Source organism: Tasmannia lanceolata, unplaced genomic scaffold, assembly GCF_043159265.1.
Source record: "Tasmannia lanceolata isolate RefF3 unplaced genomic scaffold, GAP_Taslan_0.1 ptg000002l, whole genome shotgun sequence".
Taxonomy (NCBI): domain Eukaryota; kingdom Viridiplantae; phylum Streptophyta; class Magnoliopsida; order Canellales; family Winteraceae; genus Tasmannia; species Tasmannia lanceolata.
In genome coordinates this window covers 34,309,926-34,368,542 of record NW_027518679.1, presented here as the reverse complement: position 1 = coordinate 34,368,542, position 58,617 = coordinate 34,309,926, and the positions used below count along the sequence as shown (strand labels likewise).

Here is a 58,617-nt window from a genome sequence, read left to right as displayed (position 1 = left end):
TTCTGAGAAGTGGAAAATTAAATAATGGGTGAAAGGTTTTCCAGGATAAGGTAAAAAAACAATATGGATTGACATAAATACCCCTCTTAATTTTAAATTCTCTTCCTATGTCCATTTTGTTTGTCTTTTTTTTTTTTTTTTTCAGCTATAAATAGAAAATGCACATGTTCCTTTTCTTTTGCGTCTTTAAATGCATGTGTTCCTTTGTTTTGGGTGGAAAAAATAAATATATAGTCAATCATTCCTAATAAAAGATGAGAAAAAAAGGGACCAAATACTTTAATTGGACTAAAAGGCCCTCACATTATTTAAGTTTTTATATGGTGTAAGCCCCCGTAGAGTCTAGTGTTTTCCAATAAGTATTGTACGACTACCAGGGGTAGAGCCAAGAATTTACACTTGTGAGGCCGGACTAATTTATACTTGGCTGCATTGGTCATCAGGGGGCAATAATAAAGGAATTTTGCAAGTCATGGGGCCATGGCCCCCTCATGCTATGTGTACCTCCCGTCCTGTACGTGTATTGTACTGCTTATCCCATAGGATGATCCAAACCATCAATTTGATAAGCCACAACATAAATAGGTTGTGCTCAAAAAATTATGTGAAGAGGATGATCAATGACCTCTTATCTATAGAGGAACTGCATATATTGAAACCTGCAATACATCTGTGGGCTAGGATCATTCTATGGACATGATTATTTGGGCACAACCTATTTACATTGTGCCCCAACAAATGGACGGTTTGGATCATCCAATTGTGTAAACAGATTTTTGCAATTATTTACCCTAATATTGCAATTTTACAAAGTGGATTAGGAGGGCATTGAAGTAAAATGCATGGAAAATGGAAGAGGAGATTCCTAGCAATTCGCCTTGAAACCGCACGTGCATGTAGAGATTAAAAGAATGAGAAATTATCTGATGCCTAGGAATATTTTCGTCATTTCATAATTTGTATTTTGTAACTATGTCGGTAGTTTTTACGGAAATACAGGTGGCGCTTTCCCGTTAACGTCTGTTCTTTTTTTTTTCTATGCCACGTAGGATTGGAGACGGAATCCACGTGGAAAAAGCCGTTTGAGGCTTTGAGCGCATTATCTGAGAGAGAAAGTGACGTTAAAGCTGACGGCGTTAGTCCAGGGATGATGAAGCTGGCAGGCGGGAGAGCCAAGAGATTTGACGGCGTTAGTTACGGAGATAAGGGAAGTTGGAATTTTTTTTTGTGTGGTGGAGGTGGTGGGACCGGGTTTATTGAAGGTGTCGAAAACACGACGTCACGATCTCTTTATGGTTATCCCGTCAAAGGTGTCGTATACTTGACACCCGTCACGCATCAAGAGCGGCTCGCCTAAAAACTCGGTCCTTAGACACGTGTCGTGAGAGAAGGCACGCCATTGAAGGACTCTAATTTTAGGTACATATCATCTCGCTATATATCTCGCGATATTTTACCATCCAGTTAAACACCTAGTATGGTTTGTCTGTGGTTGGAAAAGCCCGTAAGTTAGGCAAAGTCCCTATTATTTTGACCCATGATCTGATGATCACATATTAAGGCCCTCTTTGTTAGAATATGTGAGATCTCATAAGATCTCAGTCGTGGATTATGTGGAAATCTCACCGTTGGATCATCTTATTATACTGGCCAAGTTGGCTAGCGGAGATAACATAAATAGATCAGGAAACTAGATTTGATTAGTAATTAAGTTAGAATATTCTACACATATCTTCTTCCATACTTACCTTAATTTATCTCTATGTTTATTATCTAAGCGCTCTTTATAACCACCATCAATTCTCTCTGTAATTTATCTGAGAAATTCAAGAATAATAGAAATTCTCCAAAATTCGTTTTAGATTGCTGCAACTATTGTGGGCCCAAACTGATTATCAGACTCAAATTTACGTTTATTTTTTAGTGTAATAATCAGTTTTGGACTCATAATCAAAAATTCTAAATGCCCAGTTTGGTTTTTTTATTTTGAGAATTGATCGTGAATCCAGAACTGATTATTTGACTCAAATTTACAGTTAGGCCTATTTGTTTTGGATTTTGAGAACTTATTGTGAGGGAAATGATATGGTTACTTATGGGACTGATTGTGAGTCCCCTCTTTGGATTGCAAGAAGAAAAAAAATCTTTGGTTCAAACATGTAGAGGTAAATGATATGGTTAAAGCTTATAACATATGATGTTATCATAAATTTAAGGTCCTTTTAAATACAATTTCAATTGCATTGGTTCAAATTATTTTTTTCATGTCTAATCCATCATTGAGAGGAAGAAATTCTACAAAAATTTCCCTTTCCAAACTTATCTTTGCTATCCAAACAGGCACCAGAAAAAATTATTTTCCAACACTTAGGCCCTGTTAGTTTTAGATTGTGATAACGGACTGTGAGCTCCCCGAACCAATTGAGTCCAATCATCTATTTGGGGGTCTCACAATTGGTTGTCACAATCTAAAACGAATGGGATCTTAGAGGCGAATGTCCGGATGATATGATTATGGCTTAATTAGATGGATATCATTACTGTAAATTAGAGGCTTTGCAAAAGAAGCCTTCTACTTTGCTTTATTTGCAAAAACAGTGTTGTAGTTCGATAATTTACAAATAGAGCCATCTCATTTGAGTGAATTTTGGTCATGCAATCAATTTGTGACCAAAATATGGGTGGTAGAATTTTTTTTATCCCTAAAAAAGCAAAATCCTTTACTACTAAAAGGGAAAATCCCTGAAAAATCGTCTGCTTCTTTCCTGCTATTGCCTTATGTGTCCCACCTTAATTTCCGTAAAACTCCCACTTATGTCCTTTTTTACTACTTCTTTTTCGTCATTTCCCCTTCTCATATGCCCTTGCACATGAGTTAAATAAAAAAAAGCCAGCTGTCTCCTTTTATGCCTTTTTTGTTCCGTAATTGTCATAATTTTTTCAATTTTATTTGCAGTTTTGACCGTAATTGTCATAGTTTAGTACCCCGTTATGTATTTTCTTCGTAATTTTTCTGCTTTGCTTCCATGTTCCCATAATTTTTCATTTAAAACGTAGTACCCGCACACAATTATTATTTATTGCTATTATATATTGCTAGCCACCTTTGCACAAATCTCACTTCTACCGATCTTTGCAGCAAAGGATGGGCGACAAGCAGAAAAGTACGCTCAGCGAAGGTGGCTAGCAAATCCCTATACAAAAAAAAGGGAAATGTTATCCGCACTATTGTATTTTGATGAGGGCACTCCTCACTTTATTAAAAGTACGGTATGGCCATACGTCAAAAATCCATTTGACCCGCGGCCGACCCGGCCCTCACGGGGCGGGTGCGGGTCCAAGCCCAATGACCCGTAAAATTTTCCGCGTCACTTTGACCCGGCCCGCTTGACCCATTTCCCCATGATTTTAGAGGAAATGATGTGATTATGAGAGTTTTTATATATGGTGTAAGTCCATATAGTGAGTATTGTTTTTCAAAAAGTACTGTATGGCTTACATCATAGGATGATCCAAACCGTACATTTGATGGGCCACAATGTAAGTAGGTTGAGTGACAAAATTCATTTCCATAGGATAATTACAACCCTCCAATCAATAAATGTTTCCTAAATATGCCGTTCTGCAAGGGCTAGGATCATCGCATCGAAATGGGTTTTTTCGGAACATCCTATTTACGATGTGGCCCATCAATTGGACGGTTTGGATTATCCTATGGTGTAAGTTAAACAGTTCTTTTTTTTAATAGGGAGTGTAAGAATATGTTTTTGGTTTGCAAGCTTTGTCACAAAATTTTTGTTACAATATATATGGTGTAAGCCCATGTAGTGAACTATTTTTTAATAAGCCGGTAGGGGTCCTCACAAAACCTCAACTTACCTATCAAAAATTGGAGTGACTATTTTACGGCCTACACCATAGGATGATCCAAACCATCCATTTGATCATTCCCAAAGGAGGATCGCATCCCTACAATCTATAGATAAATGACATATTTTGGAAACCCCGTAACTGTTGGGATCATCCTATGGAAATGATTTTTGGCATACAACCTATGGTGTAAGTCCGTACAATCAAGTATTTTTCAAAAGAATCGTACGCCCTGTATCATAGGATGATCCAAACCGTCCATTTAATGGGCCACAATATAAATTGATTGTTCCCACAAAATAATGTACATATGATAATTCAATGCCCTTCTTTTAGAAAAACTTCCTAATGTATCCTATTAGCTAGGGGCATTTACGTCATTTTAATGCTAGAAGTTTGTCTGAATGAGAAATGATTTGAGGGTACAATCGTCAATTGCATACGAAAAGTACCGCCATATGGTACCTGTCTATGACAATTACGGAAAAAACTACGAAAAAGAGTTATAGACATATGACAATGACGAAAAAACTACGTTATATGACGCATTCGAGACAAGTTACAAAATATTGACGGATGCCGAGCACCTGAAGAGGAACAACAATTATGGAAACCTCTATCGATTGGAGGGCTACGATCAGCCTATGTAAATGATTTTACAAGCACAACTGATTGATGTTGTGTTCCATCACATGGACGATTTGGATCAACCTATAACCCTCTATAGATCAGAGGGTTATGATCAACCTATGAAAATTATTTTTAGGGCACAACCTATTTAGGCAGTGACCCACCTAATGGACGGAAAGATCATCCTATGGCACGGGCCATACCGTACATTTTAATAAAGTGAGGAGTGCGATCATCAAAATATGGTGAGTAGTGCCATTATAAAATATGGCAGTGAGGACATTAGCACTATATATAATTTGAAACCATCGTTGTTACTTGGATGTTCCCACGGGGGTCGGGTTCAACCCAAATTTGGGTTGGGTTGGGTTAAGATTTTTCGCAAATCGGGTTGGGTTGGGTTGGGAAAAATCAACCCGAATTGGAAATCGGGTTGGGTCGAGTTGGGGTGTCGGGCAACCCGACCCGACCCGAAACCTGAGTTTGGGTTCCATCTGAAGAAATTCTGTATATGTATTTTTCTTTATCAACATTGAAATAGTCTCCACAGTCCACAATGGACGGTTTGGATAATCCTATGGTGCAGGCTATACCGTACTTTAATCAAGTGAGGACTGTGATCATCAAAATATAGTAGTGCGGATAACATTTCCCTTTGTTAATTATTAGTCCCTGTTTGTTTTGGATTTTGAGAACCGATTGTGAGTTAAAAACTGATTATTGGTGACTCACTATTGGTTCCCAAAATCCAAAACAACTCGGCTTGAGTTGAGGTGGTCAACAATTGGTACCATATCAAATCGGGTCAACCCGAGCCAACCCAGCCCGAATTGGAAATCGGGTTGGTTCGGGTTGAGGAAATTGCAAATCGGGTTGGGTTGGGTTGAACCCAGCCGGGTTGGACATCGGGTTGGGTAGGGTTGGGTTGGAAAAATGGGTTCCTCGGGTTGGGTCGAGTTGGCCTCAACCTGACCCGAGTTACACCCCTAACGATGACGAAAAAACTATTTTTCCCTATTCACTATGTGAGGGTCAAATTACAAAAAGTTTGATATTACGAAAGACACTTTTTTTCCAAACAACGAAAAAAATTGGTCATAAAAGTAATGGAATAGAGTAGGTCAGCCCTTACGAAACAACGAAAGACACTTAGGAACCAAGAGGATTGATCTTCCCTCTGAGAAGATCAATCACGTTAGGCAATGTCTGAAACCATTTATAATCCCACATGCATACGATACCAACAAAAAATAATTATTACTCACCACTTGACATTTCATAAGGGATGACCTACTCTATTCCATTACTTTTCATGGAGGAGTTAGAAGGACAAAAAAAATGAATTGCCAAAGTGCCCGTCGAATAGAAAATGGATTCCGAAGTTTTTGTACAAACTTCTTGTTTTACCTTAAAATTCACAACCATCTCTCCTATTCTGGACAAGTAGATTCAATCCCCTATAGTTGAAAGCTTTGAAGACTATGTGGCTCTCCACCTTGTGATTTGTTTTCTGTATTCAGACCATCTTGTCCTCCTTTTTTTGCAATAAAGTTGGCTACCATTTAAAAAAAATGAATTGCCAAAGTGCTCGTTGAATAGAAAATGGATTCCAAAGTCTTTGTACAAACTTCTTGTTAATACGTTGAAATAAACAAATTGAAAAAACAACGAAAGACACTTTTTTTTCATGAAAAGGTCAAATTACTTTTCCTTATTAACTGTGCTTTTTTTAACCAAACTGATCATAAAAAAACTTTTATCTTTTTACCTTTTCTTTCCACGCAAAATTGTACGCAAAACAAATTTTATGCCCATTTTTAAGGTTTGTAAAACAAATTTTATGCTCATTTTATTTTTACGCCCATTTTAGGGAGCCTGGCTATTAGTCATTGCTCTTCTACCACTTCATCAATCAATTTATATGCAACTACGCATTTGTGGTACCTCATGCTCGGAGCATCTTCATCTTGCTTTTCTTTCTGTCTTGCTTTTCAGAAGTTGCCAAGTGGGCTCCATAGCGATTGTTATGTTAGCATAGTATGAATTAAAATTCTTATGCAATATTATCTTGTTTGCTAAGACTCTCAGTCGCAGGTGCATCCTTTTTTACTAGTGTCCTTATATGTGAAAAGATGAAAATTACCTTATAAAAAACCAAAATAACCGTGGTACTCATTGATATGTTTTGAATCAAGGGTGGGTCCCACCAACTCAACTCAAACCCATCCAATGCATAATGGGGTCCACCATTTTGCCTCATATTTTGATGGGATGGGTCCCATGATCTCCACCCGTGCCCATGTAGGATGGGACCCACCATTCTACATCTCATATCTTGATGGGGTGGGGCCCATTTTTTTTACACCCATGCATAGCATTAGCCAAGAATGCTAGAATATATAGAAATAATATTCCCACACCCATGATTCAAAACACATCACTATTCGTCACTCAAAACACATCACTATCCGTCACGGGCATTTTTGGTCTTTTTACAAGTTAATTTCCATCTTTTCATAGTTTCCTCTTTGGAAAAGAAAAACTTATCCAGAATTTCCTTTGGCCCTATGTGGATTGCAGAAATCTCCTAGAAAAGTTTGGAAAAGAAAAACTTTTTCTGAATTTCCTGTTTTTTGGGTAGGTAAGTTGGGATTGAACCCCTGACCTCAAGGTTGTATAGCAAAGTCTTAACCAATTGAGCTAGAGGCTCAGCCCCAATTTTTCCATTGTTTGATTACACATGAAAATGGTGAATTAAACGCAGCATACATTCATAGGAAGCTACAATAATTTGTGTTTGGGAAGTGATATTTACGCCCCTTTTGATCACCGGGCACACCCGGTGTCAGTGTATCAATGACAAAAGGACGCCTGATGTACTTGATGTCAGAAAAATTCAAGGGCTTTGATTGCAACGTTGACCATCAGTGGGTGTCCCTGATGATCAAAAGGGGCGTAAATATCATTTCCTTTTGTGTTTTTGTAAAAGAAGTTTTCTATTTGTTTTATTTGCAAAAAAGTCTTCTAGTTTGACAATTTACAAAGAGCCATCACATTTGAGTGAATTTTGCAAATTCGTACACGCCATCAATTTGTGACCAAAATACGCATAAAGTGACATTTTCTGACTTGGGATGGAAAATAAATTTTGTTAAAGAAAAAATTCTTTTATTGTGCATCCAATCGGGCCTTTGCATAAAGAAATTTGAACAGAAACCACATGCTCGAGAGGCCAATATGCATGAGGGTATGTTCAGGCTACTTTGTAAAACTAAAGGGAATACACTAGAGAGGGTGGCCCTGGGAAGAAAAGGGGGCAAATATATCATTCCCTAAAAAAAGTTATTTATATTTAATTATTTAAAATATATTTGACAAACATGATAAATAAGCCGTTCTAGCTCAGTTGGTAGAGCGCGTGGCTTTTAACCACGTGGTCGTGGGTTCGAGTCCCACGGATGGCGTTTAAATTTTTAAACTTTTTCATGGGGTTTTGGGTTGGGTTGAGTTTAGAAAAATGTTCGACAACCATGAAAAAATATTCCATTGAATATTTGTCGGGCCAATTGTGGGAGAGAGATAGAGACTTGAGAGGGTCAGAGGGTGGGCGGTGAGTGTGGGGAGCATGAGGTAAAAATAATAATTTTAAGTAGGGTACATGCCCTTGGTAACCCATGGTGAGTAAGCTGGGATTGAACCCCACCACCTCGGAGATGAAGGATAAAAGCCTTAGGCTCTGTTTGGTTGCAAAAAGTAGGGAAGACGGCTAAGCATTTATAGGAATATGAAATACCGAATGTTGTTTGGTTGTCATTTTTTAGCTCAAATCCCATTGGACTTCTAGACATGGAAGAGACATAATTATTAGCTTTTGGCTTAGGTGGCACCTATGTGGCGGGATTGTCCCCTCCCCTACTTTTCCAATGCCAAACCTTGTTTTTGGTAAAATTTAGAAGGGAGAAGAGTAGAATATGAAATGCCAAGTGTAATCATTACTTTTTTCTCTCTTTCTCTCTCCTCTCTCTCTCTTCTACTATTTATTTTGTTAATGACACCCCTCCATTCTCCCACATGCTTTTGACATCTAACTAAACACACTACCAAAATTCTCCAAAATTCCCTCTAATCTTCTCAGACAAGTCCACATATCCCACCCTTGTCACCTCCTTGTTGACTACTACTTCAACTAAAATCTCATCTAACCAAACAGAGCCTTAACGAATTGAGCTAGAGGCTACATACTGGCGACACAGTGATGTAGCCTACATCGCGGCGACACAGTGCAAAAGCGTGTACCGCCCGTGCCGTAAGAAGCCGCCAACTTTTCTCTAAAGGCTTTTCCTCTATAGGAAGTTCTTGTAGGGAATCTAACCGGGTAGAACTCACCCCTAAAAACTAGCAATTAGAGGGAGGGTGGCCATTCCCTTATAACCCATCCGCCATTCCCTTATAACCCATCCCCATCCATTTCACCCATCCCTGTCCATTTCACTTATCCGATGTGGGACTATTTGCTTTTGCATGGAACCCCAACAATCTCCCCATCCATGCGGAAACAACGTGGGAACCACGAGATACGCCCTTGGAGGCAAACTGGGGTTCTCACCCCTAAAAATGTGGGACTCTTTGCTTTTGTGTGAAACCCCAACAATCTCCCCCTCCACACGGAAGTAACATGGACAGTGTGGGAATTACGAGATACTACATTGGGTTTTCCGAGAGCTTCCCCAAGGGACATTTCAAAAAAACCAGAGTTACCACACCCTGATACCATTTGTAGGGAATCTAACTGGGTAGAGCTCACCTCTAAAACCTAGCCATTAGAGGGAGGGTGCCCGTTCCCTTATAACCCATCGCCATCCATTTCACTTATCTGATGTGGGACTATTTGCTTTTGCGTGGAACCCCAACAGTTCTCTCGACGTCTCTTCTTCCGAGGAACACCCTCCATTTTAAGGCTCCATTTTCTGATTTGAGACGATGTTAACAGGCAATTTTACGGTTCCATTTTCCGTTTCCGCAAACTCTTCTCTCCCCACTTTTACTGTTTTTATCACCTTTTAATCTCCTCCGTGAAACCAACAACTTACATCATCAGAACTACAGGAGTGGCTAATGAGCTGAAGTGGCCTATTTGAATATGAAATTGGCATGAATTTGCAGGCTTACTCATGTTTTCATAGAGGCCAAAATGCCGGGATTAAATGTCTTTCTATCGTTTTCTTCTCCAAAGAATTAGGCACTATCTGTTTCGGATTTTGAGAACCGATTGCAAGTCAAAACTGATTTGTGCACTCGAAATGATATTTAGGCCCTGCTTCGATTGCAAGAATTTTTTGGAAAAGTTTTGAAAATAAAATAAAATAAAATATATATATATATATATATATATATATATATAGAGAGAGAGAGAGAGAGAGAGAGAGAGAACGGTTCCTACACATATGTGTAGAGAGTTCTCTACACACTAGCTTAAATTACAGTGGGGGCCCACATTGTTTGGGTGATCCAAGCCATTCATTTTAAAGGCCCTCACATAGATAGGGTGTCTACAAAAAATCAGATCCATAGGATCATCCCAACCCTACGATTTGTGGAGGTAAAATGGATGTCTTTAAACCTTCACAAATTAGTCCATTTTTTGCCTCCACAGTTCGAATGGTTAGGATGATCCTATGGATCTGATTTTTTATGGACACCCTATCTATGTGAGGGCCTTAAAAATGAATGGTTTGGATCACCCAAATAATGTGGCCCCCACTGTATTTTAAGCTAGTGTGTAGATAACTTATCTACACATATGTGTAGGAACCGTTCTCTCATATATAAAAATCAGATCCATAGGATCATCCTAACCATTCGAACTGTGGAGGCAAAAAATGGACTAATTTGTGAAGGTTTAAAGACATCCATTTTACCTCCACAAATCGTAGGGTTGGGATGATCATATGGATCTGATTTTTTGTAGACACCCTATCTATGTGAGGGCCTTTAAAATTGATGGCTTGGATCACCCAAACAATGTGGGCCCCCACTGTATTTTAAGCTAGTGTGTAGAGAACTCTCTACACATATGTGTAGGAACCGTTTTCTCACTCTCTCTCTCTCTCTCTCTCTCTCTCTATATATATATATATATATATATATATATATATATATATATATATATATATCTTTTATTTTTTATTTTTTTTTCAAAATCTCATGCTTTTTCCTTGCTTGATTACATGTTAAAGGGTGAATTGAACCATTGAAGTTAAGTATTATTTACAGGGATCATTAATTTGCAGTAATATCCCTAAAATTTATCATTTGACTCTAAATTGTGGAAACGAAAAAATTACCTAAGAAAAACTCTCTCAAGACAATGATTTTCCTGCAATCCAAACAAGGTCTTGGACCCAGGTAAAACTCACCCTTAAAAGGTAGCCGTTAAGGAGAAGGTGCCCATTCTCTTATAAGCCCATCCACATCCCATCTACTTATCCGATGTGGGATCTTTGCTTTCACATCGACACCCCCCGCCCCCACGCACTCACCCACACCCACACATCCTCAGATGCATACCGGGGTTACCAAGATCTTCCCTGAGGGACTTTTCCGGCCTCAGAGGCACACACCGGGGTTGCCACGGCCCGGCTCTGATACCACTTGTTGGGACCCGGGTATAACTCACCCTTAAAAGCTAGCCGTTAAGGGGAGGCTGCCCATTCCCATATAAGCCCATCCACATCAATCAACTTATCCGATGAGGGATCTTTGCTCACGTGGAACCCCAACAAGGGGCATACTTGGCAGCCTTGATTTTTTCTAGAATATTAGCTTATGAGGGTGGGAGAGAGATTAGACACGAGAGGGACTGAGTGAGGAGAGGATAAAACAAGATTGAAGACACAAAAAACAAAAGCCCAAAATATGATCGCTTTTTTACTTTCTTTTTTTTTGGGCCTTTTTTTCCGTTAAAACGATGAAGGATGAGGAAATGAAGGGCTTTTCGGCCTGAAAATTTCGAAAAAGAGGAAGATGAGAGTTACCGGCTACCTTTTGTAAGAGTATGGTAAAATTTTTAATCTGGAGCGTTCACTTAATCCGACGGCAGAAACCATGGCCACGAAGCGTTTTGTGCTGCATCACGATGTACGTGAATCGGCCTCTAGAAAAATTCTTAAAATGAAAAATTAATATTTAACTGTAGCCATAGATACCCTAGAAGAAAAAAATAATGATGTTAGAAAATGTATATTGAAAAAAAAATATCGGTAGACAGAGGCATTTGTCCATCTTTGTTTTGGGTGGGTCCCCAAAAAAGACTTCCTAAGAATAATTAACTCATATATATGAAATCAGATGTCATATATACATTGAAATAACCAAATAATTTCTGCATATCACACTAAGTTTGCTGTTGCTGCAACCAAAAGAAAAGAAAATACAAACTACCCAACTGCATTTTTAAAAGAGAAAAGAAGAGTAAGGATATAAACAAAAATACCTCATTCTGCAGACACATTACCAAACTGCCATGGATTAAACTCGATGGATTTGACGTCTGCCTCTTCGATGCAATCTGAGCCATCGATCGCTGCTCGATGCTCATCATATTTACCATTGTATTCGTACACTTCCAAATCACCCCAAGGTGTTGGTGTAACTTCACCAGAAACACTAAACCATCTTGGGGTAAATTGTTGGGCCTTTTCCTCTCTGTTTCTCCTTTCAGCTCTCTGTCTCTCCTCCAAACTGAAATCACATAATGATTATATCAAAAACAGAGATTAATTCATAAACATCGGCAGAAGAATTGAGAAGGTGAATGTGAAACAACCAGTTACTCCAAAAGCTTAAGCTGTCGAGTTATGTTATTTAATCATTTATACTTAAACACTCCTCGCGTGTGGCCCCTTTTTTTGGTTGGCCGTAGACAAGGCACATGTGACCCCTCTTTTGCTTGGCCTAACACATGCAGTTTTAGGCCATGTCTGGCCACCAGGAATTTGTTTCCATGATAAATCGGCAGTCTCATAGTGGGGATGAGGGTTAAGATGCTAAAAATCAGAAAAGGAAATCCATAAATGGGGCATCTGTCGTGATGACTGATGAGATGCAGCTAAAATGGGGAAAAGGTTGACCAGATTTTGAGCAGAGATTTTTGTTTCCTGATTTTTAGTCCCCATCTCATCATGAGAGAGATCCATTCCTAGGTTTCCTTTACTGATTTTTAGCAACTTAACCCATGGAATCTATGAATCTGTCATGGAAACAAATTCCTGGAAGCCAAACGTGCCCTTAATATCAAGGAGTTGTTGGTTCTTGAACTCACGACTTGCCGTGAGGCAATAGCTCTGATACCATGTGAAACAAACAGTTACTCCAAAAGCGTAAACTGTTAAGTTGTTTTAATCATTTATACTTCGACAGCGAAAGCAATTGGGATTCGATTAGCACACGCACGCAAAACAATAATTGCTGAAACAAATAGCTTTTATTTGTTTTCACCTTCTAATTGAAAAAATTCATAAACTTTCAGTTGGAATATCATGGAAATGTGGTGGCTTTTCCCTTTCTTTCTGGGTAAGCTGGTCTCAAATCCAAGACATCCTGGTCATGACAGAGCACACTCCAATTGGGGTTGAGCCTATATCAATTGGCAGGTTTCCCTGTGACCCAACCTCGAGGATGTGGGTTCAATCCCAGGTTTCGTATAAAAAAGAACTGCAATCCAAAAATCTAAAAATTTTGATTCACTTCTTAAGTTGCGGGACTTCATTTTCAAAATGGGTGGCTAATCATAATTAAATTTCACTAGCTAGTAACTCAAACTGTCTGGATAGTGTTCGGAGTGAGAATGGCCTAACTCGAAAATACTGGAATTTATAGCAAGACCTCAAGAAATATAATACCTGCTCTTTTCGGCACCAGCTTTGGATAGATCACCATTCTCAAGAGCAAACCGATCAGGGCGCAAACGAGAATCAGTGGCTAATAACTTCTTGGGTGCTGTGTCAAAGCTGTTTATCTTATGTGCAAAATGAGTGTATTGAAATTTGTCACTTTCTGATGTACCAGCAGCGCTCCAAACCTAGGATATATATAAGAATAGCCAATGAGAACATATCATGAATGGTTACAACTTGTAATAGCTCCTACACTAGTAACAAATCTTATGGGTGTTTTCATACAGTAGCATCCCACACATCTCCTATATTCGAAGGTGTTAAATTCAGCTGCATAATCCAGACTGGGAGGTAGAACAGATTAGGGATGAGACACAACCTAAATAAGTGAAAATTGGGTGAAAATAAGCTTAGCTTCATTTAATTGGAGAGGATGAACCCATCCAGCAGTCATACTCAAAATTCGCCAAGGTTAAATCGAATTACTCTCAAGATGATTACAACTAAGAAAAGAAAGCTACAGAAGAAGAAAATGTCATTCTAATATAGAACTACTCGAATGAAAAATGATATCCAAAAGAAATCCTAGGAAGTCTTTAGATGGTGATTATAATAAAATAAAGAAAAAGAAGTTATTCCCTTTTATTTACTTTCCTTTTTCTCTTGATTTGAGAGGAAATTCAAACGGTAAAAAAAATGGCTTACATTTGGAGATTTCACAGCCAGAGTAAATGGCAACCAAACAATGCTAGGTGTTATATATCTACATGGTCGAGTGAATTGAAGAAGTGAAGATGAGATGAGATGAGATGAGATGAGATGAGATGAGAGGGGAAGAGAGAAGAGAGAAGAGAGAAGAGAGAAGAGAGATAGAGAGACAGAGGCGTGAATGGAGAGGCAAAAAGTGGCACCCTCCACACACATTTCACTTATATATAAAGATATAATACAAAATGATTATCAAAGGTGATTCGACCAATGCAGTGTGCTGGGCATCGGGTGGTTTTGAGGGACCCAGGAGATTACAGGATGCAATGGCGGAAATACTTGATCTGACTGATGAGAATGCTTGATCCAAAGATTGAGCATCGGAGGAGGTCAACGAATGAGGTGGCTGACACATTGGCTAAGGAAGGAGCTCAACGAGAAGTAATGGACGTACGAACGTTTATGTAATCAACTTCCAATTAGGAGAACGGATCAAGGGAATTTGGTTTTGGTTTTGTAATATTTTGTACCTGGATGAGGCGTGGTTGGGTCATGGGTATGCCCGAGCCCGATATTATGTTGTAACAGTAGGCTGGGACTACTGGTCCCGAATGCCCTTTTATTATGTCGCCTTTCAAAATTTATGTCGCCTTTCAAAAAAAAAATACAAAATGACAAGATTTCCCTTAATGGGCGTGAATACATTTAACACTCCCCCTCAAGCTCGAATGTATATATCCTACATTCCTAGCTTGCTACAAGCATCATTTAACTTAGCAGGCCCTAATGGTTTAGTGAATACATCTGCAAGCTGGTATGCTGATCGAGTAAACATAGTATATATTTCTCCTCTTTAAATTCTCTGACGATTGAAGTGGCAATCCACTTAATGTGTTTAGTTCATTCATGGAAGACCGGGTTGAGTGATATGAATGGCAGATTTGTTGTCACAATACAATCGTGCTGGATCTGAAGGTGGAAAAACAATTTCTGATAGAATAGTCCGCAACCAAATCAGCTCTCCACTCGTATATGACATAGCCCTGTATTCAGCTTCAACACTTGACTTAGACACAATGTCTTGCTTCTTATCACCAAGACACCATATTACCTCCAACAAAGGACAGTAATCTGTTATGGACCTCCTATCTGTTGGAGACCCCGCCTCGTCTGCATCAGTGAACCCTTCTACTATCTCATGGTCATTTTTCTTAAAACATAAGCATTTTCTTAGTGTACCCTTCAAGTATCTAACAATTTGAATCACTGTTGCCCAATGGGATATGCGATGAGAACTCATAAACTGACTGGCTACCCCTACAAAGAATGAGATATCATGACGGGTAACTGTCAAATAAATCAATTTTCCAACCAACCATCTATATCGACCTGGATCATCCAACAGGTCTCCTTGATCTGAAAAGAGCTTCACATTAGGATCCATAGGTGTAGATGCTGGTTCTACCCCCATGGAACATGTCTCATCTAGAATATCCAAAGAGTACTTTCTCTGTGACAAAGAGAGACCATAACGATAATGAGTTACCTCGATTCAAATGAAGTATCTGAGAAGACCCCAAGTCTTTTGTAGAAAACTCTCATTGTAGGAAAGTCTTTAATCTCTGTATACCATCTTTGTCATTCCCCGTGATCACAATATCATCTACGTATTCGATCAAGAAGATATACCCAGCAGTGGACCGGTAGCTGAAAACAGAGTGATCAATAGCGCATTGCTTCATGCCAAAGCGTAGGATTGTATCACTGAACCTTCCAAACCAGGTCGTTGGAGATTGTTTCAGGCCATAAATTGCTTTCCTAAGGCAACAAACAGCGGAGCACATCTCCCCCTAGCATACCCAGGAGGTTGCTCCATATATGCCTCCTCAATGAGATCGCCATGAAGAGAATTCTTCACATCCAACTAATATAATGGCCAACCACAATTAACAGCAATAGAGATCAAAACTTGAACATAAGGTATCTTGGCCACAGGTGAAAACGTCTCCTGATAATCCACCCCAAAGGTCTGAATATAACCTTTGGCCCCAAGACGCGCTTTGAGACGTTCAACCGTCCCATCTGGAAGGTACTTAATAGTAAAGACCGAATGACACCCAACAACCTGTGCTCTAGAGGGAAGAGGAACAAGTTGCCACGTTTTATTAGAATGGAGAGCATCCATCTCGTCCTCCATGGCAGCCCGCCAACTAGGATGAGCTAGAGCCTCTGAAACTGTCTTAAGCAAAGAAAAAGTAGACACACTAGAGACAAAAGAACGGAACAAGGGTGAAAGATGCTCATCATAGGAAACAAACTGTGAAATAGGATGTGCAGTTGTACGAGAGAGAATGCGAGAAAAAATGGGAGAATTAGAGACAGAAGTACCTGATGGAGAATCATCCGATTGAGGAAGAAGATCAGTGAGCTGAGAGGATGGCCTGGCAGTGGGAAGAACTACCTGACGTGATCCACGTGTGCAGACATTCAGCTCAGAGGTAGTAGGCCCTGCTGTAATCTCTATAGGAGTCGGCAATGGAGTATTTTCCCAAGTAGTCTCTAGAGGAGTAGGCGATAGCGAAAGGAGCAGATTGGGCATGTCAACTGGAGCTTTAGGGGGATTTGAAGAATAGGGAGTATCCTCGAAGAAAGTGACATCGTCAAAAACAAAATTTTTCCGCAATCGAGGACTATAACACTTGTAACCTTTTTTAGTAAGAGAGAAAACCAAAAAGATACATTTCTCAACCCTAGGATCCAGTACATGAGCTAATTTGTGAACAAAAAAGGTACACCCAAAGAAACAAGGAAGTTAGGGAAAGGGATCACCTAATGGGTAGAGGGCAGAAAACGATGTCTGGACAGACAAAACAGAAGAGGGGAGACGATTTCCTAAGAAGCAAGCCGGGAGTGCTGCATCACCCCAATAAAACTTAGGTACTCACATCTAAAACATGAGAGTGTGAGTCATATCCAATAAATATCGTATCTTCAGCTCAGCGACACCATTCTGCTGCGAAGTATAAGCACATGAAGACTGATGGATAATTCCACGAGAATCAAGAAATTGATGAAAACCATTACATTTAGAGGAATATTCTTTGGCATAATCAGTACGTAAGCAAGAAATAGAACATTTAAATTGATTAGCAATTTCAAAGTAAAAGGTACAAAATGAAGTAAAAATTTCAGAACGATCTTTCAGTAGAAACAACCATGTAGCATGCGAGAAATTATTCACAATATAACAAAATATCGAAAACAAGATAAAGAGACTGTACGTGAAGGACCACATATGTCTGAATGAATAAGTTCAAAAGGTCGTGATGAGCGACGACTACCACGCTAAGAAAAAAACACTCGATGATGCTTTCCCAACTCACAAAACTCACAAGTAAACGACTCAACAGAACTAGTAATAAAAGAAAATTTGCGAAGCTTCTCGGCAGGAGGGTGGCCCAATCGACAGTGCCACTGATGAGTATCAACAGAAGTAAACACCAGCAAATCCCGAATCAAGATAGTATAAGCTACCAATCTCACGGCCCAATTCATCTAGAGTAATCACCAATGTAAAGCTACTTAGTTACCTCTGATTTAGAAAGTAATAAAAGAGGTCTCTATCAAAATCCCAATAGTCAAATACCATTCCAAGAAAAAAATCCCTATATTCCAATACTAGGTGCATAAGAAGGTAAGTGTACAGAATATGTTTGACCATGTATAATGAAGTTCTATGAAATTTACCATGTTCAAAAAAATAAAAATTAAAGAGGACCAATGTTCTATGAAATTTACCTCTTTCAGTTCGGTGCCTGAAAGGGGCTCCCCTTCCAAGTCACACGGCTGATAACTCATTGACTTATTCCATTTCCCAGTCATCAATATTTTAGGTTCCTCTGCTGCATTATATACATATCCATCCACTTCATAACGACCAGCCCTGTATTCAATGAAAAATTATGATAAGAGAACGGGGCACACACTACATAAGGTGTAATAATAAGGAAAAACAAAGAAAAAGGAACTTATATTCCTGGGAAACCGATGAGTGATATAAGGGAACATACCCTAGCCAACCACATGGCTGAAAATATAGCACAGTTCTCTCCCCAGTAGTCATGTTTGTCATGACCATCTCCCCTGGTGAATCAACCCACATCCTTCCAAATATAAGGTTGTTTACTTTTGTGGGAGGGGGCACCAAGTCTAAGACTACGCCATCTTTCTTAAGGGTCACGCGTGTCCTGCATAAAAGAGAAAACAATAGCATAAAGGACTTTATTTAAAGGACATGTTTAGTAAATGGAATGTATCGGAATTATTGGAACATAGCATTCAATCCAGTAAGCAACTAGAAAAGAACATTGTAACAAAATTACGTGTTCTGTGCCAGGCATCCCAGTCATCCCAGTCTATTCTGGAATGTTGAGCTCAGTTTTGATTTCTACATTTTCCAGCCATGTTAAAAAAAAGACAGATGCCACTACTGATATATTTATTCCCCGATCAAACAGGAGGTAATAAATCTAATTCCCTATTCTTAATGTGGTTATTTTCTGAATATTAAAAAGGGGGTTCTTCATGTGGAGTTTATGGATGCCACTAAGCTAATATCTTAGTTAAAAATTCCATTCCATTATGTCCGGAATGGGCGAAACTACCCGTACCATTTCGTAGAATCATACAAAGAAACAAAACGGAACATTCAAGCCAAGATTCGATTCCGTTTCATCATTTTATGGTGAAACGGAATCGAAAAGCCCTTTTCTAGAAAAAATAATGATCGAAAAATATAGAAATTTTTTAAATTCGCCTTTTTATGGAAAAAAATTATTTTCCCAATTTAGCCTTATCTAGTGATCATTTTGCCGTTGTTTGAATGGCATGTGATGTCTTTATACCCTCCTAGATGGGAGGGTTAAAAGTGAAAACACCCCAAATGCTCTCATTTCTTCACTTTTTTAAAACTTTCTTTCCCAAGTTCTACCCAAAGTTTCAAGAGAAGGTCTTTTTGGGAAAAAAGTTACGATTGCGGAATTTTAGGCCTAGATAAAGTTTTTCCGAATCGAAGCTGTGAATATTAAATGAGATCAAAATATGGAAGCGAAAAAAATAAATTGACAAATGACACCAGAAATTTTTACGTGGAAAACCTTGCGGGGTGAAGGGAAAAACAACTGGACCGTAGTCCACATGAAAAGTTCCACTATAGTAAATAATGGGCTACAACATTACCTGCAGGGTGGATCTCTTGCTGAGTGCACACAAATACCGTGCCTTCAATGTATGGCTATGAGTAGCTAATACTCCCCTCACACCCCGGCTCACTATTTTCTCTCGGGTTTCGCTGGATTACACAGTTCTTTTGTTAGCTGTGTCTCTCTCGTACTTTATATCTCTCCCGTTGTTGTTAGTAGTTTCTGTGGTTCTGCCTCAGCCTCTGCTATCTATTTATAGGTGCAAAGGCGGCTTTCGCGTGCAAGCGCCGTACTGAAATTTGGCGCCGAATTCGGCCGCCGAATGCACCGTCCAAGACATTTTTCAACAAAAATGTCTTGCGATAACTAAGACCGCAAATGTCCACATCTTCTCATTATTACACATACACACTCACACTCACACATTCATTACCACAAAAAGGTGTCGGCACTCCTAAATGGGAGGGACCCACTCCAACAAATCTCACCCTCACGACCTATTTGGGGAGGCCGTCAAGCCCACTTCTTTTCTGCAAGCTTACAGCTCTTCTCTAGGTAGGGTCTTTGTCATCATATTAGAGCCATTATTATCGGTGTGGATTTTCTCAAGCTGTAATAGCTTATCTTTAACACATCATGTATCCAGTGATACCTCACATCGATGTGTTTAGATCTGGAGTGGAACGTTGAATTTTTGCTGAGATGGATTGCACTCTGACTGTCACAGTATAGGACATACTTCTCTTACTTCTGGCCCAATTCTTGTAGGAACTTCTTCATTGACAGAACTTCCTTACATGCGTTTGTTATAGCAATGTATTCTGCTTCTGTGGTGGATAAGGCAACACACTTTTGTAATCGGGATTGCCACGATACAGCTCCCCCTGCAACGGTTAATAGGTACCCTAAAGTGGACTTTCCCGTATCCACATCACCAGCCATATCTGCATTTGTAAAACTTTCTAATACAGGTTTTACCATCACCGAAACATAACTAAGTGCTGGATGTACCTCTAAGATACATAGTATCCATTTGACTCTTGCCCAATGTTCCTTACCAGGATTTGAGAGGAACATGCTGACAACTCCAACTGCATGAGCAATATCAGGTCTTATGCATGCCATGGCATACATTAAACTGCCGACTGCCGATGCATAAGGCATTTTATCCATTTTTTATTTTTCCGTCTCACTTGAAGGACACTGTTTCACACTGAGCTTAAAGTGGCTTGCAAATGGAGAACAAACTGGTTTTAGCTTTGCTCATGTTAAACCTTTCAAGAACTTTTTCAACATACTGTTCTTGAGATAGCTAGATTTTGTGGTTCTGTCTCTCTCGATATATCCTCATCCCAAGAATCTGCTTCGTCGGTCCCAAGTCCTTCATGGCAAAGGACTTGCTCAACTCCTCTCCGCAATACCTTTGTGTTGGGGTGTCTTCAGTCCTGACTTTCCAGTCTGATCCCGAAGTTTTTGCAATACTCTTCGAATGGTCCTCGGTACTCACCGCCATTGTCTGCACGCACGCACAGACTTCAATCATCTGCCAGTTTCTCTTTCAACCTTCACATGAAACTGCCTGAAAACTTCTAGCACTTGATCTTTAGTTTTCAAGGCAAACGTCCACAACTTCCTAGAATGGTCGTCAATAAAAGTTACAAAGTAGAGAGCGCCTCCGAGTGTTCTACTTTGAATAGTGCAAACATCAGTATGTACCAGATCTAGAAGATTAGCCTCTCTAGATGGTGAGTAACTTGTAAAGTTACAAGGTATATTAACTTTGGTGGGAAGGGAGAGAGATACAAAAGAGATAGAGGGTGAGAGAGAGAACCAGTCGAGAGAGAGAATAGGCGTGCGTGTGGGAGAGAAAAATTTGTTCTCTTCCTCACGCACGACTAATATATATAGTATGTTATATATGTAACATGCCCTTACACATGTGTATTTATTCAACACTCCCCCTCAAGCTGGAATGTATATATCATACATTCCAAGCTTGTTACAAGAATCTTTCAGTTTTGCTGATCCCAACGGTTTGGTAAACATATCTGTGAGCTGGTCTGTAGATCGAGTAAAAACAATGCGAATTTCACCTTTCTGAATCTGATTACGTATGAAGTAACAATCTACTTCAATATGTTTGGTGCGTTCATGGAACACAGGATTTGTCGCAATATGGATTGCAGACTTATTATCACAGTATAACTGTGCTGGGGACATTGATGAGAACCCAATCTCTGATAAGAACGAGCAAATCCAGATCAGTTCACCACTCGTGTAAGACATAGCGCGATATTCCGCCTCTGCACTTGACTTGGAGACAACGTCTTGCTTTTTGCTTCTCCATGACACCAAATTTTCTCCTACAAATGTGCAATATCCAGTTGTTGACCTCCTGCCTACAGGTGATCCTGCCCAGTCTGCATCACTGAATCCTTCTACTTTCTCATGATCATGTTTTTTGAAACACAAACCTTTCCCTGGTGTACCCTTCAAATACCTGATAATCTAGTGCGTGGAGAGCTCATAAAGCGACTAATCATACCAACTGCAAACGATATGTCTGGGCGAGTAACAGTTAAATATATCAGTTTGCCAACTAGTCTTTTGTACCTACCAGGATCATTCACCAACTTCCCTTGATCTAGAAGAAGTTTAACGTTCTAGTCTATAAGAGTAGCTTCAAGTTTCACTCCCATTGAACCTGTTTCTTCTAAAATGTCCAACACAAATTTCCTCCGTGACAAGGAAAGACCATAACGAGAATATGTTACCTCAATACCGAGAAAATACCTTAAAAGACCCAAATCTTTAGTAGAGAATTCTTTTTGAAGAAATGACCTCAATCTCTAAATACCACTATCATCTCATGTGATTACAATATCATCAACATACACTATCAGAAGGATATGCCCAGCAGTGGACTTGTGACTGAAGACCGAATGATCAACAGCGCATTGTTTCATCCCAAAACGTAAGACAACAGCGCTAAACCTTCCAAACCACGCTCGAGGTGATTGCTTCAGACCATAAAGGGCTTTACGAAGACAGCATATTGAGTAGCACATCTCCTCCTGAGCAACATACCCAAGAAGTTGCTCCATATAAACCTCCTCAGATAAATCACCGTGTAAGAAGGCATTTTTAACATCGAGCTGATATAGAGGCCAATCGCGATTAATTGCGAGAGAGATAAGGATACAAACAGAAGGGATCTTTGCCATTGGGGGAAATGTCTCCTGATAATTGACACCAAAAGTCTGTGTATACCCCTTTGCAACAAGGTGGGCCTTTAGGCGTTCAATTGTTCCATCTGGAAAATACTTTATAGCAAATACCCAACGACATCCAACCGTCCTAGCTTCAGATGGAAGAGGAACCAAGTGCCACGTTTGATTGGAGTGAAGTGCAGCCATTTCAGCGTCCAAGACTGCGCGCCATCCAGGATGACTAAGAGCATCTACAACCGACTTAGGTAGAGTAACCGACGACAAGCTTGAAACAAACGGGCGAAACTTTGGTGAAAGATGCTCATAAGAAACAAACAATGAAATGGGGTGAGCAGAAGTACGAGATCTAGTACAAGTCGCAATCATGGTTTTAAATTTCGGCCGAAACCGAAATTTGGCGTAATCCGGAATTTTGGTCCGAAATTTCGAGAAGATGTAATTTAAAAAAAAAAAAAAATGTTACCAAATTTCGGCCAAAATTTCTAAATGAATTAAATATTCTTTTTTAAATTTTATCAAATTTCGGCCCAAAATTTCGGATTTCGGTGGGGTCCAAAATAGGTACTGGAACCGAAATTTAAAACCTTGGTCGCAATGAGAATCGGAATTACCTAAATGAGGGTCGTCCGACTATGGAGAAGGATCACCTGGTTGAGAAGCCTCGGTGGTAGGGTAAACAACTTGCCTAGGTCTTCGAAGATATGTCAGTGGCGCAGATTCACTACTAACTCCTATGGGTCTTATGGGAACATCTGGAGTTGGGACAGGTGCTAGTAGAGGAGGGCTAACCAGAACAGGCAACAACGGAGTGGGTATGTCTGCCGATAAGGGTGGAGGATCAGAATGAAAAGGTCTATCATCAAAGAATGTGACATCTGCAGAGATAAACAAGTATGCAAGGGTGTTCCTTTCATTCCCGGCAATAGCTCTTCACCAAAGTAATTACTATAGCCTTCGTCGTCGAGCTCTCCGGCAGAGATTAGATTGAGGCGGACGTCTGGAACATGCCTCACGCCCTTCAAAAGTAGCTTGCATCCCTTTGGTTTCCAAACAAATATTGCCGATGCCGACAATTTTAGATGCACCTTCATTTCTCATCTTTACAAGACCGAAGTCGCCGCTTATATAGGATGTGAAGAAATCCTTCCGTGCAGTGATGTTGAAGGAAGCACCTGTGCAACTACCTAGGTGGAATCCTGCCATGCAAGACTGACACAGTCATCATCTCGAGCAATGACAACTCCATTCGCGACTGTTATGATGTCATTTGTTCCGTTATCTTCTTCATTATTTTTGGATTGCTCTGCCTTTAGCTTTCTGCATTCTTTTATGAAGTGTCCCGATTTGCCACAGTGATGGCACCTCTTGTTTCATCTGAAATTGGACTGTGACCGTCCTCTTTGTTGGTTTTGGTTGCGAGGATTTCGACTTTTGCTGCTACCGTGCTGGTTTTGCTTTTCTTGTCTATGAGTGACAAGTGCTTTTGACTCAGGATTATATCCCTCGTCTTTTCACCGGGATTCTTCATTTAGCATTCTATCTTTTACCATTTCCCTGGTGAGCTTTCCATTGGGAGCTGAGTTGCTGACCGACACAACTAGTGTGTCCCAGCTTTTAGGCAAAGAGCTTAATAAAAGCAATGCCTGCAACTCGTCTTCTACTGTCATTTTCATAGAATTGAGTTGATCCATCATGCCTTAGAACTCGCTCATGCATTCCAAGACACTACTCCCGTCCTTGTACTTCAGATTTACAAGTCTGCCATCAGATTTGCTTTATTCTAAGCAGTTGTCCTTTAGTACATTTTTTCCATTTTTTGCCAAAGAACATAAGCATCGTATTCATTGGCAAAATTTTGGAAAATGCTTTTGTCGATCCACTGTCGGATGTGAGCGGCACACTTCCGATTGAGTACTGTCCAATCTCCATCGGCATGGTTGTCGGTTTGCCGTCTGTCGACGTTGTCGAGTTTCCGTCGGTCGAGGTTATCGGTTTTTCGATTGTAATAGGCTTCCACAGATCTCTAATGTACAAAAGATCCTCCATCTTTGGCCTCTAGATCGCATAATTAAATGCGGTCAATTTACTCATGTTGTCTGAGCTCTCCTCCATTTAATTCTGTACAGAAAAATAATCTAAAGCAACCAAGGCTCTTATAGCACTTTGTTGGGAAAAAGGTTACTATTGCGGAATTTTAGGCCCAGATAAAGGTTTTCTCGAATTGAAGCTGTGAAGATTAAATGAGATAAAAATATGGAAGAGAAAAAAATAAATTGACAAATGACACCAGAAATTTTTACGTGGAAAACCCTCCAGGGTGAAGGGAAAAACCACGAGACCGTAGTCTACTTGAAAACTTCCACAATAGTAAATAATGGGTTACAACATCACCTGCAGGGTGGATCTCTTGCTGAGTGCACACAAATACCATGCCTTCAATGGCTATGAGTAGCTAATACTCTCCTCACACATTGGCTCACTATTTTCTCTCGGGTTTCGCCGGATTACACATATCTTTTGTTAGCTATGTCTCTCTCGTACCTTTTCTCTCTCCCGTTATTGTTAGTCGTTTCTGTGTTTCCGACTCAGCCTCTGCTATCTATTTATACGTGCACAAGCGGCTTGCGCGTGCAAGCGCCGTACTGAAATTCGGCGCCGAATTCGGCCGCCAAATGCACCGTCCAAGACATTTTTCAACAAAAATGTCTTGCAATAACTAAGACCACAAATGTCCATATCTTCTCATTATTACACACACACATTTATTACATACACATCACACACATTCATTACCACAAAAAAAGTGTCGGCATCGGCACCCCCAAATGAGAGGGACCGACTCCAACAGGTTTTTTCTCCAATTTTTCGTGCAACATCTCCTTCCAACACATTCTAAACCAAAGGGAGTAGACTTTGCCTTCTTCGAAGTGGTAGGTTCGAAAGGGGTACCATATTTTAGGTTTTACTTGCATGGTCTAGGTTTTCCTTCGCTATACTTTTCATTTTCCAATTTAACCTAAAGCTCATTCAATTAATTTTGCACTAAATTTTATATTAATTAGGCCCATCAAGAGCCAATTTCATGACTATGGTAAAAAAATTTAAGTATTAAATTGTATTCTTATTTTTTTAAATAATTATAAAATAAAAAATAAGAAATAAGAAATAAGAAATATTAAAAAAAGAAAGAAGCCAATATATCAATGTCAATTCCAATAGACTTATTGAACATTCCCATTGGCGTGCATCCAGTAGGAATTGATCCTACGAATTTGCCAATTATGAGTTGGGCACTTTAACCTTTCAACCATGGATGCTTAACAAGGATCATCATACACCGCGAATAACAAAACATTGGCACTTCTATTCCAATAAACAAAAAAAAAAAAAACACCGACCAAAATGGTATTCATAACTGAGGCTTATATTCTATGAGGACAATAACTTGATAGTGATTGATGGCAGGTCTCGTAGAATGTGTGTTTCCATGTTGCTCTAGATTTTTCTAGATCTCTTTTAATGTTGGTATTATTTTTTAAAAAAATTTAACATTTTAAAACGTTTTTCATAAACCATTTTGATGTGTAGTTCCATAAAATGGAAGGAAATGAAAACCAATGCAAGTATGAAGATGTAGCCATGAACAGTTAAACCTCACCTTCCAACAGGATAGACATCAACTGAATTTCCCAAGAATTTTGTCTTTAACTTCGATGTCACGTCATAAATAAAATGCTCATTTTCAGCATGCCCAGCACTCATTGGAGGGTGGTGACTTACCTGAAATGAAAGAGGCAATATACATGGGAACAGAGCACTACCAAGCGGCACTTACAATTGATTATCAGAAAAGGCAACCACAACAAATAATGATGGGGAGGTTTAACATGCAGAGATAAAAAAGGGAGGAATACTTAGGTAAGGCATTACCTCACAGTAATGTTACACAGTGGACCCCACCTTTGGTTTATCTAGGCCATCCATCTGATAGGCCCTATGTTAGATCTCCAGTGCCTCAAAAATCACAGCAATCGAACAATCCTAGTATCCAATTAAATGTATTTTTTCGTCGTTGAACATTGACATCAAAACTATGTCTAGGCAACAGTCCACATTCAACAACTAAAAATACATATTATTTGGTATTGAGATTGTCCGATTAGTGTGTGACTTTTGGGCAATTGGAGATTCCCCATAGCTGTATCAGATGGACCGTCCAGATCAACTAAATGTGCAGCCCACTAGATAATAGGAGTGCCTTATTGTATTACAATGAGGCCGAGCCCTACAGAAGCATTCATCTAATAAAAAGAAAATATTTGTCTTTTTCTTTTTTTAGCAGCGAAATGCATGTGAAAATGCTAGCAGCCACAAAGACAAGAAAAGGAAATAAAAACTAGTAAATGGTTCCCAAAAATTCACCTGCTCTGAGATGAATGTAATACCATCATGATTAACCATTTCATAAGTCTCCCCAAGGATGGGATTGAAGGGCTTCCAGGTTCGTTGATAAGCACAGTAAACGGATATTGCCCATGATGCTGTAACCAATAATAATAATAATAATAATAATAATAGAAAGAAAAGAATCCCATTTCATATGATAAGAAATGCATATCGCTCATCAAAATCAGATAATAGACGAGAAACACTCACAAGCATAGACCAGCCGCATGTAAGGATCCTCACATTCATCTGCCAGATCTAATAAGTGGCAATACTCCATTATCTGTGATAAGCATCATACAATTAATGCAATAATCGCATTAATCATAATACGCAAACATATAACATTTTGTTTAAAAGTAGAAATAATACTAACCTCTGCCACTTTCTGAATCATTGTCATTGGCTCAAAAATGAAGACTGGAAGTGTCACCATCGACGTAATATCGGACCCTATATACTTGTGCATCATCTTCCAATAACTATCTCGATCCTGCAAGAAAATAAGAGATTCAAACAAAGTAATAGGGAAAACAAGAGATCCAAAGTAATGGCGAAAAAAAGAATTACAGCCAAATGATGTACAAAAAATGCAATGATTAAGAAGTAAAAGGAAAGTGAGTTTCGAGTGCTGAATAAAACATTAACAAAAGAAGATCTTAATGCCAAAAGGAAAAAAATCTTCACAGTAAAAGTGAAACACTATTTCTATTTAAATTAACTAAAATGGAAAAAGATTGACAAGCGCCAAGCCCAGAGTAATAGGGAAAATAAGAATAACACCCAAACTCTCCCTCTTATTACAAAACCTCCCCTGACAGGAATCATATTCTTCCACAAAACCCTGATTTTTCTTTTTAACCCCAAAAAATCCTTTTCCTTTTTTCCTGTTTTCAATTTCTTTTCTGCCCACCACCCACTTAATCTAAGTCTACTCATCATCTTCTGTTTTGCCCCTCTTGCTCCACTCCCTTCTTGTAATGAACAATTTGCATCTTTGCAGAACCCTCACAACTTACTCAATCCATGATTAGATGCAATGCACTGGTTAAAGGGTTTTGCAATGATGGGTATTCATAAGGATTTGGATGCGGCTGCTACCTTTTAGTGGCACATGAGAGGATGAATTTTGAATTTTAGTGAGAATTTGTCGTGAGATGGTCCTCCCAATTTCAGTTAGTATGTGACTCTTCTCCATCATTTTCATCGCAGAAAATGATGATTAAAGGAATGAATATTGTAGAATAAATGCATTAAGATAATGTGGAGTCCAATAGACAGTTCAAACAGCTATTAGCAGAAAATGCAGTATATTTTATGAAAACTTTTCCAAGTTGCGAGGAAAATGCAAGCTATGATCTGGTAGATCCTATTGCAGTAAAATCAGTAGCTTTCAGAGGATTCTTGACTAGCTCTGGAGGTTGCCTTCATGGAAGACGGCCTTGAGGAAGGATACAAGAGAAGAAAGGGCAGGTTAGTTGCAGATGAAAAGGATCTGGGAGCGATTTCGGAGAATTTGCCCGTGAAAGGAGAGAGAGCAACTAATGAGAAAATGATTTTTGGGTATGTTTTGCAGGTTGCATGCCTCGAGCTGCCAGAACAATTTAGCAGGAGGAACAGAGAGTTCCACGAGAGGATTCAACAAATTTCTCAATTTAGCAGCAAGAGATTGGCCAAGGAGAGTAGAAAGAGGATTATTGACTAGCTCTGGAGGTTGCCTTCATGGAAGACGGCCTCAATGAAGGATACAAGAGAAGAAAGGGCAGGTTAGTTGCAGATGAAAAGGATCTGGGAGCGATTTCGGAGAATTTGCCCGTGAAAGGAGAGAGAGCAACTAATGAGAAAAATGATTTTTGGGTATGTTTTGCAGGTTGCACGCCTCGAGCTGCCAGAACAATTTAGCAAGAGGAACAGAGAGTTCCACGAGAGGATTCAACAAATTTCTCAATTTAGCAGCAAGAGATTGGCCAAGGAGAGTAGAAAGGGAATAAAAAAAACAACGAATATCATAAAAAATATTTTTATTTCTCAATTTAGTAGAAAGAGATTGGCATAGGACAGCAGAAATGGTTTGTGTGCAGCTGCACAGATAGCTTATCTGTGCATGGCTGCCACAAACCATTGGGGGGGGGCACATTTTTGGAGGGATCCAAAGCATTCATTTGGAAGGCCCTTCCATGGATAGGGTGTGTACTAAAAATCAACCCTATAGGATCATCCTAACCCAATCAAAGTTGGAGGGGAAAATGGACAGACACTGTTTCTGCCCATTTTTTCCCTCCACAAATGGCAGGGTTAGGATGATCCTATAGGGCTGATTTTTGGTACACACCCTATCCATGGAAGGGCCTTCCAAATGAATGCTTTAGATCCCTCCAAAAATGTGCCCCCTGCCCCCCCATGGTTTGTGGCAGCCATGCACAGATAAGCTATCTGTGCAGCTTCACACAAACCATTTCCTCATATAGTTGTAGAGCGTTGTAAGCTTTGGATATGAATTCACCGTAAGGGATAATTTAGGATTTAGGGAAAAAAGTAGGAGTTTCTTTTCTTTTTCTTTTTTTTTGAATGGTAGCAGATTCATTCAAAAGAAAAGGGAAAACCAAGATGGTCAACCGAAGTACAAAGAAATTACAAAGCAAGAAACAAAGAAGATACAAAGGAAGAGAAAATAATGATCAGGGGTGTAGGAAATCAGACATCTCCAATCTCTGTTTCCCCACACCGTCCCTGGGCAGTCTGTCTGCCACATTGTTCGCTGACATTCTAGTGTGCTTAAAAGTTATAGAAGACCTTCTAGTGCAAATTATGTTTGACCTAAAATAATAAGATTTAGGGATTGCTGATGCCTTTTCTTCTAGTTCACTGCAAATTTGACCTCAAGTATATAAGACTTCACTAGTGTGCTAATTACATAATACATATATCTAAAAAGACAAGGAAATTAGGAAAATGATATAACGACACACTAGTATCAAGATCGTCCCAAACATCCCCCCTAATATTGTCACGTGTACCAAAGTAGCGTATGGTGTCAATTTGTGGGAAAGACAAGGGTATTCTTGTCATGGAAAAGTAATTATTAATAAATGATTTGACATGTAGTGCAATAAGGAGTGTTGTTATGGGCATCTGTGGATCTCAGACGGCCGCAGGGGCCAGGCGCGTCGTCGTATCGCCTCCGCTCGCCTCCCCAAACTCGGGCGTGTGCGTTGGTGCTAGCTGTGCTGTTTTGGTTGTCCCTTTTTATTTCCTTTGGTCAGGAGGTGTTTGTAAATGTCTGTGTTTCCTGTGAACTTGGGATAAAGATTCGAATTCCACATAAAAGATATTCTTAGAGTCGCCACCTAGGTTAGGGCCTAGGACCTGTGTCTACTCTTTTGATGAACTAGGGATCAAGATCCGAATTTCATGAGAAGAGTAGTGACCAAAGTTCCTATCTAGGTCAGGGCCTAGAACCCGCAATTAACTCTGTTTTTAGGCATGGTCTGGACAGAAATCTAGGTAAGGGATATGGTTATAGTCGGGGAAGGTATTAGGTACCCCTCATGCCTGGGTAGGTCTCTTGACTTGGCTTGGTAGTTTTGGGAAAACTTAGCAGAAATTAGTTTTAAACCTTTCACGATTAAGCCTGCTCTCCAATTGGGTTTCAAACAGAAGGAAATGGTGAAAATAATAAGGAATTTAGGTCTTTTGGTGGTTTATGGAATACATAAAGAAAGGTAAAGGGCCCTTTTTAATTCAATCTTCGACAAACGATAATGCTCACAAGATTGAGATTACCCCTTGATCTACTTCTTAGGCGTAAGCCCTCTTTAAACAAGTCAAGTGAGCACCTAGAAGCGGATACTTCTTAGGCGTAAGCCCTCTTTGAACAAGTCAAGCGAGCACCTAGAAGCGGAGGCAGTTTCAAACTAGCTGATTATCGTAGGTGATGAGTGAGAATTAACGAACAGTCTTTACAAAGGATAAAGTGGAGTTTTTTATTTAATAACGTAAGGGGGAATCCTTAATCTAGTATGTTTATAAACAACAATGCTAAAATGATTGAAATAGACTTACCTGCGGATTACAGACATCGGGGGGGGGGGGGGGTCGAGGCCCATATTTCCCCGTTGTCGCTTACAAATGCCGAGGAGAATGATCCATCATTAATCATATTGTTTGTTGCGTACAAATAACCGGACTTAAGGAAATAGCCTCCATATTAATAAAGAAAGGGAAAAGGAGGGGATATACGCTAAGAGGCCGTTTAGATACGTGGATTTTAGAATCCAGGTTTTTAGTTTGAAAACAGTGTAAAAGAGGGTTCATGATCTGGCTGTTGCATGATGTCCTGGCAGCGTTTCTTGGATTTTAAGTAAGAAAACTAGGCTTTAGAAATCTCATGATGGGGGAGAGGTTTCTAAAACCTTATTTTCTTACTTAAAATCCAAGAAACGCTGCCAGGACAGCATGCAACAGCTTGATCATGAACCATCTTTTACACTGTTTTCAAACTAAAAAACCTGGATTCAAAAATCCACGTATCCAAACGGCCCCTAAGGGTTTGGGGCCAGAGGATCCTCAAACTCTGTAACCACCCATTCACGAGTTTTGCAAATGAAATACGAAAAGTTGTTAAATATACCTAGCAAAGGTACAGTATTGCCTTCGGGATTTCGGTGGAGTGCGTCCTCGAACTTGTAGTAGAGTAGTGTCGCTCTGAATCCTCAAAATTTTGGCAGAGTGCCACGCCTGGTGTTTATAAGAAATTTGGGGAGAAATTAGGTACCAATTTCTAGGGAAATTCAGGAAGTTCCTCTGGTATTTCTCTCCCTCTTTTGAAAAGGGAACAAGAAACTATCTTCTAAGAAAAGTTAAAGCCAAAAATTAAAACCTAGATGATCTGATTTGATTTTGATCTGAATTTGAACTGATTCTGATCTATTTTGAAATGAAAACCAGAACACCTATTAGGGAAAATTCAAGAAATCGTAGGTTGCGATTTCCAAAATCGCAGGGGAGGGCTTTTTAATATTAAAAAGTAGGTTTTTTGGTTCCCAGAATCGATTCTCGGTTCCCGAGAGTGATTCTCGATTTCCGAGAGAGATTATTAGTTTCTGAAAAGCAATTTCTTTGTTCCAAAAGATAATTTTTGGTTTAGTGCCGTGTCAAACATGCATTTTGATGATACTGTACAAGGTGGGTGAAGTGCAAAGACGGGCTTTGGTTTAACTTTAGAACAAAAATTCGTTTTAATGAAATATTTTCACTCTGAAAACTAGAGAGAGAAAGATCAGAGAAGGTCTGGGACTCAGCATAGGAAACGTCCTGCCGACAACCTATCATTAACACGACCTTGACAAAATGGGGTGTCTAAAACATCCCTGACACGGGCATGTCTTCCTAGCAGCTCCCAAAAGATGATACTGTATGTAGAAACTACCTTTTAAGGGCCGTTTGGATACGCGAATTTTAGAATCTTGGATTTCCACAAAATCTTGAATGGGAGACGAGAAGAAGCAGACCGTCTGTTTCGTTTCACTTTAGAATCTTGGATTTTAAGTAATAAATCCAGGTTTTAGAAATCTCTCCCCCATCCTGAGATTTTTAAAACCTGGGAACATGGGATGACTTCCTACTCTCTTGCGGACGGAAAGAAGGGCGAGAAATCTGAAACGACAGCTGGTCTGCTTCTTCTCTTGTCTCCCACCAACGATTTTGAGGAAATCCAAGATTCTAAAATCCGCGTATCCAAATGGCTCCTTAGGATTAAAGTCTCTTGTAGGAATCCAGACCATATCTGTTGCCAAAAATGGTCTGTACAACTCTACCCTGTGCACTTCAAGACTAATGTAGAGATCCAAGCCACGGTTGTATGCCGGTAAAATAGTGTTGAAGAGTATTTTGGTCATTAAGTGTAGTGTTGAGCGTATTGGTGTCTTTACATATGTAATCCTATGTAACCCATTTGGGCTCCTATATATACATAAATCATATTACATGAGGAGCTCCCTAGTAGAGACTCATCACCTTCTCCCTCACTCTTCTTCTTCTTCTCTACCTTATCCAATCTAACAAATAGAAATGGGGAAGAGTACAGAAAGCACAAGTCTGGGATGAGAAAAGAGTGAAAAATGATGCAGGAAACCCATTTCAGAAAACAATTGCCATTCACAGGAGACTGTTCAGTGATTCCTTATGAAAAATATATTTTTTACATAAAAATTGCAAATAAATGAAATTTTTGCGACTTTTTCAAGAAACCGCCAGAATGACCAAAGTCGTCCCCCTCACCACTCTTCACAGCAACCTTCTTCCATAGGCGCTAGCACTAGCGGATTCATAAATCCTTTGCAATATAATTTTAAGACGAGAAACACCTTGTAACAGGGGATTACAGCCCGAAATTTCTCCAACAAATTGAGAATGGTTCAGTACTTTAGTTGCGCCAGCAAAAGCTTAAAAAAATGGGCAAAAGAACCTCCTTAGGATTCTTATGGTGCCGCCTGTACATACCATGTGTTTAATCATTCATCAATGAGGAATTTTACTAGAAGTTCAACTCAGTTTCAATTTCTTTGTTTTACTAGATAGGTTTCTTTGTTTCTTTCACCAAATTTCCATTATCCCAATCCTTTTAGACTGCCAAATTTTCCATGGCAAGTTTTAGATAACCTGCCAACCTAAAAAGGGGTGAAGGGAGATTAAAGGGTTGGGAATTTGCATCTTCATGCACATTAATCTAACTAAAGGCTGATCAATATTCGACACATTTAACCTAGACAGATTATACATTCTGAATGTATAGTTAAATTGTGATTTGAAGTTAACTTGGATTTATAGATGTATTAGGTAAGTTTCTTCATTAATATGTGAGCAGTTAGGGCAGGATTATGTGGTTTATTAAATAGTGTGTGGTATATTAAATAATATCGGCACATATAAAACCGAAGAGAGGTCAAATTGTGGTGAATCGGAGATTATAGAACACTGTTTTCAAAGGTAAATATAATAAGAGAAGTATAAAAAAACATTCATAGTTTTTATTAAAGCCAATCATTCCCTTTGCTATGATGTTGGGGAGTCAGGAGTGTTTAAAATTCAAACATTAGAGGTTAAGGTTCCAAGGCTTGGTGCAAGCAAGCCCATCTATAAAGAGTAGTTTTTATTTAAAAATAGTGATACCAAGACATAGTTGTACTACTGTAATGGTAAAACCAAGTTCCAATCATACACAGTTGATTGATCAGCTTGTTGCTCTGGTGAGCCATCGCCGGTGTGGTGCATTTCCTTGAAGTTTACCACGATCAGATGATCCTAATCTTTTGATGATCACCTAATTGAAAAGGTGTGACTTAAGTTCCTACGATCACATGTTTCAATCATGTAGAATTGTCTGCTTACAATGGGACTAAAGGCAAGACACTAAATAGTGGTGACCCGCAAGATTAATGGAGCTGACCACCAAACACAGATTGCACCTCTAGAATTGGTAACCCATTTAACAATGAAGGTTATTGACCCTTGTCTTCCTAGCTTAACTCCTCATATAAACCTAATAGATTTATGCACCCAGCCCCGAGAAAAAGCTAAATAAAAAAGAACATATTGATTGAACTGTGAAAAGTTTCACTAAATAGAAGAGAAAACATGAGTTAGATGGACTGGTAAAGAAAAAAAAAGACGGGTGGAAGGGGAACCTCTTGCTTCCATTGTCCTCTCTGAGCTTCCTCCTCCGCAGAGCCTCCTTCTGGGTTTATAACTTCTAAACCTTCGTAACCAAGCAACCTGAAGGGGAAAAGTAGAAAGGAATTACAGACCATATTATACAACGCATAAGACTAGTTTGGTTAAAAAACCCTAACAATGATATATGGAGATTGCGCCATAATATGAAGTACATTGATCCATGGTACCAAATTCGGCTGAAAAGTGTCCTTTCAATCGAAATATTTTGGTATATAAAAAACAATTCATAATATTGCATTTTTTATACCATATTTTTATAATATTAAACTAAATTTTTTTTAAGAAAAGGATCACAAGAAGAGAAAAGTTTAAAAGGATATATATCGCGATAGGAACTTAATAATGCAAGTTAATGGGACAATACAGCTGGACCATAATCAATCACATAATAAAATGGAGTGTTTCAAATTTTCAATATCACCATGTTCTGATGAGCAAAATCCTTATGTTCATTGCTAAACATTATGTCATCTTAAATTACTCAAACCCAACAATGTATAATTTATTCCATAGTGTTGCTGGGGGGGGGGGGAACTACTCTTCCCAGTAGGATGACACTGTGGGAGTGAGTTGATAAGTTCACTTTGAAACCTTATAGATTTAGTACCATGTCCTCTCTCTCTTTTTTTTGAAATGGCAAGAAGTAGCATGTCCTCTTTATATGATTTATATTTGAATCACCAATATTGGATGAAAGATATGTATTTAAAAAAACTCAAGGTGTAGCAAATTTAAGAGACTAAAAATTTGTGGGTTTTCCTCCCTGCGCCCACCTTTTATCCACTAAAATTGGACACTTTCAACACCCAACCCGAATAAACTTTTTCTGCATGCATGGTCTAAAATCCATATTTTCTACACAAATTCAATTGAAACAAAACCCAATTCAACCCAAATCTCTCCATTCCAAAAAATAAACTCCAGAATCCAGATACAACATACTCAGGAGAAAAAACGCAAATTACTTAGCTTTGCCAAAGCAAAGCATTATACTTTATGAGAAAAATCAAGCATAAACAAGGTAAGCTCCAGAATGAAAACTAAAATTCAAGGAACCTAAGTCACAATAAAATGAGTCCCCCATAAATCAGCCTTTCACTTTTTTGTGAAGGGCTTAGAGTAAAAATAATATGTTTTTTAGTGGAATTACTCTCAACCCTTCAAAAAAAGGCGAAAGGCTAATTTGTGGGCGACGCACTTAGTATAGGAGGTGAAACAATCTCCAAACAAAAACAAAATTTGACAAAAAAAATCAACACATTTTTTTTTTGAGAAGGTAACTATTTCATTTCATCTGTAAAAATTTACAAAATGACACACGAGACAAGCTGTCCCTGTGACTGTACAAAAAAAGGGAGACTATAATCTTATGTAATCCCCGTGATATTGTTAAAAGATATTTCCGTGTCTGATCGGATTGCACCCGCCTTTGCTAAGACGTCCGCCATTGAATTTGTTGTTCGTCTCCTATGCGTTAATGATGGGCGGATATCTCGAACAAGGTCTCTAATCTCTTCCACAGTGCTTGCTAGTCTCCATGGCCCAGCACGTCTGCCCCCAGTCCACGCAATAACATTTGTGGAGTCCCCTTCTACCATCAGAGGGCCCATATTGTGAGACTTATACCATCTCAGCCCGAAGAGTAATGATTTTGCCTCAGCCTCATTTGCATCACACAACCCAACCGGCCCTGAGTAAGTCATGATGACTACCCCATTTGCGTCACGGAGCGCGCCCCCGATTCCACCCGGGCCTGGATTTCCCAATGAGCTTCCATCAAAATTTAACTTATAAAATCCGTCAGGAGGTGCGATCCACCGTGGGCCAATAGTTTTTGACACTTTTCTTTCACGGAAAACAATTTGAGGTTTCCGTAAGGTCTGATCAACCGAATAAGGGAGAACCCCTTTGCATTTCGCCCACTGAATAATGGCAATCTTAATGGTGAGGGAGATATCAGGAGCTGCCCTAGATTTACCATTAAAGATTCTATTGTTCCGTTCCAACCAGATGAACCAAATCACGGCGTAGGGTATAGAATACCATAACGATTCTCCTATACATCCCTTGAATGCGCCTCCCCAACTCTTCAAAGTTTCTGATATGCTATTCAATGTTGCCCAAGACATTCCACAGAATCTCATTATCTCCATCCGCACAGATGAAGAGAATGGGCATAATAATAGCACATGGTCCAGGGTCTCCACATTCTTTTGACACAAGATGCACCAGCTGGCAAGATGGACATTCTATGCCTGTAATCTGTCGCAAGTGTTAATACAGCGATGTGATACTGCCCATGCAAAAGCTGCAACACGAGGTGGAATGTATGATCTCCAACAATTCCACCAGCGATTATGATGGGAAGTATCCTCGTCCAATTTCTCAAAAAATGATTTCACAGAAAAAACACCTTCAGAATTCGGGATCCAGATCCAGGCATCCTTCACATAAGCAGACAGGTAAATAGAATTCAGCGAGTCTAGAAGACTCGAGAAGCTTTCGATCTCATTCTCCTTAAGATTTCTTCTCATCCGAATATCCCAGAAAAACCCGTTTGTCTCAGTATTTCGAATTAAGTAGTCCGATATCTTGGCATTACGATCTGAAGCAATACTATATAGGGTGGGAAATGAATCACACAAGCATGATTTTCCAATCACAATAATTATATAGACAAAAACTATAAATTCTGCTGGTAATGGCACTATCATATTTTGATAATTGCAGTAAATCAGTCTTGTATGTTATTATTTAAACAACTGTCAAAGGTCATTACAGTTCCCAAAAAGCTCTTAGAAGATATGTACCAAACAAAAGACAAGCTGAGTTTGTGCAATTATTAAAACATGGTAGTGGCAATATCAGCACCCATTATAAAATAATAACAGATCATGCTTTTAACTAAATCACACATTTAAGAATTTATCATGAACTAAATCACACAGATCATGCTTTTAACTACCCAAATCAATACTAAGAAAACAAGTTTTCCAATCACAATAATTATATAGACACAAAAATTATAGATTCTACTGATATTGGCACTATCATATTTTGATAATTGCAGTAAATCAGTCTTGTATGTTATTATTTAAACAACTGTCAAAGGTCATTACAGTTCCCAAAAAGCTCTTAGAAGCCAAGTAGCAAAGGAAAGACAAGCTGAGTTTGTGCAATTATTAAAACATGGAAGTCCCAATATCAGTACCCATTATAACTAAGAAAACATAAAGCTACAATCATATAGTGAAGAACAACAACAAAAAAAGTAAAAGAATAGAGAAGAGAAAAATTGAATTATACCCGTTTACAGATTTGTTCATTGCGATGCTAAAATTTGAAAAACTAGATGCAATCGAGGAGAAAAGTCCCCCACTTTGTTTCTGATCATTCGATTCCATGTTAAAACCCTAAATTATTCTCCTCTCAAAGAATCAATAATCTGTAACTCTTTGATTTTAGGAAGATGAGATTTCAGAAAAGACTGAAATCTTAAAGCAATCGATCGTTTTGATTGAAAAAATAAATAAAAATCAGGAAAGAGATTGGGAAATAATTGAATAGAGAGTTGAGAAGGTGGAACCCTCTTTGGCGTGTTTGTTGTTCCAAGGTTGGAGATTTTTCTACCCGAGTTTGTAAAAAGACTGATATACCCTTGAGTTTGGATAATACGCATCCCTCTTAACGTGAATTGGGGGGAGATTTTAACGCTTTTTGACGTCAAGTCACATTACAAGAGGTGCGATTTATCCTACAGAGGGAGCGAAAAAATAATCGCTCTGAATATATATGGTCAATGTAACGCCGTCCTTTTGGAATGGTGTTGACGTGTTGATCTTCGTTTCTGTTGAAAGGCCAGGCGGAAAGTAAGCTTGTCGGACTTGGGTAGTGACTCTCTTGTGGGGCCCACTTGGTCGGGTATAACTTATCACAATGATTAGAAGATCCTAACCGTTCGGTAACTGGACAAGGTGAGTTAGTGCAATTATCCAAACATTGTCGTGCCAATATTAGCAGGTTTCATCAATATAAATTGGACAAGGGGATTGTGGTCATTTGGTCAAAAAAAAGCTTTAGTTTCAGTGTTTTCATCATTGGCGATGTAATTTTGCAAAATTGGCACAACAATTTGCAAGTGAAAAATGAGAATAACTAGTGAAGTTAGGCCACGTTTAGATACCCACAAGATTTAGATTTAGATTTAGATTTCCCACATTTGCAATTTAGATTTGGAACTAGATCAAATCCTTAGATTTCTTAACCTGACAACGGTGAAAAAAAAATCCGATTTTCAATTCTGTTTTGCAAGACATTATTTGGAAATCAATATTTGTGGCCAGTACCTTCACTCTTGGTGCTCCTCGACCTTGCTACTGCAGCATCCAGACATGTCCCTCCCTCTATCTATCTCAAACATCATGAGCATGAGGATGATTGATGTATTTTGTATCCAAAACTCAAATCCAAATCCAAATACAAATACAAAAACATGAGGTATTCAAAGGATACCCACAAGATTTAGATTTGGATTTCTGACTTTTGCAGTTGAGATTTGGAACGAGATCAAATCCTTGGATTTCCAAATCAGCTACAACGGTAAAAAAAAAATGCAATTTTCAAATCTGTTCTGCAAGACATTATTTGGAAATCAATATTTGGGGCAATTACCTTCACCCTCGCTACTCCTAGACCTTGCTACAACAGCAGCGAGACGTCCTTCCCTCTCTCCCTCTCGTCCATGAGCATCAAGATTATTGACGTATTTTGTATCCAAAACTCAAATCCAAATCCAAATACAAAAGCATGAGCTATCCAAACGTGGCCAAGGGCATTTTGAGGATTATGTGGAAATAAAGAGCTTATAAAATCTTCTTTCGTTTGTGAAATTTTCTACCCGTTGAAATAACATATCCAACTCCTTGATTTTTCTGGGTAGACAAGGGATTACGCCACTCGTGAGACGAATAGCACCTAGGTAGATATTTTGAGGCTCCATCAAGAAAATTTTAGGGAAATGATATTTCTACTCCCTTAGTATTTTCACCCCATCTGGTTACAATTGAGCATGTTTATTTAGGGAAATGTTATCAGCACTACTGTATATTGATGATGGCACTCCTCACTTTATTAAAAGTGGGGTATGGCCCGCACCATAGGATGATCCAAACCGTCCATTGGATGTGCCACATCATAAATAGATTGTGCCCCGAAAATCATTTACATATGTTAATCATAACCCTCCGATCTGTAGAAGAACTGGATATTATGGAAACCTTAAAGATCGGAGGGCTAGGATCATCCTATGGAAATGATTTTTGAGACACAAACTATTTATGTTGTGTTCCATCACATAGACGGTTTGGATCATCCTATGGTGAGGGTCATTCCGCACATTTAATAAAGTGAGGAGTGCCATCATCAAAATACGGTAGTGCTGATAACATTTCCCTTTTTAAGGGATTTGCTGCAAATATGACACCGAAATTATACCTCACCCCCTTTTCACAGTATTTTCATTCAATTTGTTTGTTTGATTTTTCCTGAAAAAGGGGTGGAAATATCATTTCCCGTGAAGATAACCTTGCACTCCGTCGTTTGGACAACGGATAGTGCAATGCCTTTGGTTCATGAGAGTTCTCGTGGGTGTTTTGGTCACTAAACTTAAGGGGCAATAATTGAATGGCCATTATTGAGAGGCACTTCTATAAAAGTCTAGGGCCCATATATGGCCGCCGGTTGCCTGATGTGGAATGGAGAAGTCCAGGACACGTGTCAGTTTTCACTGCCCCCGGTCTAAGGTAGATGGTAATCTTAGTCGGAATAATTTGTAGCCCCACCTGAGATCTGATTATGGGAATAACAGGAGGAGGAGATGCAAGTAATCAAAGTAAGAAGCACACGAAGAGAATAGAAAGAGGTATACAAATATGAGGCAGACAAGTGTCACGGGGATGCAGTTGGTATTAAGATTAGAAAGTGGCCTTCCTATTTGGCTGATAGGTATTGTAACTGGTATTCCTGTGATTGGTTCAATAGGTATTTTCTTTTACGGTTCATACCCGGGTTGGGCTCATCCCTGTAGTGATCGGATGAGAACTGGCTCGCTATTCGACTTTGATCGTTATGGACTGGTACCGAGATCGAGTCTTAGGCAAGCATACCTAATTTCATGAAATGCACTCATGTAGTGTCTAATTCTTTTTCGTAATCGAAAGATATGGGTAGAAATATCTATTGATAAGCTATTCGACGCTTGATATTCCTTCAATTCATGCTGATCAAGGGGAACCATCAATTTCTAGTATTCAGAGTTTGCCTTGATTGGTACTGCTCTTGCGGCCCGCACCGAAACAGTGCTTTCCCCCTTGATGTCCAGTCAATTGGCGCCTCAACGCATTTTGGGGAGAACCAGCTAGCTCTGGGTTCATTTCATTGCGTCTTCAAAAGTAAGTCAAGAGCACTTTTGATGGGCACTCCTATCCATGGTTTTAAATTTCGGTCAGCAACTGAAATCAGCAATACCTGAAACGTTACTTTATTTTGGCCGAAATTTCGGTCAAAATTTCGCTTATCCCAAAATTGTCCTAAATTTAAGGGTTTCACCCAAAAATCATGTTTTTTTTTTTACAATTCTTTAATATTATCCTGAAATTTCAGCCGAAATTACTGAAATTTCAGTAATTCTGGTCGAAATTTTGTACGGGTTAAAATACCCGTTGATTTCGTCGGATTTTGACAGAAATTTTGAAATTTCGGCCGATATTTCGGTTTTGGTGAGGACCGAAATGCATTCCAAAACAGAAATTTGAAACTATGCTCCTATCTACTGGGTTGCCTAATCCTTTAGAGAGTCAGTCCCTTGACATGCTAACTCCCCTTAAGCCCAGCAGGCTGTGGGTTGGAACCTTAGTAGCTTGTTGGAGGGCTATATGATGACTTGCTTGTGTGTGTGAGGCATAGCATGAAATCCTTGGAGTTCGTGGGCTTGCTCTAAGGCTTTGTTTGGATACCACATTCCGGGCATCCTCAGGGAATTCCCTGGCAATTAAAAGTAGAGAATAATGCACTTTACAAGCCCTTTACCATGTTTGGTTGTCATTTGCACCAAGTAGTTCGTCGGCGCTATCGGGTGACTGTCAGTAAGGTGGCATCTCCGTCGTGCGCTTCAGAAATAACCCATAAAGTAAGTTATTTTGCAAGTAATGTTCCAGAATCTCACCCCCCCCCCCTCCCTCTCCGTCTCTCCCCCCTTTTGCCACCCTTCTGGCCAGCCCCTCTCCGCCCGCCACCTCCATCCATCCATACCCTCACGCCCCCTCTACCAGCCACACGAAGAAGATTACACTATAGCAAAATCGTAATGGACTATAACAAAGGGGGAAGGTATACGAGGAAGCTGTTTTTTAAATTTAATCTACGCTTTTAAATCATTTTTACTTCTTTTTAAGTTTTTTACTACCCATATTCTAATTTTACCCACAAACAAATAGGGGAAACCTTAGGTAAGTCCCGAGGATTTCATTTCCTATCTCCTTCCTGTAGTTCGCATTACCTTGGAGCTAAGTTGCATCCAAACAGAGCCTGAGAGAGCTTTGACTGCAGACTATGACTTTTCCAAATGGATGCTCCAATTTCTTTGGTCAAGCAAGGGAGGGGAGGGGGGGGCAAATGTTAGTGAAATATGTTTGATCTACTCCTCGCTTACTCCTCAAACGCCAACCCCTCAGAAGTCGAAGTGATGGATCCTCTTTAATTGCATGGACTACGAAGGATCTCTTTGAAAAACTTTTCTTCAAGTTTAACAGAGGAAGAGGAAGAACTGATTTTCTTTCTTTAACATCGAGAACAACCCTTTTGGGAAATATGAGAGAAAGAGGAGATGGAGAAAATTCGTCCAACCACTCCTCCCTCTCTATTTCAATATGAGGAAGTCTAAATTGAAGGGAGCCCTTGCAAAAAAGAGGTGAAAGGGCTCCCCCATTGGCTGCACATCACCATCATGTTTGACTTTTCAGCCGTTATTAATGCATGATGGTGATGTGCAGCCAATAGGAGAGCCCTTTCACATCTTTTTTGCACGGGTTCCCTTCAGTCTAGAATTCCTCTTTCAATATATATATATATATATATATATATATATATATATATATATAGAGAGAGAGAGAGAGAGAGAGAGAGAGAGAGAGAGAGAGAGATTTTATATGGTGAATGCGCATGTAGATCGGTCTTGGCTGTACTATCATTGATATTTGATTGTGTTGCTATTAAGTCAAATATCAAGGGCGGTACTTTTGTTATACCACTAATACCGATCTACATACGCATTCACTATATAATCTCTCTCTCTCTCTCTCTCTATATATATATATATATATATATATATATATATATATATGAGAAAACGGTTCCTACACATATGTGTAGAGAGTTCTCTACACACTAGCTTAAAATACAGTGGGGGCCCACATTGTTTGGGTGATCCAAGCCATCCATTTTAAAGGCCCTCACATAGATAGGGTGTCTACAAAAAAATCAGATCCATAGGATCATCCCAACCCTACGATTTGTGGAGGTAAAATGGATGTCTTTAAACCTTCACAAATTAGTCCATTTTTTGCCTCCACAGTTCGAATGGTTAGGATGATCCTATGGATATTATTTTTTGTGGACACCCTATCTATGTGAGGGCCTTAAAAATGAATGGTTTGGATCACCCAAATAATGTGGCCCCCACTGTATTTTAAGCTAGTGTGTAGATAACTTATCTACACATATGTGTAGGAACCGTTCTCTCTCTCTCTCTCTCTATATATATATATATATATATATATAGGGATTTGCTAAGGCCCATCACAAAAGGCTTTTCGTGACTGGTTTGTCGCACTTCAGACCAGCCACAAAAAGCCTTCTGTGATGGACCCTAGCAATTCCCATACACACACAGATATATATATATATATATATATATATATATATATATATATATATAGAGAGAGAGAGAGAGAGAGAGAGAGAGAGAGAGAGAAAAGATTAGATGCTTAAGCGTTGTAAGTTTGGTACGCTAGAGTTTGTAAGTGCCATTCTATTGGCTCTCAAATGGGCCTCATAACAGCTCAAGCGATGAAAAAAAATGAGAAACCCAAATACCTATCTCGACAGAAGCTCTCTCTCTCTCTGAGAAAACCATTCTCGCCGAAGCTCTCTGAAATTCCAAGGGTGGTCCCGAATTGGCAACTAATGAGGAGGTAAAAAATTAAGTTGCTAACAAGTTTTAACCTTTTTAAAAACTCAAACCCAATTTTGAAGATTAAGAGATCAAGATGAAATTCAAGCACACAAATTAAATCTAAAGGTGCAATGCAAATGTAAAGCAAGAGATTAAGAGAGAATGCACCCGAGATTTAAAGTGGTTCGGTCCTCCAACGCGAGGCCTACTCCACTCCACCAACCAAACCCGTTGATGGCTTCACTATTCGATCTTCTTAACTTTGGCGAAGATCAATGCCGATTACAATTCCGAATGCCTTTAACCTTGGTGGCAATCTTCACCACGGAGAGTGGGCTCCGCTTCTCCGAACACTCGCCCGAATACAATCTTGATAAAGAAAGAAAGAACTAAAAACAATCCCTCACAAGGGTTTACAAATTGTAGAAGATGTACAAATTTGAGCCTAATGATCCAAATCCTAATCTTAGAGGATGAGAGGCATAAACAAGCTTTAATCACTCTTTGGATGTTCAAATGAAGTTTTAGAGTGTTAGGATTAATTATTGGGAAGTTTGGAATGCCCATATTTATAGAAAAACCCAAATATGACCGTTCAAGGGCATAGTGGTAATTCCTGCGAAAATTCCCAACGGCTATAATTCTTACCGTTATAGTGGTCTCGGAGTTCCAAGAGATTTTCTCGGAGTTCCGAAAAAAAATTTCGGAGTTCCGAAAAAAAATTTCGGAGTTCCGGGAATACAAACAAAAATTGAGAAAATGTTACTCGACCATTTCTCGGAGCTCCGGGGAATGTCTCGGAGTTCCGAGCTCGGAGCTCCGAGAATTATCTCAGAGTTCCGAGAAGCCTATGTCAAGCATATTTTCAATTCTTGTTTCTTGGCTTCCAACTTTACACCAAGTTGGGATTGTTATGAGGGTACCAAAGTGTTGGAACACCACAAGGACAATCACTTAAACATTTAGGGTGTATTAGATTGCTTTATTTTTGCCTCTTAAAATCTAAATTAGGATTAGATCTTATACAATCTAAATAGACTTCGATCTTCAATGCGATTCTTCAAGTCTTCATTTGTCTTGGATCTCCGATGACTTTGGCCTTCCGAATGTGGTCAAATGAGTGCTTCTTGGCCTCAATCCAAGCAATCTTGTTTTTAAACAAACATGATCTACAACTTAGACAAACAAACACATTGGTGATCTTAAATCACTTGTGTATTGGAATCATCAAAATAAGATGGGAATTGCCAAGGTGGGAACCATTGGGCTTACACACTCTCTCTCTCTCTCTCTCTCTCTCTCTCTCTCTCTCTCTCTGACTCAAGTGTCCATCTCCGACTGGCTCCACCTTCTTGAACTCACATATATGTGTTTTCCATTTTTTTGGGTTTAATGATATTCTAGGGTTTCGTTTTTTGTTTCTTTGTTCGGAAGTAGATCTGTGTTGTTTTGAGGTTTTTGAAAACCAAATTTTCAATGGATTGAAGGGATGGATTTCCTATTTTTTTTCTTCCACTGATTGCTTTGGGTTTGTGATTTTAGGGCTGGATTTAGGTTGTCCGAACATTTTTCTCTCCGAAACTCTCTCTCCGACTCTCATGACGATCTCCGACGGGCGCCACCTTCTTGAACTCACATGTATGTTTTTTTTCCTTTTTTTGGGTAAAATGCCATCTAGGGTTTCTTTTTTTGTTTCTTATGGATTAAACACATCTGGAGGAAGTAGATCTGTGTTTGTTTTAGGTTATTGAAAACCTGACGTTGAATGGATTGAAGGGATGGATTTAGGATTTTTTTTCCATAATAAAATAAAAAAATCTATGTTTTCTTTCGCTTTTTCTTCACTGATTGCTTAGGGTTACTGATTTTATGGATAGATTTAGGAGATGGAAGGGATAATACAAATGAAGAATGAATAAAAAAAATGAAGAGAACAGATCCGTTGATTTGATTCCTCCACAGGTTCTGGAATATGTAAATCTGAGCTCTGAACCACATCATGTGAATGTGGTTCAGGTTCGAGTTGAAACTGTTGAAAGAATAGGCTTTTACTTGATTAACTTTGGCCATCTTTCCAAAGGTGACTCAATTGAGATCTAGGAACTGATGAATAAGATCTACAGACAATGAATTTTTTTTAGTTAGTCACTTTTTTTTAATGGTATTTAAAAAAGTAATCTTATGCCTTTAGTTTACAGAGAAGGTATGCAATCGAGGGTAAGTGATGAAGCAATGAGTGGATCGACAGACAAAAAATTGGAGATGATTCCATTCAGTTGGTTTAGTTACCTGTGAAGATAAAGTATTTTCAATGGTTTTTCTTCCTCTTTCTTTTGTTTTGTTACCTGTGAAGAGTAAAATCTGTTGTTAGAAAATTCTTTTGTGAGATACTCTATAGCTCAGGTAGGGTCAAATTTTGTTTGAGGCTTTATTTGAGGGTTTCGATTGATGTCAATTCTGCATTTGTTAATTTTTTTTTTATGATGTTGTAAATCAAATTGTGTTGATGAGCAATGTGCTACTCTCTGGTCCACTTTGTTATCTTTTATCATGCATATTTAACAACTATTTTGAAGATATGATGTCGTTTGAGAGTTTTGTTCTGTTTACTTACGAATGCTGCCTTTCTTGATTTGCATGTTAGGGAAACTACAGAAATGGCTTCTTCAAGCAGCAACAGTGCGAACACACTTCGTACAAGCGCAACCGTCAAGACCTGTCATTGTAAGCAACCACCAGCTCGTTTGATTACCAAAACTAACATAAATAATAATAGAGGTTGCTCATTCTACATGTGTGCTGCACACTATGTGAGTAACTTTATTTATGATTACCTAACTTATTGCTGAGTGATTACCTAATTTGTTGCTAAGTGATTACCTAACTCTTAAAGAACATGTAGGGCTACACATGCAGGTATTTCCTTTGGGCTGACTGTGAGGTAGACGGGCCTGAGGCAATCAAGGAGGAGTCATTGTTTCATAATGAACACGAAGTTATTAGCAAGGATAAAGCGACAGAAGAACGGATTAAAGCAATCGAAAAAGAAATTACGAGCCTCAAAATTGAGAACGCAGTGCTTAAAGTTGAAACTACGAGGTTCAAGAATGAAAACACAGTGTTCAAAGTTTTAGGAATTGTAGGGTTTTTGTTTTTCAATGTAGGGCACCACTGATGGAGAAGTGTGGCTTCAAAATGAAAACACAATGTTTAAAGTTTTAGGAATTATAGGATTTTTATTTTTCAATGTAGGGGATCACTGATAGATAAATGTGGTTTCAATGTGTATGGATTTGGTTGTACTGTTCGAAGATCGCATTCATTTCCATTGTTGGGCCCTTAATAAGCTTACAAATGTGTCAAGTACTAACTACATCATGATCTTATTAGTTGGAAAATTATTTTTCTATTTAAAAAAGTCCTCTCTCTCTCTCTCTCTGAGAAAAAGATGTCGAGGTGGTATTAGAAATTTTAAGTCATAGAAAATAGGCACTTCTCCGGATTGTACTTGTCCCAGCTGGTGAATGCCGCATTTTCTTGGGTCAATAGACCCAAAAGCAATAACGTTTATATAGTTAAATTAAAAGAATCATTCCCATGTTTTCATTTGATTTCCTTTTAAAAGATCAGGTGGTGATCTTATACCTGAGATTTCTATACAGGCATGAAGTAATTATTATCTTATATGGATCCATCTCAGAAGAAATTATTATCTGATTGGATTTAGTCTAGCGGATTTCTCAACACCTAATACTACACACTTCAGTGCATGTAAAAGGATTCTCCAATGTAGCAAAGGAATGATGGGCCATGAAAACATTATAACCCTATTGGTAAAATTAAACTTGTTGGCTATATAGATAGTTACTAGGTAGGAGCATACTTAGCAAAACGTGATTCAACAAACTCCTTTGTAAATCGAACCGGGCTTATCAATTATGTTAGACCATCTTACTAGAATTAGTACTTAGATCCTCTTTGTTTTGAATTTTGATTAGCGATTGTGAATCCAGAACCAATTATTGCACTCAAAATTAATCCAAAACAAATAGGACCTTGCTGATCTGAAAAAAAAATTTAAAAGAAAGGATAAAGCATTTGATAAAGAAGCCATGGATGAAAATTGGATCATCCACTCTTACATATACAAAAGCAAAGATTGTGTACATAAAAGGACGACTGCCTGTATTTGATAAGTGAATTATATTTGATAAGTGAATTAAGGGAGATGATATATGCACCCCTTTGCTTTGATAATCCTTTGAATTTGAATTTTCGTTGTTGTAGCATCCTCAAGCAGCCAATTATTGAAGTCTAGAATAACTTAGACACACATAATGAATAACTACTATCATTTTCTAAAATGAACAGAACCATTCAATGTTATCATTTTCTACATAGATCAAGTTAGCAAACCTGTTTCAATACACCTGTTTGGAGTAGAGATGAAAGCCTTTTCTCATAAAAATCCATTACAACTATAAAATCAAGTTTACATATAAAAGTAGCTTCACACATAGATCCAGTTAGCAAACCTTATAGCAAACCTGTTCTATACACCTGTTTGGAGTAGAGATGAAAGTCTTTTCTCACAAAAATGCATTACAACTATAAAATAAAATTTACAAATGGTGAAGTAGCTTCACACACGTCTGGGCTGCAAGTTTAACAAGAATATTAGGTGAAAGTTGAATATGAACACTTCTGGTAGCCCAACATCACTGAAAAGACCTGAATATTTCTTAACTCCAGCCCTGAAAAGACATGAAGAATAATGTCATCAAATAGTGTTCTAGCTTTTATGCAAAGTTATCAAGAATAATGTGAGGGGAAAAAAACACTTCAGAACTCGAAGAAAAAGAAACATAGACTAACCTACTCGGTGTCTACTCCTCCACCTGCTCATCTTCCTCTTCCTCCCCCTCCTCTCCATCTTCTTTCTTTTATGTTTCTATTACCAAACACAAGAACATATTATTATTAAGGAATAGTTTAAGGAGTTTTTATATGGTGAAAGGCAACTCACATATTTGATCCAATAGCAGCTCACATATAATTGGATCGAACACATATATTTGATCCAACAGCAGCTCACATATTTGATCCAACAGCAGCTCACCAAACACAGAAGCTATTGTTGGATCAAATATCAAGGTTGGTACTTCCACTGTACAAGGGCCTGATTGTTGTAAGGCCTTGCACCATATAATTTTTCTAGTTTTAGAAACTTATAACTTAAAAAAGCACCATGTACAGACCTTAGAGTTCTTTTTACAAGTCGACGCATAATGTCCTTGTTCCCCACAGGATTTGCACGTCCTCTTCTCTGGTTGGGTTGCAGAGGTCTCTATGTTAGATTTCAAAAGTGTAGCATTCTTCAGTCGGCTCTCTGTCTTCGAAACTAGGGGGTCTCGAATTGTAATTTTAGGCATTTGACTGACACAGATGTTAGACTGGACTTGGCTACCAATGATTGGTAACTCACTTTGCACCAACTCATCTTTCTTCCTTTCTTCTTCTTCAGCCCAAAGGGCACTACAAAAATCTTCCATCCTATTGATTACATCCTCCCTCTTACCTGGTCCATCTATAAGTCGTTGCCATGTTGAGATTAGACACCACCTCTTAAACGGATTCATGCCATTACTCTCTTGTGTGCTTGTAGGTAATATACCCCCCTCGATATCTTGCCTCAATAGACCATCTCCTTTACATATAACGCTCAGGGACCTTTCTCAATTGTTTAAGGTAAAAAATACGAAGGATATGTTGACATAATATCCCTTCCATCTCAAACATAGCGCACTCACATGTCGTGGTCACTCCGTCAAAATCGTCATGTTGTACCTTGCACCATCTACTCTTCTGATCATTTCTGAGACCTTCAGAATACTCTTCCACTGCCCCTTCATTGCTCAACTGATCATGCCAACAGTTGGTACTACCCTTCAACTCATCCTGAAATTTGTTAAACATAATACTCGTATAGAATTTACAGGCCTCTTCTTCCAATGGGCTATTCGTTTGCATCTTAGGAATTGAATATTTTGACTTGAAATCATCTTCGGCTTCAGTTTTACCGCGTTGAACCAGTGCCCTTTCATAGGCATTCAAGAACTCATGTAAGCCAGTGTTGTTGTTCACATATCCATCAAAGTAGGAATTCATGCTTTCGCTGTGCTGACTTGATTTCATGCCTGCAGTGAAAGTGGTTCTCCAATATGCCTGCATCCAATGTTCTCGTAGCTCCCACATCCTAGACAACCATTCATTCCCACCAATTTCATATTTGACCACCAAATATTTTCATTTGCCCTCACACTCCTCTATTTTTTCGAATGAAAACACCGATTATAATTACGGTAAAAATCACTATCGGTATCCCGCATTTCTACAACTTTCTCAACTAGATGCTTCCATATGTGCCACTAACAAAACCTATGGCGTGTATCTGAAAAATCTCTTTTAATTGCATTTTTCATAGCCAAGTCCATATCAGTTATTAATGCACCCGGAGCTTTACCATGCATGCACGTCCACCACGGCTCAAGTACCCAACAAAATGTCGCATCTGTCTCGTCGGCTAGCAGTGCAGATCTAAAAAGGGTCGACTGTCTGTGGTGGTTCACTTCTGTAAACGGTGCAAATGGCAGAGAAAGTCTATTTGTTTTGAAGGTAATATAAAAAACAATGACATCGCTGAATGTCATGTACGCATCCCTCGCCCTAGAGTCATCCCAGAACATGGATCGGAAGGTCCCATCCGTGTCTAACTTCATCGAGAAAAAGAAGTTTGGGTCTTCGGATCGTTTCTTTTGCAGATGGTTGGCCACTAAGACAGATTCTTGCCCCAAATTATTTTTCCTTTTTGCTCTCAAATGGGCAATAACTTGATTTGTTGAGAGCTCACATGTTACTCCATCATGGGTCGAATTCATGGTCTTTGCGATCTTAGATTTAGGCATTTGTGTCTCATTTAGACAATTTATCAAAACCTTACAACCTTCACTCTTATGAAATCAGTTATGGGAACGAAGCATTTTGGTTTTCAGTGGGGAGGTCAGCTCGTGAGAATCCGTCTTCAAAAGTCATCACTACCCACATCTCAACTCTAAGTTTGATGATCATCCTAGCTTTACAATCTAGTCTCACGCGCGACGCTCCCTCATTTCCTTGCCATTATCTATCTTGCCCTTATCCCTTTTCACCCCCTCGCTGTCACATACAAACTTCCTCGATATGACCACCTTTGTCTTCATTGAAGAGGATGTAATGGATTTTCGTACCCCAAAACCAGTGGCCAGCCCATAAGCATAGTAAAAATCATAGGCGGATTCCCATCTATCAAACGCTTGTCCCACAAAAGGCATATTCACAATACCCTTCTCACCATCAAATTTTTTGGGTGTACTAAATGTACCATGGCTAACCTCATCTCTGTCATTTACATCCGTCTCTGCCCATTCAAGATTATCTTCATCCAGATTAACACCATCATCAACCATAAGTAAACCATGAGCATCAACTTCTTCAATAGCCAAGCCGCATGCTTGCAACAAAGCGTCGTCAACCAAACCCTAGGGTCTACCATCAACTCGCTCAATAGGTATCCCACATGGTTGTGAAGAAGTTGGATCCATTTTAGGTACCTAAAAACATGGAAGTTTGAGAAATATATCCACCAAACAACATGGAAATTAATCAAAGGTAGATCAAAGAAAGCAACTTGAAACTATAGATTTTGAAAATTTTGTTAGAGAAACAGAGGATATTGAACCCTAACTCACAGAACATTGAGAGCCTCTAAGGACACCCTTCAATCATATCAAAAAAGATGAATCCACTTCAAATTACCTACAAACTAAGGAAAAAAATGAAAGAAACAGGTTTCAGAACATTCTTTAAGCAATATACAAAAAAATGTCTAGATTTCATATGCTTCAGGAAAATCACAAAATACAAACAAAATAACAAAAAAAGGAAATAAAAGATCTCTTAAAACTAAAACAAGCAAAAACCTGATCTAGAAAAATCACCAAAATTTTCATCAAAAAACACCCGGAAAAGAAGAGAAAGTCATGTTAAAAAAATGGAACCCTAAACAATCAGTAAAAAAAACCCTAACTCCATGTTTTGAATCCAAATAAAATCAGTACGAAAAATGAAATAACCACACAGATCTAGTTCGTAGATAACCCTTTAATCCATAAGAAGAAAAAAAGAAACCCTAGATGGCATTAACCCCAAAAAAAAGGAAAAAACATACCTGTGAGTTCAAGAAGGGGACTGTAAGCCCAATGGTTCCCACCTTGGCAATTCCCATCTTATTTTGATGATTCCAATACACAAGTGATTTAAGATCACTAATGTGTTTGATTGTTTAAGTTGTAGATCTTAATTGTGCTAAGACAACATTGCTTGGATTGAGGCCAAGAAGATCTCATTGGACCACATCATGAAGGCCAAAGTCATCGAAGTCCAAGACGAATGAAGACTTGAAGAATCGCATTGAAGATCGAAGTCAATTTAGATTGTAAAAGATCCAATCTTAATTTAGATTTTAGAGGCATAAATTAGTTAATCTCACACAGTCCTAAAATGTATAAGTGATTGTCCTTGTGGTGTTCCAACACTTTGGAACCCTCATAACAATCCCAAGTTGGTGAAATATTGGAAGCCCAGAAACAAGAGATGAAAATCTGCTGCTGATAGGCTTCTCGGAGCTCCGAGCTCGGAACTCCGAGTTTTGTTCTCGGAACTCCGAGAAATATTCTCGGAACTCCGAGAACACTATAACGGCCAGAATTATAGCCGTTGGGAATTTTTGCAGGAATTACCACAATGCCCCTGAACGGTCATATTTGGGTTTTTCTATAAATATGGGCATTCCAAACTTTCAAACCATCAATCCTAACACTCTTAAACTCTACTTGAATATCCCAAGAGTGAATCAAAGCTTGTTTATGCCTCTCATCCTCTAAAATTAGGATTTGGATCATTAGGCTCAAAGTTGTATGTAAGCCCAATGGTTTTCACCTTGGCATTCCCATCTTGTTTTGATGATTCCAATACACAAGTGATCTTTTATCACTAATGTGTTTGAATGTCTAAGTTGTAGATTATGATAATGTAAGATCAAGGATGCTTGGATTGAAGGCCAAGAAGCTCACATTGGACCACCAATTGGAAGGCCAAAGTCATCAAGCAAGAAGTCATGAAGACTTGAAGACATTCATATTGAAGACCATTTTTTGTCTTTTAGAATGTATTTGATCAAAACCTAGATTAGGCTTTTAGAGGTATAATTAAGTTAATCTCACACACCCTAAATAAACAAGTGATTGTATTTGTGGAGTTCCAACACCTTGGAACCCTCATAGCAATCCCATCATGGTTGAGAATTGGAAGCCCAAAACAGAATTGAAAATCTGCTCTGCATAGGCTTCTCGGAACTCCGAGAGTTTTTCTCGGAACTCCGAGAGTTTTTCTCGGAACTCCGAGAATTATTCTCGGAACTCCGAGAAATGGTCCAGTAGATCATTTTCCAACTTCTGTGTGTATTCTCGGAACTCCGAGATTTATTCTCGGAACTCCGAGAATTATTCTCGGAACTCCGAGAACACTCCAACGGTCTGAAAAAGAGCCGTTTGGAATTTTGCTGGAATTACCTCAATGCCATTGAACGGTCATATTTTGGTTTTCCTATAAATATGGGTGTTCTAAACATACAAACGATCAATCCTAACACTCTTAAACTTCATTTGAATATCCAAGAGTGAATCAAACTTCAATTGTGCCTCTCATCACCATCTTTAGGATTTGGATCATAGGCTCAAATTTGTACATCCATTTTGTAACCCTTGTGAGGGATTTTTCATTTCTTTCTTTCAACCTTCGAGTGTTGTATTCGGGCGAGTATTCGGAGAAGCGTAGCCTATTCTCCGTGGTGAGGATAGCCACCGAGGTTAAAGCTATTGGGGTGAGGATAGCCACCAAAGTTAAAGCTATTGTAATTGGCATTCGATCTTCGCCAAGGTTAAGAAGATCAAATAGTGAAGCCATCAACGGGTTTGGTTGGTGGAGTGGAGTAGGCCTCGGATTTGAGGACCGAACCACTTTAAATCTCGGGTGCACTCTTTCTATCTCTTTGCTCTCTTATTTGCATTGCACCATTAGATTTAACTTGTATGCTTGAATATTGATTCTTGATCTCTTAATCTTAAAATCGGTTTAAAAGGTTTTAAATTGGTAGACTCTATTTCTTAAAACAACCATATTCTCCCTCCTCATTGTGTTGCCATTCTAGTATAACTTGGGACCCCCCTACATCGGATTTTCATTGTACATCTTATTTGTAAACCCTTGTGAGGGATTTTTAGTTCTTTCTTTCTTATTCAAGAACTTTGTATCGGGCGAGTGTTCGAAGAAGCGTAGCCCACTCTCCGTGGTGAAGATCGCCACCAAGGTTAAAGGCGGTTGGAATTTTGTAATCGGCATTGATCTTTGCCGAAGTTAAGAAGATCACATAGTGAAGCCATCAACGGGTTTTTTGTTGGTGGGGTGGAGTAGGCCTCGCGTTTTGAGGACCGAACCACTTTAAATCTCGGGTGCACTCTCTCTTGAACTCTAGCTCTTTATTTGTATTGCACCTCTAGATTTAACTTGTGTGCTTGAATTTCATTGTTGATCTCTTAATTTCCAAATTAGGTTTGAGTTTTTCAAAAGGTTAAAACTTGCTAGCATCCTAATAATTTTCACTCCTCATTAGTTTCCAATTCGGGACCACCCTTAGATTTTCAGGGACACCTGTCGAAGATCATCGTGAGAGTCGGAGAGAGAAAGCTTTGGAGAGAAAAATGTTCGGACAACCTAAATCTAGCTCTAAACTCACAAACCTTAAGCAATCAGTGGAAGAAAAAATCGGAAATCCATCCCTTCAATCCATTGAAAATCGGGTTTTCAAAACCTCAAAACAACATAGATCTACTTCCTAACAAAGAAACAAAAAATGAAACCCTAGAATAGCATTAAACCCAAAAAAAAATGGAAAACACATACCTGTGAGTTCAAGAAGGTGGCGCCCGTCGAAGAAGGTGGCGCTAGTCGGAGATGGACACTTGAGTCAGAGAGAGGGAGAGCTTCCGTTGAGATACGTATTAAGGTTTTTCATTTTTTTTTCATCGCTTGAGCTTGTGTGGGGCCCATTTGAGAGCCAATAGAATGGCACTTACAAACTCTAGCGTACCAAACTTACAACGCACAAGTGTCTAATCTTTTTTCTCTCACACACACACACACACACACATATAGCTTGTGCGCTCGAGCGCATATAGCTTATGTGCGCTATCTGCGCTCGAGCGCATATAGCTTATATGCGCTCGAGAGGGCACAAAACTCATGTGGGCTCACATTGTGAGGATGATCCAAAGCATTCATTTGAAAGGCCCTTACATAGATAGGGTGTGTACAAAAAATCAGCTCCATAGGATCATCCAAAAGTGGAGGACAAAATGGACAGATACTATTTGTCCACAAATCTGCCCATTTCCCCTCCACTTTTGGAGGGGTTAGGATGATCCAATGACCCTGATTTTTGGCACACACCCTATCTATGATGGGGCCTTACAAATGAATGGTTTGGATCACCACAAAAAATGTGGGACCCATGTGTTTTTGCCCTCAAGCGCATATAAGCGCATATAAGCTTGTATGCGCTCGAGCGCACAATCATTTTCCTCTCTCTCTCTCTACATGTGTGTGTGTGTTGTGTGTGTGTGTATATATATATATATATATATAATGAGGAAAGTGAAGCTACACCGCCGGTGTAGCTAACTTAGCTACACCGCCGGCTTAAAATACAATGGGCCCACATTGTTTTGGTGATCCAAAGAATTCATTTGATTGGCCCTCACATAGATAGGGTGTCCACCAAAAATCAGCTCCATAGGATCATCCCAACCCTACGATTTGTGGAGGCAAAAATGAACGTGTAGAAACCTTCACAAATTTGTTCATTTTTGCCTCCACAGTTTGAAGGGTTGGGATGATCCTATGGAGCTGATTTTTGGTGGACACCCTATCTATGTGAGGGCCAATCAAATGAATGGTTAGGATCACCAAAACAATGTGGGCCCATTGTATTTTAAGCCGGCGGTGTAGCTAAGTTAGCTACACCAGCGGTGTAGCTTCACTTTCCTCATATATAATATAATATATATATCGAAACCCTAGAAGGCTTGGGCGTCCAAAATGCCTTGGACAACCAGCCCTTCTTGAGTTTACATTCCCCAAACTTTTCAATAATTAATTTAGGGAAATGATTTCAGTGCTACCATGTTTTCATAAGATGCGGGAAGCATCTTATCGTTTAGTATTTAAAGGGTTGCCAGGAGATTATTTCGGTTCTCAAAAAGCACTTACCGGCCTTTAAATACTAAACGATAAGATGTGTCGCGCATCTTTATCAAACCATGGTAGCGCTGAAATCATTTCCCTTAATTTAAGCAACCTTTTGTTAATGGGAAACTTCTTTCCCTTGGAATTTATTTCTAAAATAATTATCTTAAAATAAAGAAACCTTTTCTTTTCAAATTCTCTCTCTCTCTCCCTTGCCCTCTCTTGTTTCTCAAATATAGAAACTCCAAGCTTATACTTCAATTAATGAATCTCATTAATTAATTGGGAATTATCCAAAGTGTAATTTCAAAATAGAAAATTCTTCAAATAATTAATCTAATTAATTATTCTCCTCAAATTTGGAATTATCCAAAGGAGAGTTTCAAAATTGGAAGCTTCACACCCAATGAGAATTAATTAATTAATTCAATCAATTAATTAACCTCCATACACCACGATTATGATATACATGCCCCTAAGTGCATACAACACAATTATGGTGTAAACCTTCCCTATATCTAATACAGTCGATCTCGTCCGTCCAAGAAATCCATAAAAATCGAGACCCGGATTCTCCAAGAAATTAAGGGTCAGACGAATAATGAGTGGGATCGATACATGGATCTGACGGTCGATCCTGCAGGACTCATAGAGCCCCACTGTGACCTCGCTCTGTAGTCATACTAAAGTCACACTTAGGTCAATGGCCCCCATCAGGAGGTTACTCTGGAGATGACCATCTGATCATCCTAACACCCCTAACCATATCATATGTGTACATCCTACCTCAAATCCTCACTTATCGCACTGGATCCACCACTGGAGATGACCATCTGATCATCCTAACACCCCTAACCATATCATATGTGTACATCCTACCTCCAATCCTCACTTATCGCACTGGATCCAATGGTGGGTAGACATTTACTACCCCCTGGCCCACTCAAGTTATACCTTCCAATCTACATGCCTGAGCTTGCAAATGCATATGGAGATTTATTTGAGAGACAAACAATTGTTTTTGAAAATATTTTGATAAACATTTTATCAGATCGCATGGCCAGGTTAATTTAGAGGCCCGTGATGTGATTGAAACTGTAACTTCCCTATATGAAAGAGGTGGACAATTCCATGTTGGGCATCCCCTATTGATCATTTGATCTAGTGGGTTACCCTATGACTTGGTATTATCCGCAAGTGATCCTAAGAACCACCGTTAGGTAGACTAAAGCCATAGAGCGGCCGATAGACCAATATGACCCCTCAGGTCTAAGGACATATAGAGGATCCTATCTAGGAAGTATATACATATCCTTGTTTCCTGTCCATAGGCTATTGTGGGGCCGCATCCCGAGGGCTTTCGCCGCTCCGAGTTCCCATCGTGCCTCCACGTGGTGGTCTCGCCTTTTCCATGGCACTACTTTGTTCTTGATCTTTGAATAGTAGCCTTTTTATGGCACATTGTTGGGAGTGAGTGTCCTTATTAAGTCTTTCGTCATGGGGTCTAGCAACCCTTCCTAGCTTAGATCCTCTCAAGGGAGGAACTAGTATGGCTCGTCATGAACCTTGTAGGATTGTGCGAACAGGATCTCCCGAGGAAGTGAAGTAGAGTCACCGGCTAGGTTAGGGCTTAGGACCCGTAATGGCTTTGTATAAGCACAGTCTTGGATTCCCAAATCTGGGTCCGCATTCCAATTACGGAGTTGGATGGTGTTAGGAACCACCCCTGCCCAACTTATGTTGGTCTCTACTTAAAATGAAGGAATCTTTGTGGAATGGGGATGTGGACCCCGATCCGAGATAGGCGGCGAGGGAACGGGTCCCTAACACCCTCTGGATCATCCACGTGTGTGGAGAGCTCTACCAAGGAACTCTCAAAACGGATGCCACCCTCATAGCATTGCACAAGCGGCGATATAAAAAGAAAGAGATATGTCTTGATCCGGAGCCAGGGCTCGAAACCGAGACATACCTAAAATAAACTCAGAGTCGCCATCCATGGATATACCATGGAACCCTAAAATCAAATCCTCTGTGCAATGGATAACCAGAAATATATATGGGTTCGTGCCTGGTTACGAATGGGGAAGGTCTGAGAGCACCCCCGATTCGTCCGAGTGCAAGCACTTGGTCTCTTATGCCATTTTTATTAACTCCAAAGAAGTTTGGGTAAAAATCATGTGAAATGGGAATAAACCTCAGGAGTCGTCTACTTAAGCATGCATTTCCTGAGAATATAAATAATAAACACACATAACATAAAATGAAAGCTGTGC

General features: G+C 39.1%; 2 protein-coding genes and 1 non-coding gene across 3 annotated transcripts; 1 reads left to right on the top strand and 2 right to left on the bottom strand.

The window, feature by feature from the left end:
* The first annotated feature begins 7,891 nt into the window (after nucleotides 1-7,891).
* On the top strand, nucleotides 7,892-7,964 carry TRNAK-UUU (transfer RNA lysine (anticodon UUU)). Its single transcript has one exon. It is a non-coding gene; the product is annotated as a tRNA-Lys (tRNA).
* Nucleotides 7,965-11,811: 3,847 nt separating this feature from the next.
* LOC143870838 (oxysterol-binding protein-related protein 3C-like) lies at nucleotides 11,812-38,321 on the bottom strand. Its single transcript, XM_077376630.1, has 10 exons — nucleotides 38,020-38,321; nucleotides 34,665-34,752; nucleotides 27,356-27,472; nucleotides 27,190-27,262; nucleotides 26,956-27,074; nucleotides 26,192-26,313; nucleotides 18,173-18,349; nucleotides 17,901-18,045; nucleotides 13,401-13,579; nucleotides 11,812-12,240 (listed from the first exon to the last, which is right to left on the bottom strand). The coding sequence occupies exons 1-10, from the start codon at nucleotides 38,115-38,117 to the stop codon at nucleotides 11,994-11,996; spliced, it is 1,365 nt and encodes a 454-aa protein (XP_077232745.1). The 5' UTR covers nucleotides 38,118-38,321; the 3' UTR covers nucleotides 11,812-11,993.
* Nucleotides 38,322-49,651: 11,330 nt separating this feature from the next.
* On the bottom strand, nucleotides 49,652-50,197 carry LOC143891012 (protein FAR1-RELATED SEQUENCE 5-like). The gene has a single exon (XM_077395674.1). It carries the CDS (start codon nucleotides 50,195-50,197, stop codon nucleotides 49,652-49,654), a length of 546 nt encoding a protein of 181 aa, XP_077251789.1.
* Between the last annotated feature and the right edge of the window lie 8,420 nt (nucleotides 50,198-58,617).

Excerpts from the sequence above, each read along its gene's own strand:
- LOC143870838 (XM_077376630.1), bottom strand. The coding sequence starts at position 38,117 with ATGGAATCGAATGATCAGAAACAAAGTGGGGGACTTTTCTCCTCGATT. Across the intron at positions 34,753-38,019 it reads ATGAACAAATCTGTAAACGG|GTTGCTTGGTTACGAAGGTT; the intron begins GTATAATTCAAT and ends TTTCCCCTTCAG. Across the intron at positions 18,046-18,172 it reads CAGCCATGTGGTTGGCTAGG|GGCTGGTCGTTATGAAGTGG; the intron begins GTATGTTCCCTT and ends CATTGAATACAG.
- LOC143891012 (XM_077395674.1), bottom strand. The coding sequence starts at position 50,197 with ATGTGGGAGCTACGAGAACATTGGATGCAGGCATATTGGAGAACCACT.